Source organism: Triticum aestivum, chromosome 4D (genome assembly GCF_018294505.1).
Source record: "Triticum aestivum cultivar Chinese Spring chromosome 4D, IWGSC CS RefSeq v2.1, whole genome shotgun sequence".
Classification (NCBI taxonomy): Eukaryota; Viridiplantae; Streptophyta; class Magnoliopsida; order Poales; family Poaceae; genus Triticum; species Triticum aestivum.
Window position 1 is genome coordinate 423,771,596 of NC_057805.1, and position 72,089 is coordinate 423,843,684.

Genomic DNA, 72,089 nt, shown 5'->3' on the forward strand with positions numbered 1-72,089 from the left:
ATTTAATTCTTTGTATTTCTGTATACTAATCTTTTTTGATTACCTTGTTGGCTTGTTCCAATAAAACTGAACTTGAAATAGATTAAAATGGTTCGCTCATGTAGCAACTGCTTTGTCCCAACATAGTTTCAGATGATTGAATTATGTCATAGTATCTTGGTCTCCATGATTAAAAAACTGCTTCCTTGCCTATCCTGACATTATCAGTATTGCCTTTCAGTAAACAACCATAAAGAGATGGACCCTGGGAATGGTTTTCTTTCTGCTAAGCTAACTGATGATCTGGTGGTGGAGATCCTCTCCCGGCTGCCGTTCAAGTCTTTTTGCCGCTTCAAATCTGTTTGCAAGGCCTGGCTTGCCTTATCCTCCGATCCGCAATACTGCAAGAAGCTTCTGAAAATTCCAACTGGTCTTCTCTACCAACGACGTTATCACTCTGCTATCAAGCTCGCTAGCCTGCCCCACAATGATAAGGATTTTGATGAAGCTCTTAGTTTCCTACCACAGTATGAGCAATTAGAGCTGATGGACTCTTGCAATGGCCTAGTCCTTTGTAAGTACAAGAACAGGAACAACTATACTCCTCTAGGTATTTGCCGCTTTATCGTGTGCAATCCGGCAACACGAGAGTGGAAGATGCTCCGGGATACTCCTCCTAGCCATTATGACCCTTTTTACAATATGAGTATTTTAGCCTTCAGCCCATCATGGTCGGCAAACTTCTATGTCTTCAACTTTCAGTGTCTTAGTACCCTCTGTTTGGGATTTGGCCCTGTCAAACTTCAGGTGTTCTCGTCTGACCTTTCCACTTGGTTTCTGGACATCATGGCTCTCTGAGACAATGGTTTCTCAACCACATCTGTTTATAGATGGAGCATTGTATGTGCACACAGGTTTGCATGACATTCTGGTACTGAAGAGCTTGGAGGAAACTAGTTCTGGCATTCCGCCGTCTCTTCGGACTATTAAGTTGCCGCATGAAGACGGCGCTTTTATGGGTAGGTTTGGCCAATGTTGCTTCGGCCAATCTTCGGGGGCCTTGCACTACGCATTGCCAAAGGAGGATGCTCGTGCGATTCTTGTTTGGAGTCTTGATGTTGATGAGCCTTATGAATGGAGCCTCAAGTACCGCCTCAGTATGAGCCATGCATTCGGAAGGGACAACCTTTGTCAGTATGACGCACATTCCTGGAAATGTGACTATGAGGTCATCGCTCTTGACCTGGAGAACGGTGGTCTTGTCCTATTCGATAAACGGGCAGACAAGCTTCGTTTGTACAATATAAAAACTGGTGAACTTAATGTGATTCAACCAGATGACCACCGCTGCCGCGTGTTGCAAGACAATTACTACCATTATGTGGCATCCTACTCAAAGCTCCCTGCTTTAAGCCTTTAACCATGTAGTCGGTACCATCTTTGTTTGGCTTTTGAGTGTCGCACCTCTTTATGCTGTCAAACAATGCAGATACGGTTCTTCTCTCTGTTAAGTGCTATTTATGGATTGTAATCTAGGACCATTTTTTTGTTTTCTTGAACCTATTCCACTAGTACCAATATTAATGAGGTTAGCTCTATTCTGTCACTGATTGTAGTAGCAGCTGCGCTGGGAGCTATGTATTCTGCCCTAGCCATCTCTCTGAAAATATAATTCCTGAAATTGCTGAGGGAAGATGCTGAATTTCTTGGAAATACTGGAGGCCTGTGTGCTCCGTTTATCATTTGGTATCTTGGGAGGTAAGATTCATAAACTGACACTAACCATTTATATTTTGAGAAGATACCAAATGATAACACATACTGTATATTATTGCCATAAATTCTCACCATGCATATAGAGTATAATTTGAAAGTAAAAGGAGAAAACTTTGTGCTTGTGGAAACTGGTACATGTCAAACGACTCAACATACATAGACGGTTGAAATATTACAATGTGAACAGGTTTGATTTTCTAGTTAACTAACCAAGATTTATGAATCCAAATCCCAATATTTTTTTCCCTTTGTTGGGTACCACTAGATTATCCCCATCTTTTGGAACCCCTCACTTTTGCCCCTCCGCCGTTAAGAGGCTCTATGAAAATGCCCTCACAGCATGTTTCCGTCCGGTCAACCCCCTCTGATCATCACCGACACATTTGTTGGATACACTAGATGATACTTTGCATGTTGTTGCCTAACTGGTTAGGCAGTGCGGCTTGCCGCACCTGGCCGGAACCCGGCCGGATGCATCATACTACCGAAAAAGGGTTCCCCGCTTTGTATTCCAAAGCAAACCGAAAAAGGGTTTCCCCCCGGATGCATCATACTTAACCCGGTAACAAAGCCGATGAGGCATCTCGACTTAATTCAATCATATCCAGCCCGATAATCAGAACGTGAAGGTCCAAAGCATGAAGACCAATTACATTTCATAGATGCATTTCATATAATATGTAGCATAATGCACCAGAAATTTCAAGGTTTAGGACAAAACCATAATAATAAGTTCGATGCGACCTTCTGAGAATTACTTCAAATATACAAAGACACCTTGTCACTGACATTTAATTACATAAGATTAAAAAATCAAAGGTCATTAAATAATTTGAATCAACAAAACAATAGTTCAAGAAAAATATTGACATACAACTGGGGTTTGGAATACTCTGAAGGCATGCAAGCAACATGTGTATTTATTGTCCAGATTGACATACACTATTTTTTCTCTCTCAAACATATGCGAGACGTTTTGACATATATAAACATGTCTTGATTCAGTAAATAGATTAAGTAGCCCGCTTAGATATTCATACATGCAACCTGTGGTCTGCATGGCAACACAAAAAACACAAGCAAATAGAGGCAACGAGAACCTGAATCATGGGCAGGACTGAATGAGAACATTAAAATATTTGCTAGTGTACTTTTGTGTTCTGTTTGCTTAGTCTATGTAAAACAATTGCTTGGATCTATGTGACAACACAAAAAACACAAGGTAATAGAGGGAATGACCTCCCCAGAGGGACTCCGGGCGGCAAGCGGGTCTCTTAGTCACTCTTCTCTATACAGTAATAATCAAAGAAAGAAAATACTCCCTCCGTTCCCAAATATAAGTCTTTTTAGAGATTCCAACAAGTGACCACATACGAAGCAAAATGAGTGAATCTACACTCTAAAATATGTCTACATACATCCGTATGTTGTAGTTCATTTGAAATGTCTAAAAAGACTTGTATTTAGGAACGGAGGGAGTACTATTCTTGGTACTAAACCTACTGAATGAACCAGAGCAAGGGGCAAAATCAAACGTTTGTAACACATGGATTCAGTTGTTTGATCTAACATATATTGTGCTGAATTAAATATATGCCTATAGCTACATAGTTCTAAACCAAATGACAACATATAACCAAAGTTCTCATGACCATATTCTAAATTTATCTTGTTATCAAGAATGATCAAAGAAACCTATGTTATGGCCTTATGGGCATGCAAGTTCTACCAGCTTGCGAAATACTGTAATTAGGAAAAGAGAGCGAAAAGTGAGATCCCACCAGCTGAACGGGACACAGGGGTGTGTAGGAAGGAGTAGCGTCCGTTAGGTTGGGCTTGATCCTCTTGCGTGCGTTCTGCTGCTCGGTACAGGGATGGACAGATGGAGCCCACGCATTTATGCAACAAATGCTTGGATTCCAGGGCAGGGAGGGAGACTGCAGCCGAGACCCGTCTTTTGATGCATCAACGTCTTACCCGGTGCCACCGCTCGGTACTCGAAGGGGATCGCAAGTCCTTTCCTAGAGAAGCTTTGCCCCATCATTGCCTTCATGGTTCTACTTAATGATTACCTATTTCCAGAACTCATTAGATAATGCCCCATTGTGTCCTTGTAGTACTTCAGCTTGTCTCTACACCACAGAAGCCAGTGCCTAAGCCAGTGCCTATTATTGCATCTATCAAATGACAAGTCTATTGCATGCATTACAACAAAAACAGAATCACATAAAGCATGAAAAAGGAATGCATGGGAGAGGAACAAAACACACATTACAAGAGGACTGAGTTTAAAAGAGAACAAAGAAAATGCCATTAAATAAGAATAGCAGCTCATTTCTTTTTATCACATAAAGCATAAAAAAGGAATACATGGGAGAGGAACAAAACACACATTACAAGAGGACTGAGTTTAAAAGAGAACAAAGAAAATGCCATTAAATAAGAATAGCAGCTCATTTCTTTTTATTTTAAAAGGAAACATGAAGCATCTGGCACAAGTTTCCGATTAAAAGAGAAATATAGAACGTCAAACAGGACACCCTAATTACTATTTTTGTAAGAATGTTGGACCATGGCAACAAAATGCACACATCCAAACACAAAGTATATATACTACCAATTACCATGTCTAAAGTGGCAATAATGTGATATGAAAAAGAATTAGACAGTACTCCATCCCATTAGATTATATTACTTACACTAAGCAGAAAAAACAGTAAACTGGGAGCATGCTTTCTACTTCACAATGCTATAACCTAGGGGGTTTACCGGAAACAAATCAGTAATAGTAAATAGGAACAAAAATAAATTATTTTAAGTATTTGGTGCATCAGAATTTGCTATTATCTTTGTTGGCCGACAAAATTAGCCTTCATATATTTTGGCTATTAAGATCACCTAGTGGAAGAATTCACATGTTATTCTTTCTGCCCATCCAAGGTTGGACAAGAAACTATGCACATAGGAAACAGATCCAACATAATTTCTATGATCATTCACAGTAAGTCCATAACACAAACCAATACTTTTCTCGATGTTCATAAAACATCAATCATCTCTTAAATATACTTATCTAATATATGCCTAAGAGTCTAAAACATGCTGATGGCCAGCATATAGTTTGTTCTACATGCCAGTCTAACCAAAAGACATTACAGTGTAATGCAGTCAATGTAAATTTTGATCTAACACAACCATAATCCTGCATCGGTAAAACTGAACCAAGATTGCATAATTCTGCATTGGCAAAACTAACATAGAACTCTAAAGGAAGGATAAACGCCAAATAATTAGAGTAAGGAATCACGCCTATCAAACACAAGCATCGACTTCATATCATAATCCACAGATGCATAATACATAAACAATCTGCATAAATATCTACTGCTGGAAACTAAATCAAGCTAGGCAAGTGACATATATAGATTCTCACAGTAGAGGGGTACAAGAGCAAGAGGAGCTTGCCCATCTTCTTCCCAGCAGCTCTGGAGGACTGCAATCCTGCCCCTTGGGAACCAGCCCCTGCAAATGAACAGATTGACATATCAAATTGCATCTCTAGCGGATGAATAGGGGAAAATATGAAGCCTCTTTGCATATGTGATCCATATGAAATAAAGCTGAATCAAGAATGCATAATTCTGCATCGGCAAAACCGTATCAAGATCGCATAATGCGCAACCAGGAACTCAATTTGGCCATGTATTTTGCAGGTAGACTTTAGTATGGCACTCCATATTGTAGCTAAGATCTAATCAACATTCTTTTCAGTGGAACTTTAAACAACCCAAAGCCCTTTTATACAGAGCTAGCTTCAGTTGCAGAAATAGTAAATAAACAGTGATCGATGTGAACAACACATACAGAGAAGAGGAGGTGTTCATCACCAGATGATCCTTTTCGTCAGAGGCAAAGAGGAGGAACTGCTTGTTACCGACGTCGTCTGTCCCGCTGCAGCCAACGTCGCCGGTCTAACCTGGCCATGCACACACCATGACAGCAAGCTGAGTCAAGAAAAGGCGGCATCTCCCAAAGAAAATAGATGCACGAAAAAAAGATTTCATCACCCACAAACGATATTTCAATACCTAACAAACGAATAGACTCTCCACTCGATTGATCACAAATTTGTGGCCGGTTTATTCCTCTCTACAGGCTAACAGCTTCACCAAAGAAAATCATCTATGTTACTAAAGGGGAGCCACAAAGGACAACCATCTACGTAAGCCTAGCTCATCAGTCAATTTAAGAATCAGTCTGCCTCCTATAACTGCTGATGAGCTAAGGAAAGCACAATAACTAAAACATGCACTCTTGTGTATACCTTAAAACCCGAAAAAGTGGGCAACCGTGTACTTAAGAGATAAAGCAGCCTCAAATAATCTACCGAGAAACTGTATATATTTTAGTTACCTTTTTTGGTGAACTCCAGTCTAAAATGATTTACTGATAAAGTAGTCAACAGAGCCAAAGATCTTTCAGCATGAGTATAAATGTGACATCAGGATCTTACTAAGAGAACAAACATGGCAACATGGTTAAGATTTAGCAATATTAAACTATAAGCACGAATTATGTGCTACTGGCAGTCTTGTGAAGAGTATAACATCGGACTGGAAAAGAATCACTACATAGTATACCAAGACTTGCTGATAAGAAATAAATAAAGATGTGATTCGCAAAAGGTACTAACCTTCTTGCAATTAGGAAAGAAAACAAAGACAATGAGAAATCCAGGAACACACTAATGGTTGCACATCCATGATTGTATCTAATCCAGCTTTATCTGAACAGAAACATCCACATACCTTGTCCTAGACCAAAAGAAATTCCAAAAAAAATAGCATTATATGGAATAGTTCTCATGCCTACACAAACCAACAAATTGATTTTGTAATTCACTCCATCCATGACACATCTGTAAAACAGACTTACTGGACATAATTATAACCTAGTTGAGCGACCAATAACAATTCATGCAAGATTTTTATAACTACAGCTTAAAGTGAATGTTCCCTTCAACCTACACAAACCTAAGAAAACAACTGGCCAAAATAAGCTAGCATATGAGCCTGCTTCACGGGTCGTAGGAATGTGCATTGAAGTAATGTTCCTCCATCACAAGCATTAGAGATAATTATTAGTTAGTGCAGCTACTGTCATAGTAGAACATATATGAATCCGATATCATATTGAATTGCATGCATTGAAATTAACAAAGATGATAGCTTCCAAATATTTGTATGCAGGTCAACCTCATGTTTGCCAAACATGTCAATTGCATCCATACGGACTGTATGACAACACAAGATATTGAATAAATATTGAAAAGCATGAGCCTTATGCAAACAGATACCAAACGGAACCCAAACTGATACTTGGATATATTTAATCAATATAACTGACCTTCACATGGAAAAGAAGGAAACGACATATTTATATGAATTGCCAGAGTTTCTCCCCGTTTTAGATCTACAGAAATATGCACGCATTGAAAAGAAAAACTTGAGACGGGTTCATGATCTTGGTGCTGGCAGTCAAAACAATAATAAGTGGGCCTCAAGCCTTGTTCAGTGTGAGACGAGCTCATGAATTCAGTTAACAATGAACCTGAATCTATGTCTACGTGTGAAGGGACAGTGTTCAATGTGAGATGAGCTCATGAATTCAGTTAACAATGAACCTGAATCTATGTCTACGTGTGAAGGGACAGACAGAGAGAAAGATGGGGCTTTGAGGAGGGAGGGAGGGACTGACAGGGTGATCCCGAAAGCTCCGACGATGGGGACGACGCGCCAGAGCACCACCGCGTGCAACAGCTGGTCCTGCAATCAAACCTACAAGCAAGCGATGACAACTTAGAATCCCATGGAGTAGCGATGCATGGTTTGGTCGTTCAGGAGCTAGGATACGCGGTGGCAGCAGTTAGCAGGAGGTGCTTACAAATGCACAAAAGACATGGACAATTCTAATATTTTTAGCAAGCAAATTTCAAATATGATTTGCTTACATACATCAACGGTCAGATAAACAAATTAGGAATCTTTGTATACATACATAAGCAACTGGAAAATAATGGATCTATCAGAGAAACCTCAGAAACTAAAATGTGTCTTATCTATGCCTTTTGATCTCGTAAGACATTGGTTTCTTTGGATTTCTAATTTCATTCATATATATAAGCCACCCAATCGTACAGCGAGAAAGGATTCTAGTGAACAATACCACTAACCAAAAGGTGACTTGTTGACAAACGACTGTAGAACACACAAACAGGTATGCGGTCAGATCCGGAACCAATCGCAGCAGGACCAGGAAATCAGCCAAGCTTGCCCTGCCAAATCAACAATAAATCAGACACTGGCCATTGATTGAGATGCACAGGAGAGAGAGAGGGAGATATATATATATATATATATATATATAGAGAGAGAGAGAGAGAGAGAGAGAGAGAAAGAGAGGAAGCTGAGAGCAAGAGGGCCCTGGCGGCGCGAGAGCGAAGGGGCGGCGTAGTCGACCAAGGCCTGAGCGCCGCAGCACCTCGAGGTTCTCCTTCCACTTGCTTCTGCCTCTGCTTCTTCTTCTATCTCCCTCTCATGGCCTCCACTGCTCGAGTGAAATACCTGGTGCTCCTTCGGTCGACGGAGATTGCGTGCTCTGCCTGGTGCGACGCCCTCGATTCAACCGTACACTAACGCAAATGTGTACGATCAAGATCAAAAACTCACGGAAAGATATCATAACACAACTCTAGACACAAAATAAAATAATACAAGCTTTATATTACAAGCCATTGGCCTCGAGGGCTCGAATACATAAGCTCAAAAACACAAGAGTCAGCGGAAGCAACAATATCTGAGTACAGACATGAGTTAAACAAGTTTGTCTTAAGAAGGCTAGCACAAAAGCAACATTGATCGAAAAGGCAAGGCCTCCTGCCTGGGAGCCTCCTAACTACTCCTGGTCGTCGGTGGTCTCCACGTAGTAGTAGGCACCCTCGGTGTAGTGGTAATCGTCGTGGTGACATCTGGCTCCTGGACTCCGAGATCTGGTTGCATCAACCGGAAAAAAGAAGAAAGGGGGAAAATGGGGAGCAAATCAACCGTGAGTACTCATCCAAAGTACTCGCAAGCAAGGATCTACACTACATATGCATCGGTATCAATGAATTGGGCTGTATCTGTGGACTGAACTGCAGAATGCCAGAAGAGAAGGGAAAGCCTAGCCTATCGAAGACTAGCATCTTCAAGCAGCTCCAAGCATCTTGCATCATCAAAAGAGATAAGAGTAGCATAAAGTAAAGTAGTAGTAGTGCTATCAACCTCGGCCAGAGATCCTTTCTCGACTCCCTGTGAGAAAGCAATCCTAGAGCCATACTATCCATTTCTCATCACAATCCAATTCTCATCACAAGTATCCAGTTCTAGTTGTATCGATCGGGATACAACTCCAAGTGTCCGTTACCGTAGGACAGGCTATCGATAGATGTTTTCTTCCCTGCAGGGGTGCAACAACTTACCCACCACGCTCGGTTAACTCCGGCCGGACACACTTTTCTGGGTCATGCCCGGCCTCGGCCAAACAATACGCCGCAACCCGACCTAGGCTTAATAGAGAGGTCAACACGCCGGACTAAACCTATGCCCCCAGGGGTCATGGGCCATCTCCCCAGGAACTCCTGCACGTTGCGTGGGCGGCCGGTGAGCAGACCTAACTACCTCCTTAAAAAAGGCAGGTGCTTACGCAGTCCAACCCGGCGCACGCCGCTCAGTCGCTGACGTCTATTAAGCTTCGGCTGATGTATACGACGCAGAACGCCCATACTATGCCCACGTGATGGTTAGTGCTATCAGGCCAGAGGCCCCTCGGATCAAATATCCAAATCGTAGTGGATTAGGAACGCGCGGTAACAAGCAGAGACTCACGAAAGATGTGACCCCGTTGCCCCGTCTCGAGGGCTTGCGGCAAGGCTAGGAATGCCCGGCCACGCCTCGTAATTATCTCGCGGGCACCCTGTAGGTCAACCCGTCTCCACATCACTCGCGGGTACCCCTCAGGGTCGACCCGCCTTTCCAAGTAACAGTTTTAAAATCCAAGTATCCATGTGTCCAAACATCAAGGGGAAAACCTGAGGAATCACCCCCGGTGAATTCCACTCGATGTAATCATCAAGGTGAACGTAAGAGGATCCACTCTCGAGGTTCACACTTGAGGGGTTGCACTACAGAGTCGTATCGGAAGTGGTTAAGGAGGAAATCACCCTTGATGACCACGACCGAATAGCTACACTACAGGGTTAACATCAGAAGTCCTGATGAGGTCTCGCCCTCGGCACTCGGTAGTAACCCAGTAGTGTCGAGCAACTAAGGGGAAAGTGATGTGCGGTGCCGGGGCCTGGTCTTCGATCCCGTTGATCGGGTCTTCGATGATGAAGCAGGGGCAACAAGGACAAGGTGGGCGTCACTGATGGATCACTAACCAACCTATACTAAGCAGTTTAGGATAAGCAGGTAGGTAACAATGAGCAGGTTACAAAAGCAGGCTATGCATCAGAATAGGAGCAAACAATAACAGTAGCAAAATCTAATGCAAGCATGAGAGAATGGAATGGGCGATATCGGGATGATCAAAGGGGGGGGGCTTGCCTGGTTGCTCAGACGAGAAGGAGGGGTCGTTGGTGACGTAGTCGATCACAGGGGCATCAGCATCGTCACGGGGTCTACCGAAGAGAAGAGGGGGGAGAAACAGTAAATACATAGCAAGCAAGTGCATAACAGTACAACAGGCAGAGCTAGACGTGTTCTAACGCAGTGCTACACGCTACCGGCGAAGGGGGAAGTCAACCGGGAATGTTTTCCCGGTTCCGGACAAGTGTACGATCAAGATCAAGGACACACGGGAAGATATCACAACACAACTCTAGACACAAAATAAAATAATACAAGCTTTATATTACAAGCCATGGGCCTCGAGGGCTCGAAAACATAAGCTCGAAAACACAAGAGTCAGCGGAAGCAACAATATCTGAGTACAGACATGAGTTAAACAAGTTTGCCTAAAGAAGGCTAGCACAAAAGCAACATTGATCGAAAAGGCAAGGCCTCCTGCCTGGGAGCCTCCTACTCCTGGTTGTCGGCGGTCTCCACATAGTAGTAGGCACCCTCGGTGTAGTGGTAATCGTCGTGGTGACATCTGGCTCCTGGACTCCGACATCTAGTTGCATCAACCGAAAAGAAGAAGAAAGGGGGGAAAGGGGGAGCAAAGCAACCGTGAGTACTCATCCAAAGTACTTGCACGCAAGGATCTACACTACATATGCATCGGTATCAATGAATTGGGCTATATCTGTGGACTGAACTGCAGAATGCCAGAAGAGAAGGGGAAAGCCTAGCCTATCGAAGACTAGCATCTTCAAGCAGCTCCAAGCATCTTGCAGCATCAGAAGAGATAAGAGTAGCATAAAGTAAAGTAGTAGTAGTGTTATCAACCTCGGCCAGAGATCCCTTCTCGACTCCCTGCGAGAAAGCAATCCCAGAGCCATACTATCCATTTCTCATCACAAGTATCCAGTTCTTGTTGTATCGATCGGGATACAACTCCAAGTGTCCGTTACTGTAGGACATGCTATCGATAGATGTTTTCTTCCCTGCAGGGGTGCACCAACTTACCCACCACGCTCGATTAACTCCGGCCGGACACACTTTCCTGGGTCATGCCCGGCCTCGGTCAAACAATATGCCGCAACCCGACCTAGGCTTAATAGAGAGGTCAACACGCCGGACTAAACCTATGCCCCCAGGGGTCATGGGCCATCTCCCCGGGAACTCCTGCACGTTGCGTGGGCGGCCGGTGAGTGATAACCCACAAGTATAGGGGATCAATTGTAGCCTCTTTCGATAAGTAAGAGTGTCGAACCCAATGAGGAGCTAAAGGTAGAACAAATATTCCCTCAAGTTCTATCGACCACCGATACAACTCTACGCACGCTTAACGTTCGCTTTACCTAAAACAAGTATGAAACTAGAAGTACTTTGTAGGTGTTTTTGGTAGGTCTGCAAGAATATAAAGAGAGCGTAAATAAAGGGTAGGGGTTGTTTAGATGAAGACACATCTAAATTAGTTTTAGTAAAGAGCTTTTGGTCACGAGAAAGTTAATTGTCCCTAGGCAATCGATATCTAGACCGGTAATCACTATTGCAATTTTATTTGAGGGAGAGGCATAAGCTAACATAATTTCTCTACTTGGATCATATGCACTTATGATTGGAACTCTAGCAAGCATCCGCAACTACTAAAGATCATTAAGGTAAAACCCAACCATAGCATTAAAGTATCAAGTCCCCTTTATCCCATACGCAAACAACCTACTTACTCGGGTCTGTGCTTCTGTCAGTCACGCCACCCACCATAAGCAAATCATGAACATATTGCAAACCCTACAGCGGGGATCCCTCACGCTTGCGCGACACGGAGAGCACCATAGGACAACACCAATAATAAAACATGCAACTCAAACCAATCTTGATCATCAAATAGCCCATAGGACAAAACGGATCTACTCAAACATCATAGGATAGCCATACATCATTGGGAAATAATATATAGCGTTGAGCACAATGTTTAAGTAGAGATTACAGCGGGTAAGAGAGAGGTTACACCGCTGCATAGAGGGGGGAAGAGTTGGTGATGATGGCGGTGAAATTGTTGGTGAAGATTGCGGTGATGATGATGGCCCCGGCGGCACTCCGGTGCCACCGGAAGCGAGGGGGAGAGAGCCCCCCTCCTTCTTCTTCTTCCTTGACCTTCTCCCTAGATGGGAGAAGGGTTTCCCCTCTGGTCCATGGTCTCCATGGCGTGGGAGGGGCGAGAGCCCCTCCGAGATTGGATCTGTCTCTCTGTCTCTCTCTGTTTCTGCGTTCTGGTACTGCTGCCCTTTCACCGTTTCGTATATATATGGAGATCCGTAACTTCGATTGGACTGAAATATTCGCCGTGATTTTTTTACTGAAAATTAGCTTTCTTGCGGACGAAGAAGGGCATCAACCGCCTTACGGGTGGCCCACGAGGGTCAGGGGCGCGCCCAGTGGGGGCAGGCGCGCCCCCTGCCTCGTGGCCACCTCGGGCACCGTCTCGCGTTGATTCTTCTTCCGGAATTTTCCAAATATTCCAAAAATATTCTCCGTTCATTTTTATCCCGTTTGAATTCCGTTTGATATGGGGTTTCTGCGAAACATAAAACATGCAACAAACAGGAACTGGCACTGGGCACTGGATCAATATGTTAGTCCCAAAAATAATATAAATAGTTGCCAAAAAGTATATGAAAGTTGTATAATATTGGCATGGAACAATCAAAAATCATAGATACGACGGAGACGTATCAGTGAGCAGACCTAGCTACCTCCTTCAAAAAGACAGGTGCTTACGTAGTCCAACCCGGCGCGCGCCGCTCAGTCGCTGACGTCTATTAAGCTTCGGCTGATGTATACGACGCAGAACACCCATACTATGCCCACGTGATGGTTAGTGCTATCAGGCCAGAGGCCCCTCGGATCAAATATCCAAATCGTAGTGGATTAGGAACGCGCGGTAACAAGCAGAGACTCACGAAAGATGTGACCCCGTTGCCCCGTCTCGAGGGCTTGTGGCAAGGGCTAGGAATGCCCGGCCATGCCTCGTAATTATCTCGCGGGCACCCTCCAGGTCAACCCGTCTCCACATCACTCGCGGGTACCCTCAGGGTCGACCCGCCTTTCCAAGTAATAGTTGTAAAATCCAAGTATCCGTGTGTCCAAACATCAAGGGGAAAACCCGAGGAATCACCCCCGGTGAATTCCACTCGATGTAATCATCAAGGTGAACGTAAGAGGATCCACCCTCGAGATTCACACTTGAGGGGTTGCACTACAGAGTCGTATCGGAAGTGGTTAAGGAGGAAATCACCCTCGATGACCATTACCGAATAGCTACACTACAGGGTTAACATCAGAAGTCCTGATGAGGTCTCGCCCTCGGCACTCGGTAGTATCCCAGTAGTGTCGAGCAACTAAGGGGAAAGTGATGTGCGGTGCCGGGGCCTGGTCTTCGATCCCGTTGATCGGGTCTTTGATGATGAAGCAGGGGCAACAAGGACAAGGTGGGGGTCACTGATGGATCACTAACCAACCTATACTAAGCAGTTTAGGATAAGCAGGTAGGTAACAATGAGCAGGTTACAAAAGCAGGCTATGCATCAGAATAGGAGCAAACAATAATAGTAGCAAAATCTAATGCAAGCATGAGAGAATGGAATGGGCGATATCGGGATGATCAAAGGGGGGGGGGGCTTGCCTGGTTGCTCAGACGAGAAGGAGGGGTCGTCGGTGACGTAGTCGATCACAGGGGCATCAGCATCGTCACGGGGTCTACCGAAGAGAAGAGGGGGGAGAAACAGTAAATACATAGCAAGCAAGTGCATAACAGTACAACAGGCAGAGCTAGACGTGTTCTAACGCGGTGCTACATGATACCGACGAAGGGGGAAGTCAACCGGGAATGTTTTCCCGGTTCCGGACCTGTGTTAGACAGATGACCGGAGGGGGAAAGTTCCATGTTCAGCATGCTAGGGGCATGTGACAGATGAACGGACCGCATATTCGGATTCGTTGGATTTTTCTGAGCAACTTTCACATAGAAAACATTTTCATCTGAGCTACGGTTTATTTTCTATGAATTTCTAAAGATTTAAACATTTTTTGGAATTAATTAAATTAACAGAAAGGAATTACTACGTCAGCATGACATCATTGTGAAGTCAGCAGTCAACGGGACGGCTGACCAGGTCAAACTGACCAGTGGGTCCCACCTGTCATAGATAGTGGACTAACAGAAGTTTAAAACTAACTAAACAGAGTTATTTAGCAGGAAGGCCCCACCCATCATAGACTAATTAGCCAAACTAATTAGTTTTAATTATTAAAACATTTTAATTAGAGGATTAAGCGGTGGGGCCCGCACGTCAGTGGCTGGGGCCTGCCCAGTCAGCACAGTTGACCAGGTCAACTGGTCAACAGGGGGCCAGGGGCCCCACTGGCAGTGACCCAGGGGGTGGCCCCAGGTGTGCCAGCTCAGCGGGCCGGCGTCTGAACGCCAGCGAGCACAAAAACGCGGCGGAGGGCACTCGGCCTAGTCGGGATTCGTCTACAAGGGGTCTACACGGGCGGGGGCGGGCGCGTTCGAACGGGGAGAGCCCGCCACGTCGCGTGGTGAGGCCGGCCAGAGCTGGAGCTGCCGGAAACGGCGCCGGCAACGAGTGGAGGCGGCGGCGCATACGGGTGGGTGAAGGAGACGGTGAAACAGCATGCTACGGAGCAAATGAATAGGTTGGCCAGGTTCTACGCGGTGCGACGAGGCCAATGAGCAGCAGCGCGCGTCCAAATGGTCGCTGGAACGACGCCGACGACGTGCTAAGCGGCGGAGAACTCGAGCAAGTCGAGGACGGCGGCTAGAGGGAGTAAACGGCGACGGAAGAGAGATAGGAGGGAGAAGAGGCTCACATTGAGCCCGCTGATGTGCGAGAGTGAGCTCGGGGGAGGCTCGAGGCGGCGAAACGGGGCGGCGATCGATGACGGCCGTGCGGGGAAGACGAGCTCGGGGAGGTCGTTGAAGTTGCTCCAAGCTTCAATGGAGAGGCGGAGGTGATGTAGTCAAGGGCGGCGACGGCGTACGACACGAGGGAGTGGCGATTGGGGCACAGTGGCCGCGGGATCGAGCGGAGGGCGGCGGCAGGGGCGCTCGGGCAGTGGGGAGAAAGGTGAGCGCGAGCGAGGGAGAGAGGGGAGTGGATCTGGGAGGGGGGCGAGTGGGAGAGGTGGCAGGGGAGGCTGAGGCGTCGCCCTTATCCCCTCGGGGTGGCGCCGGCGAGGTGGGTTCTGTGGCGACCGCGCCCTGTAGCGGCGCGCGACCGAGGAACAGAAAGGGGGGGGTGCGGTGCGGGGAGCTAGGCCGACTGGGCCGGCCAGGCTGGTTGAGTTCCAGGGGGACTTGGGGGTTCTCTCTCTCTTCTGCTTTTCTTATTCTTTTGTTTCTCTTTTTCCACCAGCTTTTGCATTTTTCTTTTAGCCACTAATGACTTTGAAAAATTATGCCACTGGCTAAAACAATTCCAAAGAATTATTTTGCATTGCCACAAAAACATTGTGAGGCTTTTTGAAAAAGGTAGCAATTTTTATAAATTAAAAAGCCATTTAATCTATTGTTTTAGCCACTGCTTTAATTGGTTTAGGCCATTTAAACACCTTGCAAAAATGTTGGTCCACCACCAATATTAACAAATGATTATTTGCCACAAGATGAACATTTTAGATTTCATGTCTGACAAAAAGAATTTTTGACTTTAGATTGGATTTGAATTTGAATGGTGATTTGGATCAAGTGAAGGTTAGCAACAGTAACATGATGACATGGCACCATTAACAGGTGATTACTGTAGCATGACACTGGGGGTGTTACACTGGGTCTCCTCCTCTGCCCCGGTCGTTGGCGCGCCCTCTGCGGGGTCGGAGCAGGAGGCTGATGTCTACTACGCAACCTTCTTTTTGTAGACTCATGTTGGGCCTCCAAGCGTAGAGTTTTGTAGGACAGTAGTAAATTTTCCTCAAGTGGATGACCTAAGGTTTATCAATCCATGGGAGGCGTAGGATGAAGATGGTCTCTCTCAAACAACCCTGCAACCAAATAACAAAGAGTCTCTTGTGTCCCCAACACACCCAATACAATGATAAATTGTATAGGCGCACTAGTTCGGCGAAGAGATGTTGATATGATACGTCTCCAACGTATCTATAATTTTTGATTGTTCCATGCTATATTATATTCTGTTTTGGACATTAATGGGCTTTATTATACACTTTTATATTATTTTTGGGACTAACCTATTAACCGGAGGCCCAACCCAGAATTGCTGTTTTTTGCCTATTTCAGAGTTTCACAGAAAAAGAATATCAAGCGGAGTCCAAACGGAATGAAACCTTCGGGGACGTGATTTTCGGAACGAACGTGATCCAGAGGACTTGGACCCTACGTCAAGACATCAACCAGGAAGGCACGAGGTAGGGGGCGCGCCCTCCACCCTCGTGGGCCCCACGTTGCTCCACCGACGTACTTCTTCCTCCTATATATACCTACGTACCCCCAAACTACCAGGTACGGAGCCAAAAACCTAATTCCACCGCCGCAACCTTCTGTACCCGTGAGATCCCATCTTGGGGCCTTTTCCGGAGCTCCGCCGGAGGGGGCATCGATCACGGAGGGCTTCTACATCAACACCATAGCCTCTCCGATGATGTGTGAGTAGTTTACCTCATACCTTCGGGTCCATAGTTATTAGCTAGATGGCTTCTTCTCTCTTTTGGATCTCAATACAATGTTCTCCCCCTCTCTTGTGGAGATCTATTCGATGTAATCTTCTTTTGCGGTGTGTTTGTTGAGACCGATGAATTGTGGGTTTATGATCAAGTTTATCTATGAACAATATTTGAATCTTCTCTGAATTATTTTATGTATGATTGGTTATCTTTGCAAGTCTCTTCGAATTATCAGTTTGGTTTGGCCTACTAGATTGATCTTTCTTGCAATGGGAGAAGTGCTTAGCTTTGGGTTCAATCTTGCGGTGTCCTTTCCCAGTACAGTAGGGGCAGCAAGGCACGTATTGTATTGTTGCCATCGAGGATAACAAGATGGGGTTTATATCATATTGCATGAGTTTATCCCTCTACATCATGTCATCTTACTTAAAGCGTTACTCTGTTCTTTTGAACTTAATACTCTAGATGCATGCTGGATAGCGGTCGATGTGTGGAGTAATAGTAGTAGATGCAGGCAGGAGTCGGTCTACTTGTCTCGGACGTCATGCCTATATACATGATCATACCTAGATATTCTCATAACTATGCTCAATTCTATCAATTGCTCAATAGTAATTTGTTCACCCACCGTAATACTTACGCTCATGAGAGAAGCCACTAGTGAAACCTATGGCCCCCGGGTCTATTTTCCATCATATTAATCTCCCATCAACAAGCTATTTCTAGCCCTGTTTTTATTTTGCTTTCTTTACTTTGCATCTTTATCATAAAAATACCAAAAATATTATATTATCATATCTATCAGATTTCACTCTCGTAAGTGACCGTGAAGGGATTGACAACCCCTTTATTGCGTTGGTTGCGAGGATTTATTTGTTTGTGTAGGTGCGAGGGACTCGTGCGTGGCCTCCTACTGGATTGATACCTTGGTTCTCAAAAACTGAGGGAAATACTTACGCTACTTTGCTGCATCACCCTTTCCTCTTCAAGGGAAAACCAACGCAGTGCTCAAGAGGTAGCATGATACAAGTGCAATATGGATGGTAGATATAGGTTTTTGTAATATGAAAATATAAAAACAGCAAGGTACCAAGTAACAAAAGTGAACGAAAACGGTATTGCAATGCTTAGAAACAAGGCCTAGGGTTCATACTTTCACTAGTGCAAGTTCTCTCAACAATGATAACATAATTAGATCATATAACAATCCCTCAACGTGCAACAAAGAGTCACTCCAAAGTCACTAATAGCGGAGAACAAACGAAGAGATTATTGTAGGTTACGAAACCACCTCAAAGTTATTCTTTCTGATCGATCTATTGGGCTATTCCTATAAGTGTCACAAACAGCCCTAGAGTTCGTACTAAAATAACACCTTAGGACACACATCAACCAAAACCCTAATGTCACCTAGATACGCCAATGTCACCACAAATATCTGTGGGTTTGATTATACGATATGCATCACACAATCTCAGATTCATCTACTCAAACCAACACATAGAACTTCAAAGAGTGTCCCAAAGTTTCTACCGGAGAGTCAAGACGAAAATGTGTGCCAACCCCTATGCATAAGTTCACAAGGTCACAGAACCCGCAAGTTGATCACCAAAACATACATAAAGTAGATCACGTGAATATCCCATTGTCACCACAGATAAGCACATGCAAGACATACATCAAGTGTTCTCAAATCCTTAAAGACTCAATCCGATAAGATAACTTCAAATGGAAAACTCAATCCATTACAAGAAGGTAGAGGGGGAGAAACATCATAAGATCCAACTATAATAGCAAAGCTCGCGGTACATCAAGATCGTGCCAAATCAAGAACACGAGAGAGAGAGAGAGAGAGAGATCAAACACATAGCTACTGGTACATACCCTTAGCCCCGAGGGTGAACTACTCCCTCCCCATCATGGAGAGTGCCGGGATGATGAAGATGGCCACCGGTGATGATTTCCCCCTTCGGCAGGGTGACGGAATAGGGTCCCGATTGGTTTTTGGTGGCTACAAAGGCTTGTGGCGGCAGAACTCCTGATCTAGGTTTCTTTTCAGGGGTTTCTGTATTTATAGAAATTTGTGGCATCTGTTTCACGTCAGGGGGGTCCACGAGGAGCCCACAAGGACGGAGGGCGCGCCCAGGGGGGTAGGGCGCGCCTCCACCCTTGTGGAGGCCTCGTGGCTCTTCTGGACCAACTCTTTTGCTTCGGGGGCTTCTTCTAGTCCATACAAAAACATAGTAAATTTTCAGCTCATTTGGACTCCGTTTGATATTCCTTGTCTGTGAAACTCAAGAACAAAGGAAAAAAACTGAAACTAGCACTGGCACTGGGCTCTAGGTTAGTAAATTAGTCTCAAAAATCATATAAAATAGCATATAAATGCATATAAAACATCCAAGATAGATAATATAATAACATGGAACAATCAAAAATTATAGATACGTTGGAGACGTATCAAGCATCCCCAAGCTTAATTCCTGCTCGTCCTCAAGTAGGTAAATGATAAAAAAAATTGATGTGGAATGCTAGCAAGTGCACAAGTTTGATCAATGATAATTTCAATCAGTTTTTCTAGCATCATTATATATCATAACAGTAGCTCATATCATAAAGCTTTTCATGATCAAGTAGCAAGCTATTCACATGTTAAAGCATAGATCATAAAATTTCTTGAAACTAACAAACTATGTTCTCAGTCATCAAACAATTGCAATTCATCTTATTTTCACGAAGGGTCTATGTAAGAGCTTTGATTTAGCAAATCCCACATACTCAACTATCATATAGTATTTCATGATTGCTACCACTCAAAGCATATTTTTAGAACAAATAACATCCATTGAACACAGAGAAAGATAGGGGCTTAATGTTTTGCCTCCCAACTGATACATCTCTAGCGTATCTATAATTTTTTATTATTCCATGCTGTTATATTATCAATCTTGGATGTTTTATAATCATTTTATATCATTTTTTGGTACTAACCTATTGACATAGTGCCAAGTGCCAGTTGCTGTTTTCTGCATGTTTTTTACACCGCAGGAAATCAATATTAGATGGAGTCCAAATGCAACGAAACTTCGCGGAGATTTTTTTTGGACCAGAAGGAACATAATGGGCCCTGGCTGCGCCTGGGGGTGCTCCGAGGAGAGCACAACCCACCAGGGCGCGCCAGGAGGCCCAGGCGCGCCCTGGTGGGTTGTGCCCACCTTGGGTGCCCCCCGGACCGCCTCTTTGCTCTATAAATACCCCAATATTCCCAAAACCCTAGGGGAGTCGACGAAATATTCATCCAGCCACCGCAGAGTCCAGAACCATCAGATCCAATCTAGACACCATCTCGGATGGGGTTCACCACCTCCATTGGTGCCTCTCCGATGATGCGTGAGTAGTTCTTTGTAGACCTTCGGGTCCGTAGTTAGTAGCTAGATGGCTCCATCTCTCTCTCTCTCTGTATTCTCAATACAATGGTCTCTTGGAGATCCATATGATGTAACTCTTTTGCGGTATGTTTGTTGGGATCGATGAACTTTGAGTTTATGATCAGATCTATCTTTTTATATCCATGAAAGTATTTGAGTTTCTTTGATCTCTTTTATGCATGATCTCTTATAGCCTCGTATTTCTTCTCTGATATTTGGGTTTTGTTTGGCCAACTTGATCTATTTATCTTGCAATGGGAAGAGGTGCTTTGTAGTGGGTTCGATCTTACGGTGCTTGATCCCAGTGACAGAAAGGGAACCGACACATATGTATCGTTGCTACTAAGGATAAAACGACGGGGTCTATCTCTACATAGATAGATCTTGTCTACATCATGTCATCGTTCTGATTGCATTACTCCGTTTTTCCATGAACTTTATACACTAGATGCATGCTGGATAGCGGTCGATGTGTGGAGTAATAGTAGTAGATGCAGGCAGGAGTCGGTCTACTAATATTGGACGTGATGCCTATATAATGATCATTGCCTGGATATCGTCATGAGTATTTGAAGTTCTATCAATTGCCGAACAGTAATTTGTTCACCCACCGTTTGCTATTTTTCTCGAGAGAAGCCACTAGTGAAACCTACGGCCCCCGGGTCTCTTTCTCATATATTTTCCTTTGCGATCTACTTTTTCCTTGCATTTATTTTCAGATATATTAAACCAAAAATACAAAAATACCTTGCTGCGTTTTATTTCTATTTATTTTATTTGGCTTTCGATCTATCAATCTACTACAATTTTATCGCACGTTCGTTTGCCTATCTTGAGGCGCCGTACCCCGGAAGGGATTGATGTAGGGAATCGTAGCATAATTTAAAATTTTCCTACGCTCACCAAGATGCATCTATGGAGTCTACTAGCAACGAGGGGAAAGGAGTGCATCTACATACCCTTGTAGATCGCGAGCGGAAGCGTTCCAATGAACGTGGATGACGGAGTCGTACTCGCCGTGATCCAAATCACCGATGACCGAGTGCCGAACGGACGGCACCTCCGCGTTCAACACACGTATGGTGCAGCGACGTCTCCTCCTTCTTGATCCAGCAAGGGGGAAGGAGAGGTTGATGGAGATCCAGCAGCACGACGGCGTGGTGGTGGATGTAGCGGGTCTCTGGCAGGGCTTCGCCAAGCTTCTGCGAGAGAGAGAGAGGTGTTGCAGGGGAGGAGGGAGGCGCCCAAGGCTGTAGGTTGCTGCCCTCCCTCCCCCCCCTTTATATAGGCCCCCTTGGGGGGGGCCGGCCAAAACCAATCTAGGGTTGGGGGGGCGGCGGCCAAGGGGTGGAAAGGGGTGCCTTGCCCCCCAAGGCAAGGGGGAAGCTCCCCCCTAGGGTTCCCAACCCTAGGCGCATGGGGGGAGGCCCAAGGGGGGCGCCCCAGCCCACTAAGGGCTGGTTCCCTTCCACTTTCAGCCCACAGGGCCCTCCGAGATAGGTAGCCCCACCCGGTGGACCCCCGGGACCCTTCCGGTGGTCCCGGTACAATACCGGCAACCCCCGAAACTTTCCCGGTGGCCGAAACTTGACTTCCTATATATAATTCTTCACCTCCGGACCATTCCGGAACCTCTCGTGACGTCCGGGATCTCATCCGGGACTCCGAACAACTTTCGGGTTTCCGCATACATATATCTCTACAACCCTAGCGTCACCGAACCTTAAGTGTGTAGACCCTACGGGTTCGGGAGACATGCAGACATGACCGAGACGCCTCTCCGGTCAATAACCAACAGCGGGATCTGGATACCCATGTTGGCTCCCACATGTTCCACGATGATCTCATTGGATGAACCACGGTGTCGAGGATTCAATCAATCCCGTATACAATTCCCTTTGTCAATCGGTATGTTACTTGCCTGAGATTCGATCGTCGGTATCCCAATACCTTGTTCAATCTCGTTACCGGCAAGTCTCTTTACTCGTACCGCAATGCATGATCCCATGACTAACGCCTTAGTCACATTGAGCTCATTATGATGATGCATTACCGAGTGGGCCCAGAGATACCTCCCCGTCACATGGAGTGACAAATCCCAGTCTCGATCCGTGCCAACCCAACAGACACTTTCGGAGATACCCGTAGTGCACCTTTATAGTCACCCAGTTACGTTGTGACGTTTGGCACACCCAAAGCACTCCTACGGTATCCGGGAGTTGCACGATCTCATGGTCTAAGGAAAAGATACTTGACATTGGAAAAGCTCTAGCAAACGAAACTACACGATCTTTTATGCTATGCTTAGGATTGGGTCTTGTCCATCACATCATTCTCCTAATGATGTGATCCCGTTATCAATGACATCCAATGTCCATAGTCAGGAAACCATGACTATCTGTTGATCAACGAGCTAGTCAACTAGAGGCTTACTAGGGACACGTTGTGGTCTATGTATTCACACATGTATTACGATTTCCGGACAATACAATTATAGCATGAATAATAGACTATTATCATGAACAAAGAAATATAATAATAACCATTTATTATTGCCTCTAGGGCATATTTCCAACAGTCTCCCACTTGCACTAGAGTCAATAATCTAGTTACATTGTGATGAATCGAACACCCATTGCGTCCTGGTGTTGATCATGTTTTGCCCTAGGGAGAGGTTTAGTCAACGGATCTGCTACATTCAGGTCCGTATGTACTTTACAAATATCTATGTCTCCATTTTGAACACTTTCACGAATGGAGTTGAAGCGACGCTTGATATGCCTGGTCTTCCTGTGAAACCTGGGCTCCTTCGCAAGGGCAATGGCTCCAGTGTTGTCACAGAAGAGAGTCATCGGGCCCGACGCATTGGGAATCACCCCTAGGTCGGTAATGAACTCCTTCATCCAGACTGCTTCCTGTGCTGCCTCCGAGGCTGCCATGTACTCCGCTTCACATGTAGATCCCGCCACGACGCTTTGCTTGCAACTGCACCAGCTTACTGCTCCTCCATTCAAAATATACACGTATCCGGTTTGTGACTTCGAGTCATCCAGATCTGTGTCGAAGCTAGCGTCGACGTAACCCTTTACGACGAGCTCTTCGTCACCTCCATAAACGAGAAACATATCCTTAGTCCTCTTCAGGTACTTCAGGATATTCTTGACCGCTGTCCAGTGTTCCATGCCGGGATTACTTTGGTATCTTCCTACCAAACTTACGGCAAGGTTTACATCAGGTCTGGTACACAGCATGGCATACATAATAGACCCTATGGCCGAGGCATAGGGGATGACACTCATCTTTTCTATATCTTCTGCCGTGGTCGGGCATTGAGCCGTGCTCAACTGCACACCTTGCAATACAGGCAAGAACCCCTTCTTGGACTGATCCATATTGAACTTCTTCAATATCTTGTCAAGGTATGTACTCTGTGAAAGACCAATGAGGCGTCTTGATCTATCTCTATAGATCTTGATGCCTAATATATAAGCAGCTTCTCCAAGGTCCTTCATTGAAAAACACTTATTCAAATAGGCCTTTATACTCTCCAAGAATTCTATATCATTTCCCATCAACAGTATGTCATCCACATATAATATGAGAAATGCTACAGAGCTCCCACTCACTTTCTTGTAAACACAGGCTTCTCCATAAGTCTGTGTAAACCCAAACGCTTTGATCATCTCATCAAAGCGAATGTTCCAACTCCGAGATGCTTGCACCAGCCCATAGATTGAGCGCTGGAGCTTGCATACTTTGTTAGCATTCTTAGGATCGACAAAACCTTCCGGCTGCATCATATACAACTCTTCCTTAAGGAAGCCGTTAAGGAATGCCGTTTTGACGTCCATCTGCCATATCTCATAATCATAGTATGCGGCAATTGCTAACATGATTCGGACGGACTTCAGCTTCGCTACGGGTGAGAAAGTCTCATCGTAGTCAACCCCTTGAACTTGTCGATAACCCTTAGCGACAAGTCGAGCTTTGTAGATGGTCACATTACCATCCGCGTCCGTCTTCTTCTTAAAGATCCATTTGTTTTCTATGGCTCGCCGATCATCGGGCAAGTCAGTCAAAGTCCATACTTCGTTTTCATACATGGATCCTATCTCGGATTTCATGGCTTCTAGCCATTTGTCGGAATCCGGGCCCGCCATCGCTTCTTCATAGTTCGAAGGTTCACCGTTGTCTAACAACATGATTTCCAGGACAGGGTTGCCGTACCACTCTGGTGCGGAACGTGTCCTTGTGGACCTACGAAGTTCGGTAACTTGATCCGAAGCTTCATGATCATCATCATTAACTTCCTCCCCGGTCGGTGTAGGCACCACAGGAACATTTTCCCGTGCTGCGCTACTTTCCGGTTCGGAAGGGGTGACTATCACCTCATCAAGTTCCACTTTCCTCCCACTCAATTCTTTCGAGAGAAACTCCTTCTCTAGAAAGGACCCGTTCTTGGCAACGAAGATCTTGCCCTCGGATCTGAGGTAGAAGGTATACCCAATAGTTTCCTTAGGGTATCCTATGAAGACGCATTTTTTCGACTTGGGTTTGAGCTTTTCAGGTTGAAGTTTCTTGACATAAGCATCGCATCCCCAAACTTTTAGAAACGACAGCTTAGGTTTCTTCCCAAACCATAATTCATACGGTGTCGTCTCAACGGATTTAGACGGTGCCCTATTTAAAGTGAATGCGGCAGTCTCTAAAGCATAACCCCAAAATGAGAGCGGTAAATCGGTAAGAGACATCATAGATCGCACCATATCCAATAGAGTGCGATTACGACGTTCGGACACACCATTTCTCTGAGGTGTTCCAGGCGGCGTGAGTTGTGAAACTATTCCACATTTCCTTAAGTGTGCACCAAACTCGTGACTTAAATATTCTCCACCACGATCTGATCGTAAGAATTTTATTTTCCTGTCACGTTGATTCTCAACTTCACTCTGAAATTCCTTGAACTTTTCAAAGGTTTCAGACTTGTGTTTCATTAGGTAGACATACCCATATCTACTTAAATCATCAGTGAGAGTGAGAACATAACGATATCCTCCGCGAGCCTCAACACTCATTGGACCACACACATCGGTATGTATGATTTCCAATAAGTTGGTTGCTCGCTCCATTGTTCCGGAGAACGGAGTCTTGGTCATCTTACCCATGAGGCATGGTTCGCACGTGTCAAATGATTCGTAATCAAGAGACTCCAAAAGTCCATCTGCATGGAGCTTCTTCATGCGCTTGACACCAATGTGACCAAGGCGGCAGTGCCACAAGTATGTGGGACTATCGTTATCAATTTACATCTTTTGGTATTCACACTATGAACATGTGTAACATCACGTTCGAGATTCATCAAAAATAAACCATTGACCAGCGGGGCATGACCATAAAACATATCTCTCAAATAAATAGAACAACCATTATTCTCGGATTTAAATGAATAGCCATCTCGAATTAAACGAGATCCAGATACAATGTTCATGCTCAAAGCTGGCACTAAATAACAATTATTGAGGTTTAAAACTAATCCCGTAGGTAGATGCAGAGGTAGCGTGCCGACGGCGATCACATCGACCTTGGAACCATTCCCGACGCGCATCGTCACCTCGTCCTTCGCCAGTCTCCGTTTATTCCGTAGTTCCTGTTTTGAGTTACAAATATGAGAAACCGCACCGGTATCAAATACCCAGGAGCTACTACGAGTACTGGTAAGGTACACATCAATTACATGTATATCACATATACCTTTGGTGTTGCCGGCCTTCTTCTTGTCCGCTAAGTATTTGGGGCAGTTCCGCTTCCAGTGACCACTTCCCTTGCAATAAAAGCACTCAGTCTCGGGCTTGGGTCCATTCTTTGACTTCTTCCCAGTAACTGGTTTACCGGGCGCGGCAACTCCCTTGCCGTCCTTCTTGAAGTTCTTCTTACCCTTGCCCTTCTTGAACTTAGTGGTTTTATTCACCATCAACACTTGATGTTCTTTTCTGATCTCCCCTTCCGCTGATTTCAGCATTGAATATACCTCGGGAATGGTCTTTTCCATCCCCTGCATATTGTAGTTCATCACAAAGCTCTTGTAGCTTGGTGGAAGCGACTGGAGGATTCTGTCAATGACCGCGTCATCCGGGAGATTAACTCCCAGCTGAGACAAGCGGTTGTGAAACCCAGACATTCTGAGTATGTGCTCACTAACAGAACTATTCTCCTCCATTTTACAGCTGAAGGACTTGTCGGAGACATCATATCTCTCGACCCGGGCATGAGCTTGAAAAACTAATTTCAGCTCCTCGAACATCTCATATGCTCCATGTTTCTCAAAACGCTTTTGGAGACCCGGTTCTAGGCTGTATAGCATGCCGCACTGAACGAGGGAGTAATCATCAGCACGTGATTGCCAAGCGTTCATAACGTCTTGGTTCTCTGGGATTGGTGCTTCACCTAGCGGTGCTTCTAAGACATAATCTTTCTTGGCTACTATGAGGATGAGCCTCAGGTTCCGGACCCAGTCCGTATAGTTGCTGCCATCATCTTTCAGCTTGGTTTTCTCTAGGAACGCGTTGAAATTGAGGACAACGTTGGCCATTTGATCTACAAGACATAGTGTAAAGATTTTAGACTAAGTTCATGATAATTAAGTTCATCTAATCAAATTATTTAATGAACTCCCACTCAGATAGACATCCCTCTCGTCATCTAAGTGAAACATGATCCGAGTTTAACTAGGCCGTGTCCGATCATCACGTGAGACGGACTAGTCAAGATCGGTGAACATCTCCATGTTGATCGTATCTTCTATACGACTCATGCTCGACCTTTCGGTCCTCCGTGTTCCGAGGCCATGTCTGTACATGCTAGGCTCGTCAAGTCAACCTAAGTGTATTGCGTGTGTTCCGAGGCCATGTCTGTACATGCTAGGCTCGTCAACACCCGTTGTATTCGAACGTTAGAATCTATCACACCCGATCATCACGTGGTGCTTCGAAACAACGAACCTTCGCAACGGTGCACAGTTAGGGTGAACACTTTCTTGAAATTATTATAAGGGATCATCTTACTTACTACCGTCGTTCTAAGCAAATAAGATGCAAAAACATGATAAACATCACATGCAATCAAATAGTGACATGATATGGCCAATATCATCATGCTCCTTTGATCTCCATCTTCGGGGCACCATGATCATCTTCGTCACCGGCATGACACCATGATCTCCATCATTGTGTCTTCATGAAGTCGTCACGCCAACGATTACTTCTACTTGTATGGCTAACGCGTTTAGCAACAAAGTAAAGTAAATTACATGGCGTTATTCAATGACACGCAGGTCATGCAAAATAATAAAGACAACTCCTATGGCTCCTGCCGGTTGTCATACTCATCGACATGCAAGTCGTGATTCCTATTACAAGAATATGATCAATCTCATACATCACATATATCATTCATCACATCTTCTGGCCATATCACATCACATAGCACTTGCTGCAAAAACAAGTTAGACGTCCTCTAATTGTTGTTGCAAGTTTTTACGTGGTTTGTAGGTTTCTAGCAAGAACGTTTTCTTACCTACGTATGACCACAACGTGATTTGCCAATTTCTATTTACCCTTCATAAGGACCCTTTTCATCGAATCCGTTCCGACTAAAGTAGGAGAGACAGACACCCGCTAGCCACCTTATGCATCTAGTGCATGTCAGTCGGTGGAACCTGTCTCACGTAAGCGTACGTGTAAGGTCGGTCCGGGCCGCTTCATCCTACAATGCCGCCGAAACAACAAACGACTAGTAGCGGCAAGAAGAATTGGCAAACTCAACGCCCACAACTGCTTTGTGTTCTACTCGTGCATAGTAACTATGCATAGGCCTGGCTCATGATGCCACTGTAGGGAATCGTAGCATAATTTAAAATTTTCTTACGCTCACCAAGATGCATCTATGGAGTCTACTAGCAACGAGGGGAAAGGAGTGCATCTACATACCCTTGTAGATCGCGAGCGGAAGCGTTCCAATGAACGTGGATGACGGAGTCGTACTCGCCGTGATCCAAATCACCGATGACCGAGTGCCGAACGGACGGCACCTCCGCGTTCAACACACGTATGGTGCAGCGACGTCTCCTCCTTCTTGATCCAGCAAGGGGGAAGGAGAGGTTGATGGAGATCCAGCAGCACGACGGCGTGGTGGTGGATGTAGCGGGTCTCTGGCAGGGCTTCGCCAAGCTTCTGCGAGAGAGAGAGAGGTGTTGCAGGGGAGGAGGGAGGCGCCCAAGGCTGTAGGTTGCTGCCCTCCCTCCCCCCCTTTATATAGCCCCCCTTGGGAGGGGGGGCCGGCCAAAACCCATCTAGGGTTGGGGGGGCGGCGGCCAAGGGGTGGAAAGGGGTGCCTTGCCCCCCAAGGCAAGGGGGAAGCTCCCCCCTAGGGTTCCCAACCCTAGGCGCATGGGGGGAGGCCCAAGGGGGGCGCCCCAGCCCACTAAGGGCTGGTTCCCTTCCACTTTCAGCCCACGGGGCCCTCCGGGATAGGTGGACCCCCGGGACCCTTCCGGTGGTCTCGGTACAATACCGGTAACCCCCGAAACTTTCCCGGTGGCCGAAACTTGACTTCCTATATATAATTCTTCACCTCCGGACCATTTTGGAACCTCTCGTGACGTCCGGGATCTCATCCGGGACTCTGAACAACTTTCGGGTTTCCGCATACATATATCTCTACAACCCTAGCGTCACCGAACCTTAAGTGTGTAGACCCTACGGGTTCGGGAGACATGCAGACATGACCGAGACGCCTCTCTGGTCAATAACCAACAGTGGGATCTGGATACCCATGTTGGCTCCCACATGTTCCACGATGATCTCATCGGATGAACCACGGTGTCGAGGATTCAATCAATCCCGTATACAATTCCCTTTGTCAATCGGTATGTTACTTGCCCGAGATTCGATCGTCGGTATCCCAATACCTTGTTCAATCTCGTTACCGGCAAGTCTCTTTACTCGTACCGCAATGCATGATCCCGTGACTAACGCCTTAGTCACATTGAGCTCATTATGATGATGCATTACCGAGTGGGCCCAGAGATACCTCCCCGTCACATGGAGTGACAAATCCCAGTCTCGATCCGTGCCAACCCAACAGACACTTTCGGAGATACCCGTAGTGCACCTTTATAGTCACCCAGTTACGTTGTGACGTTTGGCACACTCAAAGCACTCCTACGGTATCCGGGAGTTGCACGATCTCATGGTCTAAGGAAAAGATACTTGACATTGGAAAAGCTCTAGCAAACGAAACTACACGATCTTTTATGCTATGCTTAGGATTGGGTCTTGTCCATCACATCATTCTCCTAATGATGTGATCCTGTTATCAATGACATCCAATGTCCATAGTCAGGAAACCATGACTATCTGTTGATCAACGAGCTAGTCAACTAGAGGCTTACTAGGGACACGTTGTGGTCTATGTATTCACACATGTATTATGATTTCCGGACAATACAATTATAGCATGAATAATAGACTATTATCATGAACAAAGAAATATAATAATAACCATTTATTATTGCCTCTAGGGCATATTTCCAACAATTGACAACCCTTTAACACGTCGGGTTGCGAGGATTTGTTATCTATGTGCAGGGGCTGTTTACGTTGTGTTGCTTGGTTCTCCTACTGGTTCGATAACCTTGATTTCATATCTGAGGAAAATTCCTACCGCCGCTGTGTTGCATCATCCCTTCCTCTTTGGGGAAATACCGACGTAGCTTCAAGAGACATCACCAACTTACTTATCATATAGATAATTGTCAACAATAATAATTCATGATCAAATATATTTGAATGGCCATATATGCTTAGATCTTTCCCCATCACATGATGCTTGCCAACTAAAGAGTAGGTTGGAATGAGAAGGAATACTACTGGCTCTTGCATAAAAGTAAAAGATAGGCCCTTCGCAGAGGGAAGCAGGGATTTGCAGAGGTGCGAGAGCTCGAAGCTTTTAAAATAGGGATGAAAATAATTTTGAGAGGTATGCTTTCATTGTCAACATAACAACCGAGAGTTCCCAATATCTTCCATACTAGATACATTATAGGTGGTTCCCAAACAGAAAGGTAAAGATTTTACTCCCCCTCCACCAACAAGCACATTCCATGGCTGGTCCGAAACAACGGGTACCGTCCAACTATCAACAATCCTGGGGGAGTCTTGTTTAATTTATTTGCGATTTTGTTTTTGATCTTTTGATCATAGGACCGGGCATCCCAATTACCAGCCATTTTCTCATGAATTATGAGCGGAGTCCACTCATCGTGAGAATAACCCACCTAGCATGGAAGATACTGACAGCCCCTAGTCGCTACATGATCGATTCGTGCATACAAAACAGATCATGATTTGAAGGTTTAGAGTTTGGCACATGCAAATTTACTTGGAACACCAGGTAAATACCGCATATAGGTAGATATGGTGGACACTCATGGAAGAAACTTGGTTCAAGGATTTTGGATGCACAAGCAGTATTCCCGCTTAGTACAGAAATTTTGGCTAGCAAAAGATTCTAAAAAGCAAGCACCACATGTTGGAGGATCCATAACAATATAACTTCTATACAAATATACCCAAACATAACTCATTATGTTGTCTTCCTTGTTCAAGTTCAACTAATTTGCTCAAGTTTGAAAATAATTAATGGGGATCACAATCATAGAAGATGTCTAAGATAGTATATTTATATGTGAAATCTCTCTTCCTTCGATATTCTTTCATGAATTGTTCAAGTGACCAATACTATGTTTGCTAACTTTCAATGAATTTACCACCTCTACTTCTTATATGTGAAGTCACTACTCTACATGGTGTAAGCATATGAAACATATATAAATTCGGATTTATGATATTCAATTCATTCAACCATTTACTCATGGGATACATAAGTGAAGCACGAGAGTAAATGACAAACTACTCCAAAAAGATATAAGTGAAGATCAATGAGTAGTAGTCAAATAATTATTTAGCTATGTGAGGACTCTCTCTCATTTAAGTATTTTAGATCTTAAGTACTTTATTCAAACATCAAGCAAAACAAAATAAAATGACATTGCAAGGATATCACATATCATGTGAAGAAGCAAAAACTTAGGCTCAACCAAAACTGACCAATCATTGTTGAAGAAGAAAGGTGGGATGCCAACCGGGGCATCCCCAAGCTTAGATGCTTGAGACTTCTAGAAATATTAACTAGGGATGCCTTGGGCATCCTCAAGCTTGAGATTTTGTGTCTCCTTAATTCCTCTCATATCATAGTTTCCCGGAATCTTAAAAACTTCATCCACACAAAACTCAACAAGAACTCGTGAGATAAGTTAGTATAAATCAATGCATAAACCTTATCATTCTCTACTGTAGCAAATCACTAAAATTATTATTTGATATTGCCTACTAAATGCCTCTGCATATTTAAGACTCCTATCCTCAAATAGAATCATTAAACAAGCAAACATAGGCAAACAATGCAAACATAACAACAATCTGTCTAAACAGAACAGTCTGTAAAGAATTCAAGAGGAATCATACTTCCCTAACTCCAAAAATTCTGAAAAATTACCACACTGTAGAAAATTTGTTTTTACTCATTGTGTAAAAATTTCAAGATTTTATCATGTTCTGACTATTCACCAGTATTCAAAACATAACAACAAACTTTCTGTTTTCAAACAGCAAAATGTAGACATGCAAAATAAGCATGATAAAGGCTATACTTGACCTTTTTATTGAAATAAAAGGTGCCAAACATTACTCTAAATAACATCAAGCAAATCCTAATAAAAGAAAATGACGCTCCAAGCAAAACACATATCAGGTGGTGAATAAAAATATAGCCTCAAGTAAAGTTACCGATGAATGAAGACGAAAGAGGGGATGCCATCCGGGGCATCCCCAAGCTTAGGCTCTTGGTTGTCCTTGAATGTTACCTTGGGGTGCCTTGGGCATCCCGAAGCTTAGGCTCTTGCCACTCCTTATTCTGTAGTCCATCGAATCTTTACCCAAAACTTGAAAACTTTACAACACAAAACTCAACAGAAAACTCGTAACCTCCGTTAGTATAAGAAAGCAAATCACCACCTAGGTATTGTTGTGAACTCATCTGAAATTTATATTGGTGTAATATCTAGCGTATTCCAACTTCTCTATGGTTCATATCCTCCGATACTACTCATAGATTCATCAAAATAAGCAAACAACACATAGAAAACAGAATCTGTCAAAAACAGAACCGTCTAAAGTAATCTGTAACTCTCGAATACTTCTGTAACTCAAAAAAATCTGAAAAATTAGGAAAACCTGAGAAATTTGTTTATCAATCTTCTGTAAAAATAATCAGTATTTTATCACGCTTCTGCTAAAAAAGAGAATTGTTTTCCTGAGCGCAAAAGTTTCTGTTTTTCAGTAAGATCAAATCAACTATCACCGTAAGCCATCCCAAAGGTCTTACTTGGCACTTTATTGAAACAAGAGCTATAAAACATGATTACAACAGTAGCTTAATCATGTGGACACACAAAAATAGTAGGGGTAAATATTGGGTTCTCTCCCAAGAAGAGCTTTTCTTTAATGCCTTTCTAGCTAGGCATGACGATGTCAATGATGCTCACATAAAAGATAAGAATTGAAACATAATGGGAGCATCCTGAAGCATATGACTAGCACATTTAAGTCTAACCCATTTCCTATGCATAGGGATTTTGTGAGCAAACAACTTATGGGAACAAGAATCAACTAGCATAGGAAGGTAAAACAAGCATGACTTCAAAACTTTCAACACATAGAGAGGAAACTTGATATTATTGCAATATGTAGAAGCATAAGTTCCTCTCTCATAATAATTTTCAGTGGCATCATGAATGAATTCAATAATATAACCATCACATAAAGCATTATTTTCATGATACATAAGCATAGAATTTTTATTACTCTCCACATAAGCAAATTTATTCTCATGAATAGTAGTGGGAGCAAACTCAACAAAATAACTATAATGTGAGGCATAATCCAATTGAAAATTAAAATCATGATGACAAGTTTCATGGTTATCATTATTCTTTATAGCATACATGTCATCACAATAATCATCATAAATATGAGGCATGCTTTCATCATAATTTTGCTCATCAAAACTTGGGGGACAAAAAATATCATCTTCATCAAACATAGCATCCCCAAGCTTGTGGCTTTTCATATCATTAGCATCATGGATATTCAAAGAATTCATACTAACAACATTGCAATCATGCTCATCATTCAAAGATTTAGTGCCAAACATTTTAATGCATTCTTTTTCGAACACTTTGGCACAATTATCGGAATCCTTATTTTCACGAAAGATATTAAAAAGATGAAGCATATGAGGCAACCTCAATTCTATTTTTTTTGTAATTTTCTTTTATAGACTAAACAAGTGATAAAACAAGAAACTAAAAGATTCGATTGCAAGATCTAAAGATATACCTTCAAGCACTAACCTCCTCGGCAACGGCGCCAGAAAAGAGCTTAGTTGACGGGGTGTCAGTGTCGCTCACCTAGCCTCCCCGGCAACAGCGCCGGAAAAGAGCTTGATGTCTACTACGCAACCTTCTTCTTGTAGACTCGTGTTGGGCCTCCAAGTGCAGAGTTCTGTAGGACAGTAGCAAATTTCCCTCAAGTGGATGACCTAAGGTTTATCAATCCGTGGGAGGCGTAGGATGAAGATGGTCTCTCTCAAACAACCCTGCAACCAAATAACAAAGAGTCTCTTGTGTCCCCAACACACCCAATTGCTACCTCTTGAGCACTGCATTGGTTTTCCCTTGAAGAGGAAAGGGTGATGCAGTAAAGTAGCGTAAGTATTTCCCTCAGTTTTTGAGAACCAAGGTATCAATCCAGTAGGAGACACGCGCGAGTCCCACGCACCTACACAAACAAATAAGAACCTTGCAACCAACGCGATAAAGGGGTTGTCAATCCCTTCAGGGTCACTTACGAGAGTGAGATCTGATAGAGATGATAAGATAATATTTTTGGTATTTTTATGATAAAGACTAAAAGTAAAGAAAGCAAAATAAACGGCAAAAGTAATAGCTTGTTGACGGGAGATTAATATGATGGAAAATAGACCCCGGGGCCATAGGTTTCACTAGTGGCTTCTCTCAAGATAGCATAAGTATTACGGTGGGTAAACAAATTACTGTCGAGCAATTGATAGAATTGAGCATAGTTATGAGAATATCTAGGTATGATCATGTATATAGGCATCACGTCCGTGACAAGTAGACCGAAACGATTCTGCATCTACTACTATTACTCCACACATCGACCGCTATCCAGCATGTATCTAGAGTATTAAGTTCATAAGAACAGAGTAACGCTTTAAGCAAGATGACATGATGTAGAGGGATAAACTCATGCAATATGATATAAACCCCATCTTTTTATCCTTGATGGCAAATATACAATACGTGCCTTGCTGCCTCTACTGTCACTTGGAAAGGACACCGCAAGATTGAACCCAAAGCTAAGCACTTCTCCCATTGCAAGAAAGATCAATCTAGTAGGCCAAACCAAACTGATAATTCGAAGAGACTTGCAAAGATAACCAATCATACATAAAAGAATTCAGAGGAGATTCAAATATTGTTCAGAGATAATCTTGATCATAAACCCACAATTCATCGGATCTCGACAAACACACCGCAAAAAGAAGAGTTACATCAAATAGATCTCCAAGAGAATCGAGGAGAACTTTGTATTGAGATCCAAAGAGAGAGAAGAAGCCATCTAGCTAATAACTATGGACCCGAAGGTCTGAGGTAAACTACTCACACATCATCGGAGAGGCTATGGTGTTGATGTAGAAGCCCTCCGTGATCAATGCCCCCTCCGGCAGGACGCCGGAAAAGGCCTCAAGATGGGATCTCACGGGTACAGAAGGTTGCGGCAGTGGAATTAGGTTTTCGTGGTGCTCCTCGATGGTTTGGGGGTACGTAGGTATATATAGGAGGAAGAAGTAGGTCGGTGGACCCACGAGGGGCCCACGAGGGTGGAGGGCGTGCCCAGGGGGTAGGCGCGCCCCCTGCCTCGTGGCCTCCTCGTCGGTTGCTTGACGTCCACTCCAAGTCCTCTGGATCACGTTTGTTCCGAAAATCACGTTCCCGAAGGTTTCATTCCGTTTGGACTCCGTTTAATATTCATTTCCTTCGAAACACTGAAATAGGCAAAAAAATAGCAATTTGGGCTGGGCCTCCGGTTAATAGGTTAGTCCCAAAAATAATATATAAGTGTATAATAAAGCCCATTAAACCTCCAAAACAGAATATATTATAGCATGGAACAATCAAAAATTATAGATACGTTGGAGACGTATCACCAATACAATGGTAAATTGTATAGGTGCACTAGTTCGGCGAAGAGATGGTGATACAAGTGCAATATGGATGGTAGATATAGGTTTTCGTAATCTGAAAATATAAAAACAGCAAGGTACCAAGTAACAAAAGTGAACGAAAACGGTATTGCAATGCTTAGAAACAAGGCCTAGGGTTCATACTTTCACTAGTGCAAGTTCTCTCAACAATGGTAACATAATTAGATCATATAACAATCCCTCAACGTGCAACAAAGAGTCACTCCAAAGTCACTAATAGCGGAGAACAAACGAAGAGATTATTGCAGGGTACGAAACCACCTCAAAGTTATTCTTTCTGATCAATCTATTGGGCTATTCCGATAAGTGTCATAAACAGCCCTAGAGTTTGTACTAAAATAACACATTAAGACACACATCAACCAAAACCCTAATGTCACCTAGATACTCCAATGCCACCACAAATATCCGCGGGTTTGATTATACGATATGCATCACACAATCTCAGATTCATCTATTCAAACCAACACATAGAACTTCAAAGAGTGTCCCAAAGTTTCTACCGGAGAGTCAAGACGAAAACGTGTGCCAACCCCTATGCATAGGTTCACAAGGTCACAGGACTCGCAAGTTGATCACCAAAACATATATCAAGTAGATCACATGAATATCCCATTGTCACCATAGATAAGCACATGCAAGACATACATCAAGTGTTCTCAAATCCTTAAAGACTCAATACGACAAGATAACTTAAAAGGGAAAACTCAATCCATTACAAGAAGGTAGAGGGGGAGAAACATCATAAGATCCAACTATAATAGCAAAGCTCGCGGTACATCAAGATCGTGCCAAATCAAGAACACGAGAGAGAGAGAGAGAGATCAAACACATAGCTACTGGTACATACCCTTAGCCCCGAGGGTGAACTACTCCCTCCCCGTCATGGAGAGCGCCGGGATGATGAAGATGGGCACCGGTGATGATTTCCTCCTTCGGCAGGGTGACGGAACAGGGTCCCGATTGGTTTTTGGTGGCTACAGAGGCTTGTGGCGGCAGAACTCCCGATCTAGGTTTCTTTTCAGGGTTTTTTGTATTTATAGAAATTTGTGGCATCTGTTTCACGTCAGGGGGTCCACAAGGACGGAGGGCGTGCCCAGGGGGGTAGGGCGCGCCCTCGACCCTTGTGGAGGCCTCATGGCTCTTCTGGCCCAACTCTTTTGCTTTGAGGGCTTCTTCTGGTCCATAAAAATCACAGTAAATTTTCAGCTCATTTGGACTCCGTTTTATATTCCTTTTGTGCGAAGCTAAAAAAAGGAAAAAACAGAAACTGGCACTGGGCTCTAGGTTAGTAGGTTAGTCCCAAAAATCATATAAAATAGCATATAAATGCATATAAAACATACAAGATAGATAATATAATAGCATGGAACAATAAAAAATTATACATACGTTAAAGACGTATCAGAGGCCTCGAGAGCCGGCGGCGCGCCCTGAGCGTGGTCGAGCAAGATGGCAACGACGCACACAGCATGGCGCTCTTTTCTTGACCACCTCCCGTCGCTCCGTCTGGCCTTCTCCCGACGACGCGACAAGCGAGGTCGACGGGGAAGTGGCGACGCGATGGCGACCGCGGCGCGAGAAGCAGAGAGAGGAATGGGACGGGGAAGAGGCGGCTAGGGTTCCCACCAGTGGGTCGCTCTCCTCGCCTTTACACTCCGGCCATCCATCCACGAAGCGACACACAAGGATGAGGACATGAAATGTCGAGATTGCCCTCGGCGGGCATCTAAAATTGCAGGCGGTGGCAAGCCACACCGCACGTAGAATCCAGCACCGCTGGAACCCGGCTCCGCAGTTACTGACACCAACGGCCCACCCGACATGGGCCCGCCTGTAATAGAGGGTCAGGGGTAGCCTAATGGGGGAGAAAAGTCATGCACTATTCATTGTAGCAGTGTTTAGAGCGATCGGACGGCCAGGATCGCTCCATCAAGAGATCGATGGCCCGGATCGTCTCACTCGAAGATCCGACGGTCCAGAGTCGTTTGGAACGCTAATCCCACGGCCCAGATTCACACATCCTGGGAAGGCTCTATTTCTTCTCACACTCTAACAAATTGGATGTTCTGCAATATATTTCAATGAAACAGAAAATACAAAGATTTGTTGTGTCTTATTATTGTATAGTTGTATAATATTTAATTAATATGAAGAACATGGTAGGATGAAAATTGTTATGCATGTTGAGGTGAGCCTTTTTCCTACATGATGAGGTGATATGCTTGCATGTTGAGAGAAATATGTTAAGGGGCAGTGGGGTATTTTGGTGACCGGGCTCCATGGAGCCCGATTTTTTTTTTAAAAAAAATCAACCTTTCCGGTTTGAAAAAAAATCAGAAAAAATATGCAAGTATACAAGGATGAAACGTGTATGTGTGTGTGTGTGTAGAAATTCAGGATGAAATACCTTAAAACGTTTCCCGCAAAAAAAATACCTTAAAATGCGACCTGTACGGAGAAAACAAATTCATGGACTTTGAGGAAGAATAGTATCATGTGCTGACAAGCCTCAGTTTTGTTGTTTTGCACAACCCTCATTTCAATGTATTTTGTCTTGAAAATTTACACACATGTACATTATGCCTCCATGTATCTGTATTTTTCCTAGAATTTTTTGAAATGTAGAAATATGAATTTTCAAAATTGCAAATGGAGGCCTCTACGAAGCTAGGCCTCCAAAAGCAATTTTCGGTTAAGGGGTGGCTATTCAGATACAGAAGATATATCCCCCTTCACAGCATGCCACTGCCAGCTGGGTCACAGAAGAGTTTTGGAGAAATAGGGCACTCGAATTCACACGTAAATGTACTCCCTCCGTAAAGAAATATAAGAGCGTTTAGATCACTACTTTAATGATCTAAATGCTCTTATATTTCTTTACAGAGGGAGTACTTGGTAATGCTAAGCAGATCTCAGTCAACCAAGCTCTAGTATCAAGATTTGTTGGTAAAAGTATGTAAAGCATTTCCTATGGAGGTACATAACATCTCTCGACAAAGCAGATACCTCAGGTATGCATAAAACAGTGCTTGCTGCAGTATATTCTATCAGCCTCTTCATCCACACAAAGATATTCAGATACATAAACTGAATCTAAGAGATGATGCCGTACCAGGACAGGTGCAACAGATATGCACAAAACAGTGGATTACAACAACACATCTTACTACGAAGTCATAAGGTCATACCCACTACTCAATGTTGCAGTTCTGGACCGAGGGTTTGTCATCGGGGCCGGGACCGTATGTTTGTTCGACAGTATGGGCAATCTGCGCATTTCCGCACCCATGGCTCCAAGCAAGTCGAGTGGAACCTGTGTCCGCAGCGCAGCCTTATCAGCTCGTCTCCGTCGTAGAAACCATCAAGACAAATCGAGCATTCCGGCGATGCCTCCCTGTTGTCATCTTTCTTAGCCTCAAAGATCTCTATCTGTAGCCGAAGAAAGGCAGACTTGCTCAGTCCAGGTGACCTGTTGGAAGTAGTTGAACTGATGGATGTGTTCTCCAGGCTCTCTTCATCCGACCCGCTGCTTGGCTGGACAGATGATGAGCTGGGCCAATTTGCCTCATATGGGGTTTCTCTGCTTCCGAAGTCGATGATTCTAAACACATCCGTGGCTGAAAATTCATCCAATGTGATGGATGGCCTGGAGGTAGATGATCCGATGGAAACACCTCTCAGTCTCTCTAGAACACGTGCCTGAGCTTGCAGTACGGCACCGGGAAGCCGCTCATTTGTTCTGAACATCAGCCTGTCAAGTCGGTTCCTTGTAGCTGCAGAATCCCCAATGTTGCTATTGTCTATGTATGATAAGATGCGGTCCTGTAGACAACAGAAACAACAACAAAAAAATCATTTGATGATATATATGATCACAAACAACATGAAAATGCACATGAAAGCTAAAGTCATGACTTCTCAATCCAACGTTTTCTTCTCTCTTTGTGGAACCAGGCAGGAACACTGCCACTCAATTAGAAGATAAGCAAGACAATAAACTGAAGTTAGTGCATCAAAATGGCAAGAAGACCAAGTTGCGGCATGAACCAGTTTGGTACCAAGCTGAAGTTTCAGCTACACATATCTCAAACTATATGTTTGGCCAGAAGATTGAAGCAGTGACAGTTTCTTTCTTCAGTATCACAGAGAGATGGAACAAGCAGTTGCAACTCAGAGCCTAAGGCTGTTATGTACCTTTTGGTTTGCTCAATGACCATGATGGTTGGGTGCACTGCTTTGTTTACCTCCCAAGATTTAGGCTGGTTTCATTTCGCAGCCTGAAGCTGACTTGCTTTAACTTTTGCGATGGCAACTTACAAATTCAATTGTGTAGACAACATTCCAAACGTACAACAAAATTAATTGTGCAGGAAGTCGAATTAATTACCCTGGTCCCCTCAGAAATCTACTTATGAGCTATCCATATCGTTTCTACTTACTATCTAACTTCAGCACAAAAATTACAACGACGCGGGCCCATATCGTTTCCCATTTTGGAATGGTCGCTACCCATTTCCGGAGCTATCAAACCAGGCTGATCGAAACCCCGCGCTTCAAAATCACCGCATGATCGTGCCCGGGACGAATTGGTGACCCTAATCCTCTCACAAATTTTACAGGACAAGACCCGAAACGCTTCGATCTAACCAACCACGGCACGGGAACTGCAATCACCCAGCGGGCGGAGAAGGAGTCTCTCACCGTGTAGGAGCCGCGTCGGCGCGGGGGCGGCGGGCCGGTGTGGAGGTGCTGGCGCACGTCCCCGGCGGCGTCGAGCTGGCGTCGCGCGCGGCATCCCCTCCGGCGGCGGCGGGCGGCGAGGCCGTGCGGGTCCTGCGGCGCGTCGGCGAGCGGATCCGGGCCGGGGTCCCCCGGGTCGGAGAGGCGGGGCGCGCGGGCGCGGCGGGCGGTGAAGAGCTCGGAGGCGCTCGTCATGGCCGGCCGGATCCCTACGGATCAGGCGCGCGTGTGGCGTGGCCTGCGTGACTCGAGGATGGAAAATGCGCTCGTCGCCTTGCTTTTCGTCTCTTTCCCCGCCCGGTTTGGTGGTTTCCCCGTGCCGCGGGCGGGCTGGATCCGGTACTTGGATAGGGCGGGCGTGGGTGGGACGGTATAGGAAGGGCGGAAGGAGCGGAGGAAGGTACGGGGCCTGTAGCTGCACGGCAAGTCGGTAAACACCGCCGGGGTTGTCACGGAGACCATGACCAGTGGCAGTGGACCAGTGGACTGGCCGGTGATGGGTTGCCGCGTTGGGTTGGAAACTTCCGACGGCATGGGACACATATGCCCATTTTCTTCCTAGCTAGATTTGCTTGCCAAGTCGTAGGTCCAGTATCAACGTGTCAGTGAACAGTGATGGTCCAGCATCAGTGGTGGACGAGCATACTCTTCAACAGTTCTATCGATTGTGGCTTGGCTGTGAAACCTGGTTCATCACAATGCCGCGGGAATGGGTCTACAGTAGACCACGGAAATGTCAAAATTCCATCACTTAAACTGGTCTGTGACGCTCTAATGGACTTTATTCATGGGATTGGCAAGGCAGTTAATCCATGTTTGCTTGTAGCACTACTAAGGCCATGTCCAATGCAAGGCGCCTAAGCATGCGCTTGAGCAATAATAGAAAAAGAATTTTCATACGTAGCGGTTGTGTGGAGTCCCATCGTCCAACGCAGGTACGTAGGCGCTTGCCCTTCCGTCAACTGAGTTTGTGTAGAGAAAAGAAGGGAGCGCTCGGTCCCTTGGCTGGCATCGATGCCACATATTTTCCTTCGATCGACCGGGATTATGGAGTAACTGCAGGGAAATCAATCTTAGCGCTCCTTAACGCCCGCATTGGAGGTGCCCTAAGAGAACCAAGTTAGTCAAGCTCAAAAGTTAAACCTTCTTTTTTTGTAAGAGCCGACGGAGCACTGCCATTTATTCATAGGAATGGAGTTTCAAAAGTTCAACGGCGAGCCCCCTATATGAGAGGTGGAGGTTCCCTGTGCAGTGGATGACGTCTCCGGGTGAGAAAAACCATCTGAATTGTTGTCATGACATTTTTCCAAATTACTCTTCACATTTTGTTGATTCAGAGCAAAAGATGAGAGAACATTCCACCCAAACCACATGCAAGTTGAAGCATATAACAGTATCAGTAGGATGTCACACAACAGAAACCAAGTAAGATCCTTCAGGACAGTTGGAAGAATAAGCTGCGCACACTACTAACTCCAAATTACGTACCACTGAATGCAAGTTCAAACTGAAAGCTGTCACAAAGACCAAAATCAAGTAGAAGTAATATGCATTAGAATCAGGATTAATCAGAAGTCAAAATCATCAGGGTGTCAAACACATATGCTCACACATGTAACGTGACAAGAGAGATCTTCACTGGTAGTTACTTCAGAAGGTAGTTTAGGCGCAACATTTTGTTATCTTCTGTTGTAACTAGCTAGCCCTATCTCCTCCCTTTCTTTCTCCTCAAGATGTACCTCTGATTCTCTCCAACCGACTATGTATGCGCTATCAGGGTTATTGCACCCCTGCTATATAAAACACAACACATCCCCTCGTACGAGGTAAGACGTTTCCACCAATCGCACATGGTATCAGAGCTATTCTTCTTCCCATCTAAGCTTCCCATGATTCCAGCCTTGCCTAGCCATGTCTTCATCCTCGGGCGCCTTCTAGCCTAGCCTCACTGGCCAGGTCATCGAGAAGCTGTCCCACACGAATTGTGTGCTATGGCGCACGCATGTCACACCGCAGCTGTGTGGTGCTAGTGTCTTTGGCTACATCGATGACACCTCGCCGGAACCGGCCAGGCTCCTCGTGACTAAGGATAAGGATGGCAAGGAGACCTTTGAGCCCAACCCTCTCCACCCCATATGGGTCCGGGAGGACCAACAGGTGCTCGGCTACCTGCTGAACAATAATCGCAAGCTCATGTTTCACTCGAAACAATGTGTGTTTCTTGGATATAGTGCTCAACACAAGGGTATAAAATGCCTAGATGTCTCCATGGGTCGTGTCTACATATCTCGTGATGTTGTTTTTTATGATCTTCATCCTAATGCTGGTGCCCTTCTTCCTAAAGAAATTCTTCTTTTGCCATCTCATCTCACCGGTATCGCTCAAGGGGGAAATAATATTGATGATCAATTGTTGACTAGTCCTACTAATAGCATGCATGAGACTTGTGCTGATGAAACAGGAGAAAACAACGACGTAAATGCCGTCAAAAAAATGTAAATGGTGAAAAATATTGGGCCATATTTCATGTGCCCCAAAACAGGAGACAGATTCCCCTCGGGATCGGTTCGGTGGCAGGAAATCAGATCCTCCTCGGGATCCGTTGCCGCAGACGCACCGGGTGCAGGCGCACGCGCCGCTGCTTCTGACACCGCGGGCGACACACAACCGCCTCCCACTGGCCCGTCATATCTCCATCTCTGCGCCAATTGCCGTCTACCACTTGGCGACCTGCAGCTGGCCCGGGCGACGCGCGGTTCCGCGCCCAACCCATGTGCTACAAGCGACGGGCTCCGGGTCGCTCCACCGGTGTGGGGTCCGGCACGGGTGCAGGATCTGGAGCAGATCCCTCTGCGCCCACTCAGCCGACAGGCGCGGGCTCCCGTGCTGATGCGCCATCATTGGACAATGATGGGTCGGTCTGCACGCCGGGATCCTCCGCGGACTCAGCAGGCGCTATGGCGCGGATATCGGCCACAGAAGATCCGACAAACACAACTCATGCTGCTGCGGCTGCGGATTCCTCCCCGGGGTCTGCTGCGGCTGAAACTCCTGTGCAGCCCACTGGATCTTCTGTGGCCACGGATTTGGCTACACTATCTCCATGATGCACACGGCTACAAAAAGGTGTAACACAACCTGTTAATTACAACCATACAACCAAATATGGTATGGTTTGTTCTACAGGTGAACTAGGTGAACCCAATACAATTGAAGAAGCACTTGGTGATGAAAAATGGAAGAAAGCTATGAAAGAAGAGTACATGACACTAAAGAAAAATAAAACATGGCACTTGGTTCCTCCACAACAAGGTAAAATTTTGATTGATTGCAAGTGGGTATTCAGGATTAAAAGAAAATCTGATGGAACCATTGATCGTTATAAGGCTAGGCTTATTGCAAAAGGCTTCAAACAGCGGTATGGCATAGATTATGAGGACACTTTTAGTCCATTTGTAAAAGCTGCCACTATCCGTCTTGTCTTATCCATTGCTGTTTCTAGGGGCTGGAGTCTTAGACAGCTAGATGTGCAGAATGCATTTCTTCATGGTGTTCTGGAAGAGGAAGTGTACATGAAACAACCTCCTGGGTTTGAAATTAAAAATGCTCCCTCTCATGTGTGCAAACTTGATAAAGCACTATATGGATTGAAGCAAGCTCCAAGGGCATGGTACTCTCGTCTCTGTCACAAAATGCATGCACTTGGTTTTGTTCCCTCTAAGTCTGCACCTCGTTGTTTATTTACAACAAGTCCAACACATGCATATTTGTTCTCATATATGTTGATGATATCATTGTGACAAGCTCATCTAATGAAGCAATCACAAGACTTTTAAAAGACTTAAGTGCAGACTTTGCTTTGAAGGATCTTGGAGACTTGCATTTTTTCCTTGGAATTGAGGTAAAGAGACACAAGGATGGACTTCATCTCTCTCAGGAAAAGTATGCAACTGATCTGGTAAAAAGGGCTGGCTTGCAAGGTTGTAAACCGTCACCCACTCCATTATCCAGTTCAAAAAAATTATCTCTTATAGAAAGGACACTCTTGAATCAAGAGGACAACACAAAATACAGAAGTTTAGCATGAGCACTACAGTGTTTGACTCTCACTAGACCTGACATTTCTTTTGCTGTTAACAAAGTATGCCAGTTCCTTCATGCACCCACTACTTCTCACTTGACTGCTGCCAAATGTGTAGTTAGATGCATCAAAAACACTTTGAGCATTGGTCTAAATTTCAGCAAATCACCATCTACACTTGTCAGTGCCTTCTCTGACTCTGATTGGGCAGGTTGCTTGGATGTCAGGCGATCAACTAGTGGGTTTGCAGTATTTTTTGGACCTAACTTAATATCGTAGTGTGCACGAAAACATGCCACTGTCTCTCGGTCAATGATACGTCTCCAACATATCTATAATTTTTGATTGTTCCATGCTATTGAAGTATCAATCTTGGATGTTTTATATACATTTATTAGCAACTTTATATCATTTTTGGGACTAACCTATTAACCTAGTGCCCAGTGTCAGTTGCTATTTTTTGCTTGTTTTTTACTTTGTAGAATATCAATACCAAATGTAGTCCAATTGCCACGAAACTTTTTGGAGATTTTTTGGGTGATAAGAGACCCTTGGAGCTTCTGGAGTACACGAGAGGAGTCCCGTGGGGCCCACTAGACACCAGGGCGTGCCAGGGGCATCTGGCGCGCCTTGATGGGTAGTGGGGCCCACAGGCACCGCCTTGACCTACCTCCGCCTATATAAATACTCTAAAATCCCAAAACCCTAGGGGAGTCGACGAAATACTTTTTTCGCCGCCGCAAGTTCAAGAACCACGAGATCCAATTTGGGTGCCTTTCCCAGTACTCTGCCGAAGGGGGCAACGATCACGAAGGGGTTCTTCATCATCCTTGCCGCCCCTCCTATGATGCGTGAGTAGTTTACCACAGACCTATGGGTCCGTAGTTAGTAGCTAGATGGCTTATTCTCTCTTTTTGATCTTCAATACAATGTTCTCCTCGATGTTCTTGGAAATCTATTTGATGTAATGAATTTTTGCGGTGTGTTTGTTGGGATCCGATGAATTGTGAGTTTATGATCAGATCTATCCATGAATATTATTTGAGTCTTCTCTGAACTCTTTTATGCATGATTGTTACATCTTCGTATTTCTTCTCCGATTTATTGGTTTGGTTTGGCCAACTAGATTGATTTATCTTGCCATGGGAAGAGGTGCTTTGTGATGGGTTCGATCTTGCGGTGCTCAATCTCAGTGACAGAAAGAGACATGACATGCATGTATCATTGCTATTAAGGGTAACAAGATGGGGTTTATTCATACATGAGTTTATCTTATCTGCATCATGTCATCTTGCCTAATGCATTACTCCGTTTTTCCATGAACTTAATACACTAGATGCATGCTGGATAGCGGTCGATGTGTGGAGTAATAGTAGTAGATGCAGAATCGTTTCCGTCTACTAATCTTGGATGTGATGCCTATATACATGATCATTACCTTGGATATCGTCATAATTATTTGCTTTTCTATCAATTGCCCAATAGTAATTTGTTTACCCACCATATGCTATTTTCTCGAGAGAAGCCTCTAGTGAAAACTATGGCCCACGTGTCTATTTTCTATCATATATTAAACCAAAAATACCTTGCTGCAATTTTATTTTATTTATTTTAATTTAACTTTATTTTTTATTTTGTGTTTTAGTTTGATCTATTTATCAAATCTCATACAATTTAATCTATCTCAATACCGTTGAGGGATTGACAACCCCTTTACGCGTTGGGTTGCAAGTATTTGTTGTTTGTGTGCAGGTGCTGTTTACGTAGTGTTGCTTGGTTCTCTTACTGGATTGATAACCTTGGTTTCGTGACTGAGGGAAATACTCACCTCTGCTATGCTGCATCATCCCTTCCTCATCGGGGAAATATCAACGCAGATTACAAGCATCACGGAGAATTTTGGGCCAATTCCAGTTCTGCCCCTAACTCGAACCCACTACTCAGTTTTGCCCCTAATTTTCAGGTATGCTCAGTTATGCCCCTCCGCCGTTAGTGTCACTTATAGAAATGCCCTTTTGCGCCGTTACCGTCCGGTCAAAGTACTTTGACCATCCAGAAAAAATAGCAAAAAAATCAAAAAAATATGAAATTTGGTGGGGTCGAAGATAGTCATGTCCGCAAGGCGCGTGCACATTTTTGTGTTGGTTGGACACTCCGGGAGCTCGTGGCAAAGGAAAACAAAAATAATTTATGCCTATGAACAGTAAATTCAAAAAAATAGCAAAAAAGTTCAAAAACAATTGAATTTATTTGGGGCCAAAGAGGCTTGAGTGCACAAGGTGCTTGCAAGTTTTGGTGATCAAATGACCTACGAGGCGCTCTAGAGAAAAAAAAACAAAATAGTGCATTTTTTCAAAAAAAATTGAGCTAATTTTTTTTCTCCACGAGCTCCTACGATGTCCAAACACAACCAAAATGTGCACACATCTTGCGCACCTGAATATCTTCAGTCCCACGAAATTTCATATTTTTTGATTTTTTTCTATTTTTTTGAATTTACTGTTCGCATGCATACAAAATTTATGTTTTCCTTTGCCACGAGCTCCCAGGGTGTCCGAATGGCATGAAAATGTGCACGCGCCTTGCGGACATGAGTATCTTCGATCCCACAAAGTTTCAAATTTTTTTGATTTTTTTTGCTATTTTTTCAGGACGGTCAAGGACCTTTGACCGAACGGTAACGGCAGAGAAGGGCATTTCTATAAGTGAAACTAACGGCGGAGGGGCAAAACTAAGCATACCTAAAAATTAGGGGCAACACTGAGTAGTGGGTTCAAGTAAAGGGCATAGATGTAAATGTCCCAAGAATTTTTGGCGCCGTTGCCGGGGAGACATCATCAACATCTATCAAGTACCTATGCATAAACTTTCATCTCCTTGCATTTACATTATTTAACATTTGCCTCTCGTTTTCATCTCCTCTACTTCTAAAAAGTTTATACAAAAATTACAAAAATATTTTTTCATTTGCCTTTTTGCTTGTTTGCTTGCTTTTTGCCCTCATGTCAACACACCGAAAAACAAAAAAATAAATAAGAAAAATAAGATGGATCCTCATCCACTTGCTAATCTCTTTAAAAGATCCAATTATGATGAACCAATTGCTAGTGAATTGAGTTCACTAGATTATCTTTATGAAGTTTTGCTTGAGATTCATGAATCTGAAAATTGTGATGAAGTGTTAAAAGAAGAGATTATAAAGTGATTCCCGATAGCTCCGTGAATGAAAAGCATGGTTGCAATGAAGTTATTATAAATTCTATTAATGTTAATTGTGATAAAAATATGCAAAACCCCAAGCTTGAGGATGCTAATTTTGCTATGTCCACTACTTATTGCAATGATCATGCATGATTGGGGCGATTCTTCTTATGATCTTGAAAATTTATTTATGACTCGTGGTGACTATGATATTGATAATAGTGTTTGCAATAATATTGAAAGTGGGTTTGGAAGAGTTCCAACTTTTGGTAATAATGATGCCACTACTTTGGAGAATGATCAATCCTATGAACTTTTTGATAAAAGTGGGCTTGGAGAGGTCATGACTTTGTTTGATGATAATCCCACTATTTTGGAAGAGTGTCAACTTTGCATGCACATGGATCATGTAGAGAATATGTTATGTGATAGCTATATTGTTGAATTTTAATATGATCCACATGTAATTATTATGAGAGAGGGAAATATGGTTGTAGAATTTTTCATGCTACTAAATTACCTCTCTTCATGTGGAGATTGTGAATGCTTTATTCTTCTTCCTTGCATATGCTAGTTTTTGCTTGTTTTGATAATTTGTTTGCTTATAAAATGCCTATGCATAGGAATTATGTTAGACTTAAATGTGATTTTCACATGCTAGATGATGCTCTCTTTGTGCTTCAATTCTTGTCTTTCATGCGAGCATCATTAAAATTATCAATGCCTAGCTATAAGGCTTTAAAGAAAAGCGCTTGTTAGGAGACAATCCGACATTTTTCCTTTCTGTTTTTATGAGCTCACACAATTATGCTACTGTTATGATTGTGTTTTAGTGTTTTAATTAGTGTTTGTGCCAAGTAAAGCCTTTGGGATGATTTTGGTGATAGTTGATTTGATTCTGTGCATTAACAGAAACTTTTGCGTCCAGTAACAGAATTGTTAAAATTCACTGGAGCGTGATAACATTCTGAATTTTTTACACATGCTTGATATACAAATTGCCTACGTTTTTTGGAGTTCCAGAAGTATGGTTAAAGTTCAGAGTACTACAAACTGTTCTGTTTTTTACAGATTCTGTTTTCGTTGCATTCTGTGCTTATTTTGATGAATCTATGGATTGTATCGGGGGTATAAGCCATGGTAAAGTTAGAATACAATAGGTATAATAAAATAATAAAATATGAATGGGTTTGCAACAGTACTTAAAGTGGTGATTTTCTTTATTATACTAACGGATCTCACAAAGGTTTTGTTAAGTTTTGTGTGATTGAAGTTTTCAAGTTTTGGGTGAGATCACGATGGATGAAGGAATAAGGAGTGAAAAGAGCCTAAGCTTGGGGATGCCCATGGCACCCCAAGGTAATTGTTGGGAAACGTTGCATGCAATTTCAAAAAATTTCCTACGCTCACGCATGATCTATGTAGGAGATGCATAGTAACGAGGGAGAGTGTGTCTACATACCCTCGTAGACCGTAAGCGGAAGCGTTTGAAAACACGGTTGATCTAGTCGAACTTCTTCTAGCTCCGACCGATCAAGTACCGAACGTACGGCACCTCCGAGTTCTGCACACGTTCAACTCGATGACGTCCCTCGTCCTCTTGATCCAGCAAGATGTCGAGGAAGTAGATGAGTTCCGTCAGCACGACGGCATGGTGACGGTGATGGTGAAGTGATCCGTGCAGGGCTTCGCCTAAGCACCACGAGAATATGACCGGGGTGTAAACTATGGAGGGGGGCGCCGCACACGGCTAACAATTGATGTTGTGTGTGGTAGGCGCCCCCTCCTCATATATATAGGTGGGAGGGAGAGGGGAGAGGCCAAGGGGCGCCCCAAGTGGGGCTAAATCCCAGTTGGGCTCCTACCCTGGTTCGGACCCCCTTCCTTGTATAGCGCCAGGGGAAGGAAGGGGGAGGTGCAGTCCCCCCTTTCCTTTCTCCCTTAAGGAGGGGAAGGAAGGAGGGACTTGCCCTCCCCCCTTTCCTTTCGCTAGGGCTGGTCGGCCTGGTGGAGGGGCGCACCAGCCCCTTGTGGGCTGGTCAGTCCCTCCCTAGGCCCATTAAGCCCATATCTTTGCCAGGGGTGCCCAGAACCCCTTCCAGTGACCCTATATTTACCTGGCACCCTCCGGAACACTTCCGGTGTCCGAATACCATCGTCCTATATATCAATCTTTACCTCTCGACCATTTTGAGACTCCTCGTCATGTCGGTGATCTCATCCGAGACTCCGAACAACATTCGGTCACCAAATCACATAACTCATATAATATTATATCGTCATTGAACGTTAAGCGTGCGGACCCTACGGGTTCGAGAACTATGTAGACATGACCGAGACACCTCTCCGGTCAATAACCAATAGCGGAACCTGGATGCCCATATTGGCTCCTACATATTCTACGAAGATCTTTATCGGTCGAACCATTATGACAACATACGTAATTCCCTTTGTCCATCGGTATGTTACTTGCCCGAGATTCGATCGTCGGTATCTTCATACCTAGTTCAATCTCGTTACCGACAAGTCTCTTTACTCATTCCGTAATACATCATCCTACAACTAACTCATTAGTCACTTTGCTCGCAAGGATTCTTATGATGTGTATTACCGAGAGGGCCCAGAGATACCTCTCCGATACTCGGAGTGACAAATCCTAATCTCGATCTATGCCAACCCAACAAACACCTTCGGAGATACCTGTAGAGCATCTTTATAATCACCCAGTTATGTTGTGATGGTTGATAGCACACAAGGTATTCCTCCGGTATCCGAGAGTTGCGTAATCTCATAGTCGAAGGAATATGTATTTGACATGAAGAAAGCAATAGCAATAAAAATGAACAATCATTATGCTAAGCTAACAGGTGGGTCTTGTCCATCACATCATTCTCCTAATGATGTGATCCAATTATCAAATGACAACACATGTCCATGGTTAGGAAACCTTAACCATCTTTGATTAACGAGCTAGTCTAGTAGAGGCTTACTAGGGACACTGTATTTGTTTATGTATTCACACATGTATTTAAGTTTCCGATCAATACAATTCTAGCATGAATAATAAACCTTTATCATGAATAAGGAAATATAAAATAAAAACTTTATTATTGCCTCTAGGGCATATTTCCTTCAGTCTCCCACTTGCACTAGAGTCAATAATCTAGTTCACATCGCCATGTGATTTAACACCAATAGTTCACATCGTCATGTGATTAACACCCATAGTTCACATCGCCATGTGAGAAACACCCAAAGGGTTTACTAGAGTCAATAATCTAGTTCACATCACCATGTGATTAACACCCAAAGAGTACTAAGGTGTGATCATGTTTTTCTTGTGAGAGAAGTTTAGTCAACGAGTCTGTCACATTCAGATCCATATGTAGATGTGCAAATATCAACGTCTACAATGCTCTGCATGGTGCTACTCTAGCTAATTGCTCCCACTTTCAATACGTATCCAGATTGAGACTCAGAGTCATCTAGATTAGTGTTAAAGCTTGGATCGTCATAACCCTTTACGACGAACCCTTTATCACCTCCACAACCGAGAAACATTTCTTTAGTCCTCTTTAAGGCACCTAAGGATAATTTTGACCGCTGTACAGTGGTCCAGTCCTGGATCACTTTTGTACCCTCTTGCCAAACTTATTAGCAAGGAACACAACATGTCTGGTACACAACATGGCATACTTTATAGAACCTATGGCTGAGGCATAGGGAATGACTTTCATTCTTTCTCTATCTTCTACCGTGGTCGGGCTTTGAGTCTTACTCAACTTCACACCTTGTAACACAGGCAAGAACCCTTTCGTTGACTGATCCATTTTGAACTTCTTCAAAATCTTGTCAAGGTATGTGCTTTGTGAAAGTCCTATTAAGCGTCTCGATCTATCCCTATAGATCTGGATGCCCAATATATAAGTAGCTTCACCGAGGTCTTTCATTGAAAAATTCTTATTCAAGTATCCTTTTATGCTATCCAGAAATTCTATATCATTTCCAATCAACAATATGTCATCCACATATAATATCAGAAATGCTACAGAGCTCCCACTCACTTTCTTGTAAATACAGGCTTCACGGAAAGTCTATATAAAACCATATGCTTTGATCACCTCATCAAAGCATATATTCCAACTCCGAGATGCTTGCACCAGTCCATAGATGGATCACTGGAGCTTGCCTACTTTGTTAGCACCTTTAGGATCGAAAAAATCTTCTGGTTGTATCATATACAACTCTTCTTTAAGTAGTCCATTAAGGAATGCAGTTTTGACGTCCATTTGCCAAATTTCATAAAAATGCGGCAGTTGTTAACATGATCCAGACAGACTTAAGCATCGCTACGGGTGAGAAAGCCTCATCGTAGTCAACCCCTTAAACTTGTCAAAAACCTTTTGCAACAAGTTGAGCTTTGTAGACAGTAACATTACCATCAGCGTCCGTCTTCTTCTTGAAGATCCATTTATTATCTCTGGCTTGCCGATCATCGAGCAGGTCCACCAAAGTCCACACTTTGTTCTTATACATGGATCCTATCTTAGATTTCATGGCTTCAAGCCATCTGCCGGAATCTGGGCTCATCATAGCTTCTTCATAGTTCGTAGGTTCGCCTTGGTCTAGTAACATGACATCGAGGACACTATTACTGTACCACTCTGGTGCGGATTGTGCTCTGGTCGACCTACGAGGTTCAGTAGTAACTTGATTTGAAGTTTCATGATCATCATCATTAGCTTCCTCTCTAGTTGGTGTAGGCATCACGGGAACGGATTTCACTGATGTGCTACTTTCCAATTCGAGAGAAGGTACAATTACCTCATCAAGTTCTACTTTCCTCCTACTCACTTCTTTCGAGAGAAACTCCTTCTCTAGAAAGGTTCCATCCTCGGCAACAAGGATCTTGCCTTCGGATCTGTGGTAGAAGGTGTACCCAATTGTTTCCTTAGGGTATTCTATGAAGATGCACTTCTCCGATTTGGGTTCGAGCTTATCAGGCTGAAGCCTTTTGACATAAGTGTCGCAACCCCAAACATTAAGAAACGACAACTTAGGTTTCTTGCCAAACCACAGTTTATACGGTGTCGTCTCAACGGATTTAGATGGTGCCCTATTTAACGTGAATGCAGCTGTCTCTAATGCATAACCCAAAAACGATAGTGGTAAATCGGTAAGAGACATCATAGATCGCACCATATCTAATAAAGTACGGTTACGACTATCGAACACACCTTTACGCTGTGGTGCTCCAGGTGGCGTGAGTTGTGAAACTATTCCACATTGTTTTAAATGAAGGCCCAACTCGTAACTAAAATATTCACCTCCGCGATCAGATTGTAGAAACTTTATTTTCTTGTTACGATGATTCTCCACTTCACTCTGAAATTCCTTAACTTTTCAAATGTTTCAGACTTGTGTTTTTATTAAGTAGATATACCCATATCTTCTCAAATCATCTGTGAAGGTCAGAAAATAACGATACCCACCGCGTGCCTCAACACTCGTCGGACCGCATACATCGGTATGTATTATTTCCAATAAGTCATTGGCTCGCTGCATTGTTCCGGAGAACAGAGTTTTAGTCATCTTGCCCATGAGGCATGGTTTGCAAGTATCAAATGATTCATAATCAAGTGATTCCAAAAATCCATCCGTATGGAGTTTCTTCATGCGCTTTACACCAATATGACCTAAACGACAGTGCCACAAATATGTTGCATTATCAGTATCAACCTTGCATTTTTTGGCATCAATATTATGAATATGTGTATCACTACGATCGAGATTCAATAAACCATTTACATTGGGTGTATGACCATAGAAGGTTTTATTCATGTAAACAGAACAACAATTATTCTTTGACTTAAATGAATAACTGTATTGCAATAAACATGATCCAATCATATTCATGCTCAACGCAAACACCAAATAACATTTATTTAGGTCCAACACTAATCTCGAAGGTAGAGGGAGTGTACGATGGTGATCTTATCAACCTTGGAATCACTTCCAACACACATCGTCACCTCACCCTTAACTAGTCTCTATTTTGCAACTCCTGTTTCGAGTTACTAATCTTAGCAACCGAACCGGTATCAAACACCCTGGGGTTACTATGAACACTAGTAAAGTACACATCAACAACATGTATATCAAATATACCTTTGTTCACTTTGCCATCCTTCTTATCTGCCAAGTATTTGGGGTAGTTCCGCTTCAAGTGACCATTCCCTTTGCAGTAGAAGCACTTAGTTTCAGGCTTAAGTCTAGCTTTGGGCTTCTTCATAGGAGTGGCAACTTGCTTGTCATTCTTCTTGAAGTTCCCTTTCTTTTCCTTTGACCTTTTTCTTGAAACTAGTGGTCTTGTTAACCATCAACACTTGATGCTCTTTCTTGATTTCTACCTCTGCCGATTTCAGCATCGCGAAGAGCTCGGGAATCTTTTCCGTTATCCCTTGCACATTATAGTTCATCACGAAGTTCTAGTAGCTTGGTGATAGTGATTAGAGAACTCTGTCAATCACTATCTTATCTGGAAGATTAACTCCCACTTGATTCAAGTGATTGTAGTACCCAGACATTCTGAGCACATGCTCACTAGCTGAGCTATTCTCCTCCATCTTGTAGGCAAAGTACTTGTCAGAGGTCTCATACCTCTCGACTTGGGCATGAGTCTGAAATACCAATTTCAGCTCTTGGAACATCTCATATGCTCCGCGGCGTTCAAAATGTTTTTGAAGTCCTGGTTCTAAGCCGTAAAGCATGGCGCACTAAACTATCAAGTAGATATCATACCGAGCTTGTCAAACGTTCATAACGTCTACATCTGCTCTTGCAATCGGTCTGTCACCTAGCGGTGCATCAAGGACATAATTCTTCTGTGCAGCAATGAGGATAATCCTCAGATCACGGACCCAATCCGCATCATTGCTACTAACATCTTTCAACTTATTTTTTCTCTAGGAACATACCAAAAATTGTGGAGCTACAACGCGAGCTATTGATCTACAACATAATTTGCAAATACTATCAGGACTAAGTACATGATAAATTTAAGTTCAATTAATCAAATTACTTAAGAACTCCCACTTAGATAGACATCCCTAAAGTCATCTAAATGATACGTGATGCAAATCAACGAAACCATGTCCGATCATCACGTGAGATGGAGTAGTCTTCAATCGTGAACATCTCTATGTTGATCATATCTACTATATGATTCACGTTCGACCTTTTGGTCTCCAATGTTCCAAGGCCATGTCTATACATGCCAGGCTCGTCAAGTTTAACCTGAGTATTCCGCATGTGCAAAACTGTCTTGCACCCGTTGTATGTGAACGTAGAGTCTATCACACCCGATCATCATGTGGTGTCTCAACACGACAAACTGTCGCAATGGTGCATACTCAGGGAGAACACTTATACCTTGAAATTTAGTTAAGGGATCATCTTATAATGCTACTGCGGTACTAAGAAAAATAAGATGCATAAAAGATAAACATCACATGCAATCAAAATATGTGACATGATATGGCCATCATCATCTCGTGCTTTTGATCTGCATCTCCAAAGCATCATCATGATCTCCATTGTCACTGGCTCGACACCTTGATCTCCATCGTTGCGTCGTGGTCGTCTTGCCAACTATTGCTTCTACAACTATCGCTAATGCATAGTGATAAAGTAAAGCAATTAGATGGCGTTTGCATTTCATACAATAAAGAGACAACCATAAGGCTCTTGCCGGTTGCCGATAACTTTTACAAAACATGATCATCTCATACAATAACGTATATCACATCATGTCTTGACCATATCACATCACAACATGCCCTGCAAAAACAAGTTAGACGTCCTCTACTTTGTTGTTGCAAGTTTTACGTGGCTGCTACGGGCTTCTAGCAAGAACCGTTCTTACATACGCATCAAAACCACAACGGTGATTTATCAAGTTTGCTGTTTTAACCTTCAACAAGGACCGGCCGCAGTCAAATTCGATTCAACTAAAGTAGGAGAAACAGACACCCGCCGGCCACCTTTATGCAAAACTAGTTGCATGTCTGTTGGTGGAACCGATCTCATGAACGTGGTCATGTAAGGTTGGCCCAGGCCGCTTCATCCCACAATACGGCTGAACCAAAATAAGACGTTGGTGGTATGCAGTATGACTATCACCGCCCACAACTCTTTGTGTTCTACTCGTGCATATCATCTATGCATAGAACTGGCTCATGATGCCACTGTTGGGAAACGTAGCATGCAATTTCAAAAATTTCCCTACGCTCACGCAAGATCTATCTAGGAGATGCATAGCAATGAGGGGGAGAGTGTGTCTACGTACCCTCGTAGACCGTAAGCAGAAGCGTTTGACAATGCGATTGATGTAGTCGAATTTCTTCTAGCTCCGATCGATCAAGTACCGAACGTACGACACCTCCGAGTTCTGCACACGTTCAGCTCGATGACGTCCCTCGTCCTCTTGATCCAGCAAGATGTCGAGGAAGTAGATGAGTTCCGTCAGCACGACGGCATGGTGACGGTGATGGTGAAGTGCTCCGCGCAGGGCTTCGCCTAAGCACCACGAGAATATGACCGAGGGTGTAAACTGTGGAGGGGGGCACCGCACACGGCTAATGATACATCTCCGTCGTATCTATAATTTTTGAATGTTTCATGCCAATATTATACAACTTTTATACACTTTTGGCAACTTTTTATATGATTTATTGGACTAACCTATTGATCCAGTGCCCAGTGCCAGTGCCTTTTTGCATGTTTTTTGTATCGCAGAAAATCCATATCAAACGAAGCCCAAATGCAATAAAATTTCATGGAGAATTATTTTGGAATATATGTGATTTTGGGAGTTGGAATCACCACAAACGGAGTCCCGTGGTAGGCACAACCCACCGGGATCCGACCCCTAAGCCTGGCGCGTGGAGGTGGGTTGTGCCCTCCTCGAACGTCGGTTGGAGCTATACTTCGGGCGCAAGGAAGCTTATATCCGGAAAAAAATCGTGTTAGAATCTCAGCGCAATCGGAGTTACAGATCTTCGGGAATATAAGAAATGGTTTTTGGCCAGATCTGGGGGACGTGAAACAGAAGAGAACAAAGAGGGAGATCCAATCTTGGAGGGGCCCCCGCTCCTCCGATGCCATGGAGACCAAGGACCAGAGGGGGAACTCTCCTCCCATCTAGGGGGCGGCCAAGGAAGAAGAAGGAGGGGCACTCTTCCCCTCTCTCCCGGTGGCGCCGGAGTGCCGCCGGGGCTAGGATCGTGACGGCGATCTACGTCAACAATCTTGCTACCGTCAACACCAACTCTCTCCCCTCTATGCAGCGGTGTAACACCTCTTCCCCCTGCAGTAATCTCTACTTAAACATGGTGCTCCACTCCATATATTATTTCCCAATGATCTATGGTTATCCTATGATGTTTGAGTAGATCCGTTTTGTCCTGTGGGTTAATCGTGATCTTGGTTGGTATGATTGTATATTTTATTTATGGCGCTGTCCTACGGTGCCCTCCATCTCGCGCAAACGTGAGGGGCCACCGCTGTAGGGTGTTGCAATATGTTCATGGTTCGCTTATGGTGGGTTGCGAGAGTGACAGAAACTTAAACCCGAGTAGGTGGGGTATGACGTATGGGAGTAAAGAGGACTTGATACTTAATGCTATGGTTGGGTTTCACAACCTTAGTGATCTTTAGTAGTTGCGGATGCTTGCTAGAGTTCCAATCATAAGTGCATATGATCCAAGTAGAGAAAGTATGTTAGCTCATGCCTCTCCCTCATATAAAATTACAAGAATGATTACCGATACTTGTTGCAGATTGCCTAGGGACAAATAACTTTCTTGTTGACACAAACCCTTTTACTAAACACCTAACTTTTATTATCTTGCAAAGTACTTCTAGTTTTATTCTTGCAAAGTAGTTCTAGCATCACTCCTACAAACTAGTTTCATACTTGTTTTCGGTAAAGTAGACGTCAAGTGTGCGTAGAGTTGTATCGGTGGTCGATAGAACTTGAGGGAATATTTGTTCTACCTTTAGCTCCTCGTTGGGTTCGACACTCTTATTTATCGAAGAAGGCTACAAAGGATCCCCTATACTTGTGGGTTATCAGCTAACAATTGATGTTGTGTGTGCTAGGCGCCCCCCTCATCATATATATAGGTAAGAGGGAGAGGGGAGAGGCCAAGGGGCGGCCCAAGTGGGGCCGAAACCCACTTGGGATCCTGGCCTGGTTCGGAACCCCCTTCCTTGTATAGGAGGCTGGGGAAGGAAGGGGGAGGTGGCGCCCCCCTTTCCTTTTTTCCTTGAGGAGGGGAAGGAAGGAGGGACTTGCCCTCCCCCTTTCCTTTCCCTAGGGCTGGCTGGCCTGGAGGAGGGACGCACCAGCCCTGTGTGGGCTGGTCTGTCCCTCCCTTGGCCCGTTAAGCCCATATCTTTGCCGGGGGTGCCGGGAACCCCTTCCGGTGACCCTATATGTACCCGGTACCCTCCGGAACACTTCTGGTGTCCGAATACCATTGTTCTATATATCCATATTTACCCCTCGAACATTTCGAGACTCCTTGTCATGTCCATGATCTCATCCGGGACTCCGAACAACATTCGGTCACCAAATCACATAACTGATATAATACTATATCGTCATCAAACGTTAAGCGCGCAGACCTTACGGATTCGAGAACTATGTAGACATGACCGAGACACCTCTCCAGTCAATAACCAATAGCGGAACCTGGATGCCCATATTGGCTCCTACATATTCTACGAAGATCTTTACCGGTCGAACCGTTATGACAACATACGTAATTCCCTTTGTCCATCGGTATGTTACTTGCACGAGATTCGATCGTCGGTATCTTCATACCTAGTTCAATCTCGTTACCGACAAGTCTCTTTACTCGTTTCGTAGTACATCATCCTGCAACTAACTCATTAGTCACTTTGCTTGCAAGGCTTCTTATGATGTGTATTACCGAGAGGGCCCAGAGATACCTCTCCGATACTCGGAGTGACAAATCCTAATCTCGATCTATGCCAACCCAACAAACACCTTCGGAGATACCTGTAGAGCATCTTTATAATCACCCAGTTATGTTGTGACGTTTGATATCACACAAGGTATCCGAGAGTTGCATAATCTCATAGTCGAAGGAATATGTATTTGACATGAAGAAAGCAATAGCAATAAAACTGAACAATCATTATGCTAAGCTAACGGATGGGTCTTGTCCATCACATAATTGTCCTAATGATGTGCCCATTATAAAATGAAAACACACGTCCATGGTTAGGAAACCTTAACCATCTTTGATCAACGAGCTAGTCTAGTAGAGGCTTACTAGGGACACGGTATTTGTTTATGTATTCACACATGTATTTAAGTTTCCGATCAATACAATTCTAGCATGAATAATAAACCTTTATCATGAATAAGGAAATATAAAATAACAACTTTAGTATTGCCTCTAGGGCATATTTCCTTCAGTAATATTCAAGGAGTACCAAACAATTAAGCTTGGGGATGCCCCGGAAGGCATCCCCACTTTGTTCTAACGACCATCGGTAATTTTACTTGGAGCTATATTTTGATTTGTCACATATCATGAGTTTTGCTTGGAGCATCTTGTATTATATGAGTCTTTGCTTGTTTTGCTTTTTAGTTTTTCACAATCATCCTTGCTAGACACACCTATTCGAGAGAGCCATAATGATGCTATGATTTGTTAGAATTGCTCTATGTGCTTCACTTAATTATTTTTTTGAGCTATGGAATTGCTCTAGCACTTCACTTTATATCTTTTTGAGCACGGTGGTGGTTTAACTTTTGAAGAAATACTCTCATGCTTCACTTAGATCATTTTGAGAGTAAGGAACTTTTGAAGAAATACTCGCATGCTTCACTTAGATCATTTTGAGAGTTAGTAACTTTTGAAGAAATACTCTCATGCTTCACTTAGATCATTTTGAGAGTTAGTAAAATTTGGAATAAATATCCTCTCATGCTTCACTTATATTATTTTGAGAGATGAAAATTTTGAAGAAATATCTATCCTCTCGTGCTTCACTTAAATTTGTTTGAGAGCTTGTTATTAGCAATGGCAATTTGCTTAAGATATGAAATTGGTCCCAAAGTGATAGATATTCAAGAGGGATATAATAAAAACTTTCATGAAGATCATTGGATATTAAAACTTGATTCCTTGCAATAGTTTTGCGATATGGAGATAGTATTATGTGAGTCATGTTGGTGACTAATTATGCTTTAGTAAGAATATTGGTGTTAAGGTTTGTGATTCCCTATACAAGCACGAAAGTCAATAGTTATGCAACGAAGTTACATCCTACTTGTGGTGCATTATTCAGTGTTAGTTATGCTCAATTCGTTTTTTGGTTGGTTGCTTCTCAATCTATTTGCTAGCCTTTCCTTGTACTAAGCGGGAATACTGCTTGTGCATCCAAATCCTAAACCAAGTTGTGCCAAATTAGTCCACCATACCTACATATATGCGTTATTTCCATGCCGTTCCAAGTAAATTTGTATGTGCCAACTCTAATTTTCAAAATGAACTTCCTTTTTGTGTCCCGTACCGCTCATGAAGCGGTAGGGGGTGGCCAATATTTTCCATGCTAGATAGGTTATTCTCAAGATGAGTGTTTATTCACTAGTCATTGCATGAGAGTTTGGCGGGTAATAGGGATGCCCGGTCCCGAAATGCAAAAATACTATGATAATAAATTCCATGGAAAGTGTTGGTATGGAAGGCTCCCGTGGATACGGCTAGCCATGGATTATGAAAGAATGGTGGAAAGGAAATAAATTTTATTTTATGTTTGGAAACCGTCTATAATTTATCTAGCATGGAAGATATTGGGAATTCTCGGTCATTTTCGTTGACAGGAAAAGCATGCCTCTCAAAACAATTTTATCTTTCAATTTAAGCTATGAGCTCTGGCACCTCTACAAATCTCTGTTTCCCTCTACAAAGGGCCTATCTATTTACTTTCATGCAATTTTTACTTTTATTGAGTCTCCATCTTCTCTTATAAAGCACCAACTAGGGAACACTATTATCATACTTGTGCATTGGATGTAGCTAATATTTGAGTGTGTTTCATGAATGGATCAATGATTGAGCATAATGGGCTTGGGATAGATTTCTTTAGCGTTCATATTTTGAAAGACATGGTTGCTTATTGATATGCTTGAGTATTGATGTCTTCATGTCAAATTATAGACTATTGCTTTGAATCACTTAAAGTCCAAATGTCCATGCTACAAAAGAACAGAATATGTGATGAATATGATAGGTAGCATTCCACATAAAAAATTATGTTTTTATCATTTACCTACTCGAGGACGAGCAGGAATTAAGCTTGGGGATGCTTGATACGTCTCCAATGTATCTATAATTTTTTATTGTTCCATGCTATTAGAGTACCAATCTTGGATGTTTTATATACATTTACTAGCAACTTTATATCATTTTTTGGGACTAACCTATTAACCTAGTGCGCAGTGCCAGTTGCTGTTTTTTGCTTGTTTTTTACTTTGTAGAATATCAATACCAAACAAAGTCCAATTGCCACGAAACTTTTTGGAGATTTTTTTCTGGTGATAAGAGACCCTTGAAGCTTCTGGAGTACACAAGAGGAGGCCTGTGGGGCCAACTAGACACCAGGGCGCGCCAGGGGAATCTGGCGCGCTCTGATGGGTAGTAGGGCCCACAGGCACCGCCTTGACCTACTTCTGCCTCTATAAATACTCTAAAATCCCAAAAACCCTAGGGGAGTCGACAAAATACTTTTTTCGCCGCCGCAAGTTACAGAACCACGAGATCCAATCTAGGTGCCTTTCCCGGTACTCTGCCGGAGGGGCAACGATCATAGAGGGGTTCTTCATCATCCTTGCTGCCCCTCCGATGATGCGTGAGTAGTTTACCATAGACCTATGGGTCCGTAGTTAGTAGCTAGATGGCTTCTTCTCTCTTTTTGATATTCAATACAATGTTATCCTCAATGTTCTTGGAGATCTATTTGATTTAATGACTTTTTGCGGTGTGTTTGTTGGGATCCGATGAATTGTGAGTTTATGATCAGATCTATCCATGAATATTATTTGAGTCTTCTCTGAACTCTTTTATGCATGATTGTTACATCTTCGTATTTCTTCTCCGATTTATTAGTTTAGTTTGGCCAACTAGATTGATTTATCTTGCCATGGGAAGAGGTGCTTTGTGATGGATTCGATCTTGCGGTGCTCAATCTCAGTGATAGAAAGAGACATGACACGCATGTATCATTGCTATTAAGGGTAACAAGATGGGGTTTATTCATACGTGAGTTTATCTTATCTACATCATGTCATCTTGCCTAATGCATTACTCCGTTTTTCCATGAACTTAATACACTAGATGCATGCTGGATAGCGGTCGATGTGTGGAGTAATAGTAGTAGATGCAGAATTGTTTCGGTCTACTAATCTTGGACGTGATGCCTATATACATGATCACTGCCTTGGATATCATCATAATTATTTGCTTTTCTATCAATTGTCCAACAGTAATTTGTTTACCCAACGTATGCTATTCTCTCGAGAGAAGCCTCTCACTACAGGAATCAGGAACTTTGCCGTCTGCCATGGCTGACGGCAAAGGCATGCCTGACGGACGACAAAGGCCTTTGCCGTCAGCCAGCAGACGGCAACACGTCTGGTTGAACAAATTACGGCAAAGGTTACTTTGTTGTCTGCTGGCAAACGAAAAAGATGCAAAGGTCTTTGCCGTCTGCCAGCAGATGGCAAAGGGCCTGGATGGCACACGTGGCAGCTTAGGTCCATTAGGGGTTAATAGCGTGCTTTGCCGTCTGCTGGCAGACGTCAAAGACCTTTGCATATTTGCCGTCTGCCAGCAGATGACAAAGTGCCTAAATAGGCCAGTCTAGATGCCCCCATGTAGCTGCCACGTGGCATGCTATGCCGTCTGCTGGTAGACGGTAAAGATGCAAAGGTCTTTGCCGTCTGCCAGCAGACGGCAAAGCAACCATATAGGTCAGCCCCAGTGCCCCCAGGTTGCACAGGTAGCTGCCACGTGGCAGCTTTGCCGTCTGCTGGCTGATGGCAAAGCTCTTTGCCGTCTGCCAGCAGATGGCAAAGTGCCTGTATAGCCCCTATTTTTTTTCTGCAAGCATACCAACACATGAATCGTGAAGAGAGGAACATATGCAACATATAGCCAACATATCCAACAACAAGCATACAATGGTTTCATCCATACATACATATATAGGTCGCAAGTTTCACATTGTTTGTCGTAAAAAATCGAAACAAAAAGGAAGCACAAGGAGAAGAGTAGACTCCATCAACGCAATCTTCCTCATCTAAAGCAAATCTGCAAATTGGGAAAGAAGAAAGTTAGAAGAAGAAGAAGACTAGCTAGAAGGAGAAGAAGAAAAAGAAGAAGAAGAAGAAGAAGAAGAAAAAGAAGAAGAATTTTTCTTCACTTGTTTTTCTCCTCTCCTCTTCTTTATCTTCTTCTTCTAACGAAGGTAGGTAAAAATGCCATTTTTTAGCTAAGCTAGGTAAAAATGCTAAGTGTAGGTCATTTTAGAGCTAAGTTAGGTAAATAGGTCATTTTGGAGCTTAGTAAGGTTATTATGTCATTTTCGAGGAAAATAAGCTAAGTCTATGTCATTTTGGAGGTAACCAAAATTATCATGCCATTTTTGACCTAAGTATGCTAAGTATGTCATAAATGAACGGAAGAAGCTAAGTATAGGTCATTTTTCAGCTAACCTAGGTAGTTATGCCATTTTGAGCTAACTAAGCATATTTATTCATTTTGGAGGACAAAATGGCAAGTGTAGGTCATTTTAGAGCTATCCTAGTTAAAATCGGTCATTTTGGAGGTAGGTAAGGTTATTTTGTTATTTTGAAGGAAAATAAGCTAAGTCTATGTCATTTTGGAGCTAAACCAAGGTTATCATGCCATTTTTACCTAAGTATGCTAAGTATGTCATAAATGAACTAAAGAAGCTAAGTACAGGTCATTTTTGAGCTAACCTAGGTAGTTATGCCATTTTTTTAGCTAACTAAGCATATTTATTCATTTTTGAGGACAAAATGGCAAGTGTAGGTCATTTTAGAGCTATCCTAGTTAAAATCGGTCATTTTGGAGGTAGGTGAGGTTATTTTGTCATTTTGGAGGAAAATAAACTAATTATATGACAGTTTGGAGCTAAACCAAGGTTATTATGCCATTTTTACCTAAGTAAGCTAATTATGTCATAAATGAACTAGGTAAGCTAAGTATAGATCATTATTGAGCTATCCTAGGTAGTTATGCCATTTTAGCTAACTAAGCATATTAAGTCATTTAGGAGGAAAAAATGCTAAGTATAGGTCATTTTATAGCTATCCTAGGTAAAGTATGTCCGTTTGGAGCTAAGTAAGGTTATTGTACCATTTTTGAGGAAAATAAGCTAAGTATAGGTCATTTTGGAGCTCAACCAAGGTTATTATGCCATTTTTACATAAGTGAGCTAATTATGTCATAAATGAACTAGCTAAGCTAAGTATAGATCATTATTGAGCTATCCTAGGTAGTTATGCCATTTTCTAGCTAACTAAGCATATCAAGTCATTTTGGAGGAAAACAATTGCTAAGTATAGGTCATTTTATAGCTATCCTAGGTAAAATATGTCATTTTGGAGCTAAGTAAGGTTATTATGTGATTTTCGAGGAAAATAAGGTAAGTATACGTCATTTTGGAGCTAAGTAGGTCATTTCTTAAGCTAAGTATGCATTTGTTAAGCAAAACACTTGGGAAAACTTACCATCATCACGGAGGTGAAGGACCGGTCTGGTTTGCGCTAGTGCCAGACGGAGAAGGACCGGCCGGGGTTGCGCCAGTTCCAGACGGAGAAGGATCGGTCGATGCTTGTCGGGAGGCATGCTGCATGATACGTCTCCAACGTATCTATAATTATTGATTGTTCCATGCTATTATATTATCTGTTTTGGATGTTTAATGGGCTTTAATATGCTCTTTTACATTATTTTTGGGACTAACCTATTAACCAGAGGCCTAGTGCCAGTTTCTATTTTTTTTGCCTATTTTAGAGTTTTGCAGAAAAGGAATACCAAACGGAGTCCAAACAGAATGAAACCTTCGCGATGATCTTTCTTCGACCGAAAGCAATCCAGAAGACTTGGAGTCGAAGTCTGGAGCTCCACGAGGAGGCCACGAGGCAGGAGGGCGCACCCAGGGGGTAGGCGCGCCCGCACCCTCATGGGCCCCTCGTAGCTCCACCGACATACTTCTTTCGCCTATATATACTCTTATACCCTAGAAACATCAGGGAGAGCCACGAAACCACTTTTCCACTGCCGCAACCTTCTGTACCCATGAGATCCCATCTTGGGGCCTTTTCCAGCGATCTGCCGGAGGGGGAATCATTCACGGAGGGCTTCTACATCAACACCATTGCCTCTCCGATGAAGCGTGAGTTGTTTACCAAAGACCTTCGGGTCCATACTTATTAGCTAGATGGCTTCTTCTCTCTCTTTGATTCTCAATACAAAGTTCTCCTCGATGTTCTTGGAGATCTATTTGATGTAATACTCTTTTGCGGTGTGTTTGCCGAGATCCGATGAATTGTGGATTTATGAACAAGATTATCTATGAATATTATTTGGTTCGTCTCTGAATTCTTATATGCATGATTTGATATCTTTGCAAGTCTCTTCGAATTATCGGTTTAGTTTGGCCTACTAGATTGATCTTTCTTGCAATGGGAGAAGTGCTTAGCTTTGGGTTCAATCTTGCGGTGTCCTTTCCCAGTGACAGTAGGGGCAACAAGGCACGTATTGTATTGTTGCCATCAAGGATAAAAAGATGGGGTTTATATCATATTGCTTGAGTTTATCCCTCTACATCATGTCATCTTGCTTAATGCGTTACTCCGTTCTTATGAACTTAATACTCTAGATGCATGCTGGATAGCGGTCGATGTGTGGAGTAATAGTAGTAGATGCAGAATCGTTTCGGTTTACTTGACACGGACGTGATGCCTATATTCATGATCATTGCCTTAGATATCTTCATAACTATGCGCTTTTCTATCAATTGCTCGGCAGTAATTTGTTCACCCACCGTAATACATGCTATCTTGAGAGAAGCCACTAGTGAAACCTATGGCCCCCGGGTCTCTTTCCTATTATATTGCATCTCTTTTATTTACATCGCATCTCGTTTACTATTTTGCAATCTTTACTTTCCAATCTATACAACAAAAATACCAAAAATATTTACTTTACTATCTCTATTGGATCTCACTTTTGCGAGTGACTGTGAAGGGGTTGACAAGCCCTTTATCGCGTTGGTTGCAAGGTTCTTGATTGTTTGTGCAGGTACTAGGTGACTTGTGCGTTGTCTCGTACTGGATTGATACCTTGGTTCTCAAAACTGAGGGAAATACTTAAGCTACTTTGCTGCATCACCCTTTCCTCTTCAAGGGAAAACCAACGCACACTCAACAGGTAGCAAGAAGGATTTCTGGCGCCGTTGCTGGGGAGATCTACGCCAAGCCAAGACATACCAAGTACCATCATAAACTCTTCTCCCTCGCATTACATTATTTGCCATTCGCCTCTCGTTTTCCTCTCCCCAATTCTAAAACGAGTTTCGCAAACCTGTGCCTTCTCTCGTTGTCCTCTTGTTTGTTTAAGTTTGCCTTTCTATCGCCATGGCCGAACCAAAAGGGGCTAAGGGTTTTCTCCCGGGTTTTCGTACCTTGGATAGTCCCTCCGTCCTTTCTAAGCTCATAAATAATGATGCTATGGAAAGACCTACCAGGGTTATCGATGAGAGCTTGAATAATTTTGATGAAGATGACCCCGGAATTTTTCATTATTTGCTTGATGAATCTTTGAAAGATGCTTGGGATAGGCTATTAAGGATCCGAGCCAGCTATGTGCCCCAATATCAAATTGAGATATACTTAAAAAGTTTTTATGTTGGCTTACCTTCTTCTTTCAAGAAAGTTTTGGATTCTATTTTTGAAGAAGGTTTTCTTGAGGGGGATGCCATCGATACCTATGAAAAGATGAAAGCTATATTTGGGCACCCCATGAGTGAAAAGGTTGAATTCACCTCTCTTTTGTGTGTTTATTAGAATCAAATTATCAAAGAGATGAAGGCTAGCTTAGATGCAAATTTTCGTAGTGTGCTTAATCTTTCTTCTACCATTAACGGCCACGTGCTTTCACAAAATAGAAAGATAAGCGCTTTAGATAAGAAATTCTCTCTTTATCACCAAAAGGGAGAAGATGGCAATACCTAGATCTATTCTTGTTTTTATGCCTAGCTAGGGGCGTTAAACGATAGCGCTTGTCGGGAGGCAACCCAATTTTATTTTTGTTCTTTGCTTTTTCTCCTGTTTATTAATAAATAATTCATCTAGCTTCTGTTTACATGTGGTTTTATGTTTTAATTAGTGTTTGTGCCAAGTAGAACCTTTGGGAAGACTTGGGTGAAGTCTTTGCAATCTTGCTGTAAAAAACAGAAACTTTTGCGCTCACGAGATTAGCTGTCATTTTTTACTGGAGAGTGCTTTTAGGTTGATTCTTTTTGCAGATGATTAATAGAAAAATTCCTCACGTCCACCAATTTATTTCAGAATTTCTGGAGTTACAGAAGTATTCTAAAGTTACAGATTGCTACAGACTGTTCTGTTTTTGACAGATTCTGTTTTTCGTGTGTTGTTTGCTTATTTTGATGAATCTATGATTAGTATAGGGGGGTATGAACCATAGAGAAGTTGGAATACAGTAGTTTTAACACCAATATAAATAAATAATGAGTTCATTAAAGTACCTTACAGTGGTGGTTTATTTTCTTATACTAACGGAGCTCATGAGATTTTCTGTTGAAGTTGTGTGTTGTGAAGTTTTCAAGTTTTTGGGTAAAGATTTGATGGATTTTGGAATAAGGAGTGGCAAGAGCCTAAGCTTGGGGATTCCCAAGGCACCCCAAGGTAAAATTCAAGGACAACCAAAAGCCTAAGCTTGGGGATGCCCCGGAAGGCATCCCCTCTTTCGTCTTCGTCTATCGGTAACTTTGCTTGAGGATATATTTTTATTCACCACATGATATGTATTTTGCTTGGAGCGTCTTGTATGATTTGAGTCTTTGATTTTTATTTTACCACAATCATCCTTGCTGTACACACCTTTTGGGAGAGACACGCATGAATCGGAATTTATTAGAATACTCTATGTGCTTCACTTATATCTTTTTAGAGCACGGTGGTGGTTTTATTTTATAGAAATTATTGATCTCTCATGCTTCACTTATATTATTTTGAGAGTCTTTTAGACCAGCATGGTAATTTGCTTTGGCTATAAAACTAGTCCTAATGTGATGGGCATCCAAGATGGGTATAATAAAAACTTTCATATAAAGTGCGGTTAATACTATGAGAAGTTTGATGCTTGATGATTGTTTTGAGATATGAGGATGGTGATATTAGAGTCATGCTAGTAGAGTAATTGTGAATTAGAGAAATACTTGTGTTGAGGTTTGCAAGTCCCGTAGCATGCACGTATGGTAACCGTTGTGTAACAAATTTGAAGCATGAGGTATTTCTTTGATTGTCTTCCTTATGTGTGGAGGTCGAGATCGCGCGATGGTTAACTCCTACCAACCCTTCCCCTAGGAGCATGCGTGTAGTACTTTGTGTTGATGACTAATAGATTTTTGCAATAAGTATGTGAGTTTTTATGACTAATGTTGAGTCCATGGATTATACGCACTCTCACCCTTCAACCTCTCTAGTACCGCGCAACTTTCGCCGGTACCATAAACCCACCATTTACCTTCCTCAGAACAGCCACCATACCTACCTATTATGGCATTTCCATAGCCATTCCGAGATATATTTCCATGCAACTTGCCACCGTTCCGTTTATTATGACACGCTCCATCATTGTCATATTGCCTTGCATGATCATGTAGTTGACATCGTATTTGTGGCAAAGCCACCATTCATAATTTTTTCATACATGTCACTCTTGATTCATTGCACATCCCGGTACACCGCCGGAGGCATTCATATAGAGTCATATTTTGTTCTAAGTATCGAGTTGTAATTCTTGAGTTGTAAATAAATAGAAGTGTGATGATCATCATTATTAGAGCATTGTCCCGTGTGAGGAAAAAAAGAGAGGCCAAAGAAGCCAATGAAAAAAAGAGGCCAAAGAAGCCAAACAAAAAAAAGAGAGAGAAAAAGAGAGAAGGGACAATGCTACTATCCTTTTTCCACACTTGTGCTTCAAAGTAGCACCATGATCTTCATGATAGAGAGTCTCTTATTTTATCACTTTCATATACTAGTGGGAATTTTTGTTATAGAACTTGGCTTGTATATTCCAATGATGGGCTTCCTCAAAATTCCCTAGGTCTTCGTGAGCAAGCAAGTTGGATGCACACCCACTTAGTTTCTTTGGTTGAGCTTTCATACATTTATAGCTCTAGTGCATCCGTTGCATGGCAATCTCTACTCACTCACATTGATATCTATTGATGGGCATCTCCATAGCCTATTAATACACCTAGTTGATGTGAGACCATCTTCCTCCTTTTTGTCTTCTCCACAACCACCACTCTATTCCACCTATAGTGCTATGTCCATGGCTCACGCTCATGTATTGCGTGAAAGTTGAAAAAGTTTGAGAACACTAAAGTATGAAACAATTGCTTGGCTGAAACCGGGGTTGTGCATGATTTGAATATTTTATGTGACGAAGATGGAGCATAGCCAAACTATATGATTTTGTAGGGATGCACTTTCTTTGGCCATGTTATTTTGAGAAGACATGATTACTTTGTTAGTATGCTTGAGGTATTATTATTTTTATGTCAATATTAAACTTTTGTCTTGAATCTTTCAGATCTGAACATTCATGCCACAATAAAGAAAATTACATTGATAATTATGTTAGGTAGCATTCCACATCAAAAATTCTGTTTTTATCATTTACCTACTCGAGGACGAGCAGGGATTAAGCTTTGGGATGCTTGATACATCTCCAACGTATCTATAATTTTTGATTGTTCCATGCTATTATATTATCTGTTTTGGATGTTTAATGGGCTTTAATATGCTCTTTTATATTATTTTTGGGACTAACCTATTAACCGGAGGCCCAGTGCCAGTTTCTGTTTTTTTGCCTATTTTAGAGTTTTGCAGAAAGGAATACCAAACGGAGTCCAAACGGAATGAAACCTTCGCGGTGATCTTTCTTGGACCAAAAGCAATCCAGAAGACTTGGAGTCGAAGTCTGGAACTCCACGAGGAGTCCACGAGGCAGGAGGGCGCGCCCCCACCCTCGTGGGCCCCTCGTAACTCCACCGACGTACTTATTTTGCCTATATATACTCTTATACCCTAGAAACATCAGGGAGAGCCACAAAACCACTTTTCCACCGCCACAACCTTCTGTACCCGTGAGATCCCATCTTGGGGCCTTTTCCGGCGATCTGCCGGAGGCGGAATCGATCACGGAGGGCTTCTATATCAACACCATTGCCTCTCCGATGAAGCGTGAGTAGTTTACCACAGACCTTTGGGTCCATAGTTATTAGCTAGATGGATTGTTCTCTCTCTTTGATTCTCAATACAAAGTTCTCCTCGATGTTCTTGGAGGTATATTCAATGTAATACTCTTTTGCGGTGTGTTTGCCGAGATCCGATGAATTGTGGATTTATGAACAAGATTATCTATGAATATTATTTGGTTCGGCTCTGAATTCTTATATGCATGATTTGATATCTTTGCAAGTCTCTTTGAATTATCGGTTTAGTTTGGCCTACTAGATTGATCTTTCTTGCAATGGGAGAAGTGCTTAGCTTTGGGTTCAATCTTGCGGTGTCCTTTCCCAGTGACAGTAGGGGCAGCAAGGCACATATTGTATTGTTGCCATCGAGGATAAAAAGATGGGGTTTATATCATATTGCTTGAGTTTATCCCTCTACATCATGTCATCTTGCTTAATGCGTTACTCCGTTCTTATGAACTTAATACTCTAGATGCATGCTGGATAGCGGTCGATGTGTGGAGTAATAGTAGTAGATGCAGAATCGTTTTGGTCTACTTGACACGGACGTGATGCCTATATTCATGATCATTGCCTTAGATATCTTCATAACTATGCGCTTTTCTATCAATTGCTCGGCAGTAATTTGTTCACCCACCGTAATACATGCTATCTTGAGAGAAGCCACTAGTGAAACCTATGGCCCCCGGGTCACTTTCCTATTATATTGCATCTCTTTTATTTACATCGCATCTCGTTTACTATTTTGCAATCTTTACTTTCCAATCTATACAACAAAAATACCAAAAATATTTACTTTACTATCTCTATTAAATCTCACTTTTGCGAGTGACCGTGAAGGGATTGACAACCCCTTTAACGCGTTGTTGCAAGGTTCTTGATTGTTTGTGCAGGTACTAGGTGACTTGTGTGTTGTCTCCTACTGGATTGATACCTTGATTCTCAAAACTGAGGGAAATACTTACGCTACTTTGCTGCATCACCCTTTCCTCTTCAAGGGAAAACCAACGCATGCTCAAGAGGTAGCACTGCACCAAACATCATTTGCAATGTCTCGTTAGCATGATGCAACTGAAATGTGAATACTAGTAACTAATGACCATTCAAATAAAACTCACCGTGGGCGCTATACCAATCTGGGGCATCGGCGGAGGGGTCTGATCGTTGTTCTGGCACACGGTCTGCACATTTTGTGTTCACGAGTCAGTCATATTAGTTAGTAATGAAACAAACATTACGTGCATGATTTGGCTAATATGCAGGAGAAACTTACCACGAGGAGCTCGTATAGGTCCCGGTGAGACGCGTCATTCCGGTTCCTCTCCACCTCCAATAGACTAGCCGTCCTCTCCTCCAAGTCCCCCTCTCTCTCCGCCGCTTGCCTGTTTGCCTCCGCCAGAAGATCCTGGGCCCTAGCCTCGATGGCGAGCTCCA

General features: G+C 43.2%; 1 protein-coding gene and 2 long non-coding RNA genes across 8 annotated transcripts in view; 1 reads left to right on the forward strand and 2 right to left on the reverse strand.

Annotated features, from left to right (window-relative positions):
- Positions 1-1,585, forward strand: part of LOC123098333 (uncharacterized) — a 2,565-nt gene extending 980 nt beyond the window's left edge. The window contains exon 2 of the long non-coding RNA XR_006447713.1: positions 1-1,585. This exon is cut by the window's left edge and continues 687 nt beyond it. This is a non-coding gene — a long non-coding RNA (uncharacterized lncRNA).
- Positions 1,586-2,647: 1,062 nt separating this feature from the next.
- Positions 2,648-8,401, reverse strand: LOC123098334 (uncharacterized). Of its 6 annotated transcripts, none has more exons than XR_006447716.1 (7): positions 7,988-8,401; positions 7,513-7,592; positions 7,162-7,227; positions 6,449-6,569; positions 5,620-5,731; positions 5,189-5,277; positions 2,648-3,887 (listed from the first exon to the last, which is right to left on the reverse strand). It is a non-coding gene; the product is annotated as an uncharacterized lncRNA (long non-coding RNA). The 6 variants fall into 6 exon arrangements; XR_006447719.1 differs by having other exon boundaries at positions 2,648-3,920; XR_006447718.1 differs by adding an exon at positions 5,844-5,918 and having other exon boundaries at positions 2,648-5,277.
- A 30,504-nt stretch (positions 8,402-38,905) lies between these two features.
- On the reverse strand, positions 38,906-41,085 carry LOC123098335 (probable E3 ubiquitin-protein ligase RHY1A). Its single transcript, XM_044520306.1, has 2 exons — positions 40,697-41,085; positions 38,906-39,817 (listed from the first exon to the last, which is right to left on the reverse strand). Exons 1-2 carry the CDS (start codon positions 40,928-40,930, stop codon positions 39,221-39,223), a joined length of 831 nt encoding a protein of 276 aa, XP_044376241.1. The 5' UTR covers positions 40,931-41,085; the 3' UTR covers positions 38,906-39,220.
- Between the last annotated feature and the right edge of the window lie 31,004 nt (positions 41,086-72,089).

What these genes read in the sequence shown, in the direction of transcription:
- LOC123098335 (XM_044520306.1), bottom strand. Translation starts at nt 40,930, where the DNA reads ATGACGAGCGCCTCCGAGCTCTTCACCGCCCGCCGCGCCCGCGCGCCC. An exon ending in GCCGACGCGGCTCCTACACG is followed by an intron (nt 39,818 to 40,696) that starts GTGAGAGACTCC and finishes TGTTGTCTACAG; the next exon opens with GACCGCATCTTATCATACAT.